The sequence below is a fragment of the Rhinoderma darwinii genome, chromosome 4 (genome assembly GCF_050947455.1).
Source record: "Rhinoderma darwinii isolate aRhiDar2 chromosome 4, aRhiDar2.hap1, whole genome shotgun sequence".
NCBI classification, from domain to species: domain Eukaryota; kingdom Metazoa; phylum Chordata; class Amphibia; order Anura; family Rhinodermatidae; genus Rhinoderma; species Rhinoderma darwinii.
Genome location: NC_134690.1, coordinates 182,805,717 through 182,868,295, shown reverse-complemented (window position 1 = coordinate 182,868,295; position 62,579 = coordinate 182,805,717). Strand labels below are relative to the sequence as shown.

The window sequence follows — 62,579 nt, the reverse complement described above, 5'->3', positions numbered from 1 at the left end:
CCTGACCTATTAATTTCAATGGGGCCATGCACACTTCAGTTTTTTTGACGGTTCTGTTGCTCCGTTTCGATCCAAAGTAGAGCATGTCCTACTTTGGTCCAAGATTCCGTGACCATGTGGCCCATGCAAATCAATGAGACCGTCAAAAAAACTGAAGGCACACGGAAGGCAGCAACAGCCGGGCGGGCAGAAATACATTACAGAAATATTACACTAATCGGCAGCCACTTGTCTCTATCAATCACTGATAGAGACAAGAGGCTGCTGATTAAAAATAAAATAAAAAGCAGTTCATACGTACCCGGTCGTTGTCTTGGTGACGAGTCCCTCTTCTTCCTCCAGTCCGACCTTCCTTTCTGATGCGGCAGCCTGTGATTGGCTGTAGAGGGCGCTGCAGCCTGTGACGTCATCCTGACATGCGTGACCGCCACTACAGCCTGTGATTGGCTGCAGCGGTGACATGGATGAAACGTCATCGCTGGAGGCCAGACAGGAGGAAAGTAAGTATGAACTTATTTTTTTATTTTTTTAATTTAATTAAAATTGTATTTTCAGAGCGCCGAGCATGGTACTGTCCAGGGTGCTGAAAGAGTTACCGCCGATCAGTGCAGCCCATTAATTCTTTCAGCACCCTGGACAGTACCATGCTCGGCGCTCGGAAACGGAAACACAGAGCGCACACCGGAGTGCACACGGCCGCTAAAACGGGCACACGGATCCGTCAAAAACAGCTGTGAAAATGGTGTCGGAAGTGTGCATGAGGCCTAATATTTACAAAAAACTGTTACCAGCAGAAAAATTCCTTTAAATACAAATGCCAATGACTAAATAAATGATTAAATAAATAAACAAATTTTATTGTGCTTCTATAAAGCAAAAAGACTGACTACACTGAATGATTAAAATAAGTAACATCACCTCCGTTTGAGGTATGAAAGAGCTGTGCACATTAGACCATGTATATATGTATTGTATTCAATAGTGGTCGCGGCTGCAGACCAACGAGTCAAACAGATGACACATATGAAGAGCAACGGAGGTACATATTAGATTAAAATGTTGAAGTATCAAAGCCCCCCGACATGTTTCGCTGTGCTAAACAGTGTCCTCAGGGGTTCAGGAGCTTAAAGCTTAAAGATTTTGCCGTAGATAGTTCACACGAGGCAGATACACTGCGTAACATTACGCTGCGTATTCTCTTTGGTGTCCGCTGGAACTTCTGGGCAAAAAACCGCACCGAACTGTAGTGCAGTTTTTAATCTGGAATGTACAGAAAATGTACAGAAAACTACAGCATTTAGCCAGCCTGCTAGCAGGCCGGCCTCCTTTGATGATGTTTCATCCCAGGAGACTGCTGCAGCCTGTGATTGGCTGCAGCGGCGGTCAGAAGGGATGCAACGTCATTCCAGGAGGCCGGCCCCTGATGTCACGCAGGCCAGCCTCCTGGGATGACGTTTTATCCCATGTGATTGGCTGTAGCGGTCACATGGGATGAAGCGTCATCTCAGGAGGCCGGGCTACAGGAAGAAACATAGACTTATGGGTAAATATAAGAGTTTTCTACTGAGCTGTGTTTATTGCGCGGAATTGCTGGGATTCCATCGCAAAAAATGCAACAACTGCTATTTGTTGCGGGTATTACCTCCCGATTGAATTCAGTGAGAAAACCCCGCAACTAATAAGCAGCGTTTACGCAGATACAATTGACATGCTGCAGAATACAATTTTGCACCGCTTGTCAATTTCCGAGAGGTTTTTCCGCTCAGTATTTACGTAGCATGTGAATGAGATTTGTTCTATCTCATCCACTTTGCTGCTACTGTATTATGCTGTGGATTTTCCGCAACATATTACGTTGCAGAAAATGCGCAGCATTTACGAAACGTGTGAACTGACCCTAAGAGGTCCTATTTTTTGCAGTATAAGTTGTAGTATTCACTGTTACTGTTTGGGGTACAAAGAATTTTTTGATTGCTTGTTGTTATTCCTTTTCTTGGGAGGTTTGGAGATGCAGACAGCTGTATGAGCTCATTTTCATAGAATGCTTGATGTTTAGATGTATTTGCTGCCTCCGAAATAAACAGAACTTTCTATGGGATTTTCAGGGATTCATATTGACCCAAATTCAAACTTACCTTTACTTCTACTCTCTTTTGTATGGAGGCATGGAGAATTGCTGGAACAGATTTGGATACAACTTTATGTCCTTATTTTCTTTTGCTGCCATTGGTCTTATAACACCTGGTCTTGTCTAAAAAAAAAAAAAACACAACTGAACAGTTCGGCTTTTCCCAGTTTTGCAAACATATTTATGGCTTCGTTCACATCTGCACTGGGGATCCGTTCCGACGTTCCGTCAGAGCTTTCCATCGGAACGGAGCCCTGACAAACACAAACGGAAACCATAGGCAAGAATCAGCCGATGAATGAGCAAATGTTCATTCATCGGCTGATTGCATCTTTTATGCAGCCTAAAAAATGGTCGCTAGTTGGCAACACATTTCCCTGTGTAAATAGGGAGATGTGTTGACTACATGATGCAAGGGTGACGAGCGATGGTAGTATTGATCTTTGTCCCCATACTAAACAATCATTGCTCCATTTAAAGGGAGCAACCAGCGCTAATCAACAAGCGGTATTGTCGATAAGCGTTAGTTTTAAAACTGGTGAACATGGGCGTTATCTGCAAGGCCTCATGAAAATTGGCAAGGCATGTGTGCAGAAAGCTGTACGGTGGCACATGTCCCTTACAACCCCGTACTATGGAGCTGCAGGGGCACTGTGTGCAGCAGTATGATGCTACATCTCATGTGGGACAAATTCTATATATAATTTAAAAAAATTGTTTGTGCAATTATTTAGAAAAAAAAGTACAAAGCTGCCACAAATAATTTAACCTCTTCCAGATGTCAACTAATAATCGCCAAATTCAAGGATCTCTGATTTTTAAACTAAATTTAAAAGGTTGTCCCATCTGGTCAAATGATTTGGAGAATAAAAACTGCCCCAGCTATCAGTTAACCGCTATAGGTCTAGCTTCTTTAAACCTGGGATACACTGTTTTTCTTAGGGGGGCTTCATGTGACAACTAATTTAAATTAATGAGTATACAATGAAATCAATCAATGGTCACGTCAAGTTCATCAGACCATAAGCCAATTTTTCCAGACATCCATATGCTTTAATAGGGCATATGGAAATGAGTCGTACAGATGGACAATACGTAAACATATTTTTTCTAATTATCAATGCATTTTTGCTAAGTAGCAAAATCTTTAAAATCTCTATTACCTACAGTGAAGGAAATAAGTATTTGACCCCTTGCTGATTTTGTAAGTTTGCCCACTGTCAAAGACATGAACAGTCTAGAATTTTTAGGCTAGGTTAATTTTACCAGTGAGAGATAGATTATATTTTAAAAAAAAAACAGCAAATCACATTGTCAAAATTATATATATTTATTTGCATTGTGCACAGAGAAATAAGTATTTGATCCCTTTGGCAAACAAGACTTAAAGAGGCTCTGTCACCAGATTTTGCAACCCCTATCTGCTATTGCAGCAGATAGGCGCTGCAATGTAGATTACAGTAACGTTTTTATTTTAAAAAAACGAGCATTTTTGGCCAAGTTATGACCATTTTTGTAGTTATGCAAATGAGGCTTGCAAAAGTCCAAGTGGGTGTGTTTAAAAGTAAAAGTCCAAGTGGGCGTGTATTAGGTGCGTACATCGGGGCGTTTTTAATACTTTTACTAGCTGGGCGCTTTGAAGAGAAGTAACATCCTCTTCTCTTCAGAATGCCCAGCTTCTGACAGTGCAGATCTGTGACGTCACTCACAGGTCCTGCATCGTGACGGCCACATCGGCACCAGAGGCTACAGTTGATTCTGCAGCAGCATCAACTGTGAGTGACGTCACAGATCTGCACTGTCACAAGCTGGGCGTTCTGAAGAGAAGAGGATGTTACTTCTCATCAGAGCGCCCAGCTAGTAAAAGTATTAAAAACGCCCCGATGTACGCACATAATACACGCCCACTTGGACTTTTACTTTTAAACACACCCACTTGGACTTGTGCAAGCCTCATTTGCATAACTACAAAAATGGTCATAACTTGGCCAAAAATGCTCGTTTTTTTAAAATAAAAACGTTACTGTAATCTACATTGCAGCGCCTATCTGCTGCAATAGCAGATAGGGGTTGCAAAATCTGGTGACAGAGCCTCTTTAATACTTGGTGGCAAAACCCTTGTTGGCAAGCACAGCAGTCAGACATTTTTAGTAGTTGATGATGAGGTTTGCACACATGTTAGATGGAATTTTGGCCCACTCCCCTTTGCAGATCATCTGTAAATCATTACGATTTCGAGGCTGTCGCTTGGCAACTCGGATCTTCAGCTCCTTCCATAAGTTTTCGATGGGATTAAGGTCTGGAGATTGGCTAGGCCACTCCATGACCTTAATGTGCTTCTTTTTGAGCCACTCCTTTGTTGCCTTGGCTGTATGTTTTGGGTCATTGTCGTGCTGGAAGACCCAGCCACGAGCCATTTTTAATGTCCTGGTGGAGGGAAGGAGGTTGTCACTCAGGATTTGACGGTACATGGCTCCATCCATTCTCCCATTGATGCGGTGAAGTAGTCCTGTGCCCTTAGCAGAGAAACACCCCCAAAACATAATGTTTCCACCTCCATGCTTGACAGTGGGGACGGTGTTCTTTGGGTCATAGGCAGCATTTCTCTTCCTCCAAACACGGCGAGTTGAGTTAATGCAAAAGAGCTCAATTTTAGTCTCATCTGACCACAGCACCTTCTCCCAATCACTCTCAGAATCATCCAGATGTTCATTTGCAAACTCCAGACTGGCCTGTACATGTGCCTTCTTGAGCAGGGGGACCTTGCGGGCACTGCAGGATTTTAATCCATTACGGCGTAATGTGTTACCAATGGTTTTCTTGGTGACTGTGGTCCCAGCTGCCTTGAGATCATTAACAAGTTCCCCCCGTGTAGTTTTCGGCTGAGCTCTCACCTTCCTCAGGATCAAGGATACCCCACGAGGTGAGATTTTGCATGGAGCCCCAGATCGATGTCGATTGACAGTCATTTTGTATGTCTTCCATTTTCTTACTATTGCACCAACAGTTGTCTCCTTCTCACCCAGCGTCTTACTTATGGTTTTGTAGCCCATTCCAGCCTTGTGCAGGTCTATGATCTTGTCCCTGACATCCTTAGAAAGCTCTTTGGTCTTGCCCATGTTGTAGAGGTTAGAGTCAGACTGATTAATTGAGTCTGTGGACAGGAGTCTTTTATACAGGTGACCATGTAAGACAGCTGTCTTTAATGCAGGCACCAAGTTGATTTGGAGAGTGTAACTGGTCTGGAGGAGGCTGAACTCTTAATGGTTGGTAGGGGATCAAATACTTATTTCTGCAAATAAATATATATAATTTTGACTATGTGATTTTCTTTTTTTTTTATATATATATAATCTATCTCTCACTGGTAAAATTAACTTAGCCTAAAAATTCTAGACTGTTCATGACTTTGACAGTGGGCAAACTTACAAAATCAGCAAGTGATCAATTACTTATTTCCTTCACTGTATATGAAAACATAAATGCTGTCACTGAAAACATCAAATAGATCAAGATCAGTACAAAATAGGTAAAGGAAAATATTTATAAAGTTACTGGGCTTTTTATATCAATTTTAATTGTGAAATATTGTTTAAATGGGAGATTTTCTTTTAGCATCTTACTTCTATGTTGTCAAAAGCGCTTAAATTTACAGACTGAATCCAAAGGCAATATTCTGGTGATCTTTAGAGATTTCCTGTTCTTGTTCAGTGTTGTCATATGGACATTGTCCACATCAATGTACACACAGACACATACTGTACATTCCACTGTTAAAACGAATTGGAATCGAAATATGAATGTCAATATTGAGAATGCATATATTCGCTATTACAAAATGCTGTTGCACATAGCAACCCATTTCGAGTACAGCAATTATTTTTCTAGAGCGGTTTTATCTGACTGGTTGCTGTAGGTAACATATCAACATTATATGTGAGAACATTTCTTATGTTAATGAGGCTTTATGCTTCTATGACACCACTGAACTTAGGAGAAATCAGAACAGGAAATCAGAAAGAGTCATGAAATTACTACAGCAAAGCAGTCTCAGGCTTCTGCCAGTATCATTAAACATTTATTCCTTAGCTGTATCATTTAACACATTACACCTCAGCATAGAAATTAAAAATTGTTGTCATATTTTTAATGTTTATTGATGAGCCTTTTATATATTTCTTCTGATGCGTCTGCTTTTTAAGCCCAAGATTGAACAGAAAATCTTGTTTTTACTGTTGTAACCATTGTACATAACAAAAAAAGTAATATGCAAACATAATAAATTCAACCTACATATACAGAATTTAATTTCATGTCATTGACCACATTATTAGCGAAGGTCATTTATTCCCATTATATAATGTATAACAATGGAATTTTTGAGTGGTTTGGTCTGTATTATAAGTTGCATTAAAATTATATCAATAATCTAATTTTATTCGTTTTATTTGCTTTGAAGTGGAAGAAAAGGAAGAGATTTTAGAATTGTACTCACTTGAGAATCCTTTGCTTTTATTTTTATTAGCGGCTGGAGCATGGCCTGTGGTTTAAAAACAAATCCTTGTAAAAATCAAGTATAGTAAAGTAAATGCTTTTATTATTTTATTTTTATACTACTAATGGTACAAACACAAAACAACATCAATGTTTAGCAAAGGTTGCAATATATTGGTATGTTTTATTTATTATTATTTTTTCAAACCGGTTGTTTCATAAAGACAACCAATTTTTAAATTGAATCAGGCTTCTCCTTGCTGCTGCAAGAGTTGCCATGGCAATTGGGGGCCTAACAATGGCCCCCAGGATTGCCGTAAATAAGAGGCTATTGGGTCCTACCTAAGGTAGGGCCTAATAGGCTGCCTGTCAGTATTACACTGAGAGCCATTATACAATGCAGAAGTATCACAATGTATTGTAGAAGCGATCAGGAGATTGGATGTTCAAGTCCCATCTGCCATCAGAGGAAAGTCGGCAAGTTTGGCCAACTGTCATCTGATGTATATAGGCACTTTTAGTGACAGTGTCACTGTTTTTCTTTGTAACTTTAACCCTTTCACGCCGCAGCCCTTTTCAGATTTTCATTTTCGTTTTTCCCTCCCCACTTTCCAAAAGCCATAACGCCTTTATTTTTCCGTCGATATAGTACTATGAGGGCTTGATTTTTGCGAGACGAGTTGTAGTTTTTCGTAGCACCATTTACTTTGCCATATAATGTACTAGGAAACGGGAAAAAAATTATTTGTGGGGTAGAAAATGAAAAAAAAACACCAATTCCTCCATGGTTTTTTGCGTTCCATTTTTACGGAATTCACTGTGCAATTAAAACATTTTATGTTCATTTTATTCTATGGGTCAATACAATTACGCCGATACCAATTATATGTAATTTTTTCTATATTTTACTACTTTTACAAGTAAAAACCTAAGCTTAAAAAACCAAATTTATTTTGTTTCGCCAAATTCCGAGAGCCGTAACTTTTTTATTTTTCCGTCGATTAAGTGGTATAAGGGCTTATTTTTTGCTGGATAAGCTGTCGTTTTTAATAATACCATTTTGGTGTACATGCGACGGTTTGATCACTTTTTATGTCATTTTTTTGTGGGTGATTAGGTGAACAAAAAATAGAGATTCTGGCGTTTACAATTTTTTTTTACTGCGTTCACCGTGCGGGTTAAATAATGATATATTGTAATAGTTCAGACTTTTACGGACGTGGCAATACCAATTATGTTTATTTATTACATTTTTTACTATGCTCTACGGGGGAAATGGGAAAAGGGTTTTTTTTTGAACTTTTCATTTTTTTATTTTTTTTTACACACAAAAAAACCTTTATTTATTCATTTTTACTTTTTTTTATTAGTCCCCCCAGGGGACTTCAACCAGCGATCTAATGTATTGCAGTATATCGTGATTCTGACAGACTCCTATGAAACCCTGCCGGAGGAAAAGCTTCATAGGAGTACAAAGATGGCGGACCTGGGGGACTTCGTCAGGACCCCAGGCAGCCGTGCCAACTAACGGCACCCCCCAATCTCGCCGCGGGGGGCCGTTGGGACGTTACAGGGGGTCGCCCCCCTGTTTTTAGTAATTTAAATGCAGCTATCTCTGTTAAGGATCTGCCAGGCACAGCTTCTGTATCCACACCCATAGGTAATCAGTCTGCACCTGCTTCTATGTCTGTGAGACTGACTCCATCTTCCACCACTCAGGATGGCAGGCTTAGGAGTGGGAGAGCCTATCACAGCCTGGCCAGACGGAGCTAGCTCCCGCCCTCTGTCTATTTGTACCTGCCTTTCCTGTTTCTCCTTGCTTGTGATTCTTCTCTGTTGGTTTCCTGGCCCTGCTGCAGATTCTTGAACTACTTGTCCCTGCTTCGTATTGACCCTGGCTTACTGACTACTCTTCTGCTCTGCGTTTGGTACCTCGTACACTCCTGGTTTGACTCGGCTTGTTCACTACTCTCCTGCTCTGCGTTTGGCACCTCGTACTCTCCTGGTCTGACTCGGCTTGTTTACTACTCTTGTTGCTCACGGTGTTGCCGTGGGCAACTGCCCCGTTTCCCTTTGTTCTGTGTTTCCTTTTCTGGTTGTCTGTCGTGCACTTATTGAGTGTAGGGACCGTCGCCCAGTTGTACCCCGTCGCCTAGGGCGGGTCGTTGCAAGTAGGCAGGGACTGAGTGGCGGGTAGTTTAGGGCTCACTTGTCTGTTTCCCTATCCCTGTCATTACAATCTCTATTGAAAGCGGCATTTAACGGGTTAAACAAGCGGGATCGCGCTAAAATGGGATCCCGCTCGTAAACCGGAAGTGTGGGCTGTAACACACAGCCGACACACTCGTTCTATGGAGCAGACTCAGCCCGTGAGCCCGCTCCATATTCCCCGACCCGGCGTGCGCCGTATATATACAGTGGATGTTGAGAAGGGGTTAAAGGGAGCTACTTCCCTTTGTTAACACTGCTATCAGCATTAATGTTTTCTCTGATTTGTGCTGTAAGTGTGGGAGTGCGACCTTTTCTAGAATATATATGGTATATATAAAATTTTCTATTCTATCATTAGTTCTAGGAATGTATATATTGCAGCACTCTATGATTTTGAATACCTTTTGAGTCTAAGGGTATGTTATGGTATGATATGTTTTCAAACGGGCGTGTAATAAAAGCATTTACGCCCCAAAAACGGCTGAAAATAAGCCGTGTGAACATACCCTCATAGATTGCTCTATGCATTTTCGCATGTCTAAAGCACTTGACTTTCTTAATTAGTGTAAATGTAAAAGTGACAGAGCCCACAATGAGTCAGTTATCACACTGTCACACCGTATGATGGTAGATATTTATGGAGAGAATTTTTTTTTCATAAACCTGTTGGCAAGATTGTTAAATTCAGTTAATTAAATGACCGGCTATGTACATTTTATTATCCTGTGTGTCTCTTTAGATGCACTGTCATAGTGAGTCATTGCTATGTGAATGTTACTGAAGCTTAATTATATAAAAACTTCTCATTATTAATTTCAGACATAATTTATTTCAATATATTCCATCACCAGGAAGATATATGTGTATATATATATATATATATATATATATATATATAGATATGTATATAGCTATCTATCTATCTATCTATCTATCTATCTATCTATCTATCTATCTATCTGTCTGTCTGTCTGTCTGTCTATCTATCTATCTATCTATCTATATATATATATATATATATAAATATATATACACACACGCTCAGTTAATTACTATTCCTTATATGTGTGATAACTAGCTATAACTTCAAATGTATTGCTCATACAAAAAGGAAAACTGCAATATTGATATGCAAATAAATAGCATTGGGTATTTTGTAAATGTAAATAAGAGATAGAGCCAATATAATACTCACAAGTGTACCTACAGTATGTGTAGAATATTTTAAATATATGTAATTACATGTCTCCACTGCATATTCAGAGTGGGCTTGACAAGATGTATAAATAAAGGTGTTTTTTAAAAAAAAAAAAAATGTTAATGTTTTGAAAATATTTTTTCAATTTTTTATATTATACATACACTATTAATTCTGCCGCTGCCTGTGGCTTCCAGTCTTTCTTGTTAACAAACACAGAAAAATAACCAGGTGACCTCGGGGTTTCTGAGGTAATTTCAAATTCCATCCTTACTTTTGCACTGAAGACTATTTTAAAACTGCATGTACAGATTTAGCCATTTTTATCTTAACTTTTAACACATTAAATACTGTGTCAAGAATCTTCAGGGTATGTGCACACGGTAGCAGGCTTTTGTGTCTGAAATGACAGACTGTTTTCAGGAGAAAACAGCTGCCTCGTTTCAAATGTAATTGCTCCTCCACGCATTTTGCGAGGCTTCTCTGATAGCTGTAAATTTTGAGCTGTGCTTCATTGAGTTCAATGAAAAATGGCTCAAATTACGTCTGAAAGAAGTGTCCTGCACTTCTTTTGACGAGGCTGTATTTTTACGCGTCGTCGTTTGACGGCTGTCAAACGACGACGCGTAAATGACAGGTTGTCTGCACAGTACGTCGGCAAACCCATTCAAATGAATGGGCAGATGTTTGCCGACTCATTGTAGCCGTATTTTCAGACGTAAAACAAGGCATAATACGCCTCGTTTACGTCTGAAAATAGGTAGTGTGAACCCAGCCTCAACTTTACGTTTTAATGGCTTTTGTTGTGTGATATAACGCTGCAATAAGTTATCAGAGGCAAGACAAAGATGGCTACATCTGTACTTGTCTTAAGGCTGGCAGGGATTTTGGGCAGTACTGTAAGTTATTATAAAACTGTTCTAACAATTTTTATTAATGCAGTTTCCTACTATCATATTGAAACTAGCCAAAAAGGTGGCACTTCACAATACATACAACCAAGTTTAAACCATACTGTTATAGTGTATATAAGCAAATGAAACAACTGTACAATACCACCATCTGCTTTCCTATAGTTTAATATATTATGGCCGTATCCCTGAGTGAAAACCATCTTTAAAACAAAACTCTCAGTTCTGAAAACACCTGAGGCTGCACAACGAATTGTTTGAACATGTTTGAATCTAAAATAAAGCATGATTTATATTCTCCTCCATAACTCCAGTGTATAGAGTTACATAACAATTGTAAGGCCTATGCAATTGAGCCATAAAGGGGTTGTCTCAAGATTAAGCACAGAATAGGTGATAAATGTCCCACCGATCACTAAAACGTGGGTCCCAGACTCCCAGTTCATCCTCATTGCCCTATTGCAGTGAGGAAGAGATTGAATGGAGCTGAGGATGAACATGCGCCCTACCGCTATAGTCAATGCACTGTACTCGGCAGTCTCCGTCAATTCCATAGACTTTGAATGGAGTAGAAGAGCACATGCTTGTCCGCCATTCCCAATTTTCTTTTCCTTTTGCTCAGGGGGCATGTGAGTTACAAAGAACATATTTGTACTGTATATGGCATGCAGAAAATCTCATTGAGATTTAACCTATTTTTATAAACTGTAATAAAAGAGGACTGCAAAAAAAAAAGGATAATGAAGATCAGTTACAGTGAAGGAAATAAGTATTTGATCCCTTGCTGATTTTGTAAGTTTGCCCACTGTCAAAACCATGAACATTCTAGAATTTTTAGGCTAGGTTAATTTTACCAGTGAGAGATAGATTATATAAAAAAAACAAAAAACACATTGTCAAAATTATATATATTTATTTGCATTGTGCACAGAGAAATAAGTATTTGATCCCTTTAGCAAACAAGACTTAATACTTGGTGGCAAAACCCTTGTTGGCAAGCACAGCAGTCAGACATTTTTTGTAGTTGATGATGAGGTTTGCACACATGTTAGATGGAATTTTGGCCCACTCCTCTTTGCAGATCATCTGTAAATCATTAAGATTTTGAGGCTGTCACTTGGCAACTTGGATCTTCAGCTCCCTCCATAAGTTTTCAATGGGATTAAGGTCTGGAGACTGGATAGACCACTATATGACCTTAATGTGCTTCTTTTTGAGCCACTCCTTTGTTGCCTTGGCTGTATGTTTCGGGTAATTGTCGTGCTGGAAGACCCAGCCACGAGCCATTTTAAATGTCCTGGTGGAGGGAAGGAGGTTGTCACTCAGGATTTGACGGTACATGGCTCCATCCATTCTCCCATTGATGCGGTGAAGTAGTCCTCTGCCCTTAGCAGAGAAACACCCCCAAAACATAATGCTTCCACCTCCATGCTTGACAGTGGGGACGGTGTTCTTTGGGTCATAGGCAGCATTTCTCTTCCTCCAAAAACGGTGAGTTGAGTTAATGCCAAAGAGCTCAATTTTAGTCTTATCTGACCACAGCACCTTCTCCTAATCACTCTCAGAATCATCCAGATGTTCATTTGCAAACTTCAGACGGGCCTGTACATGTGCCTTCTTGAGCAGGGGGATCTTGCGGGCACTGCAGGATTTGAATCCATTACGGCGTAATGTGTTACCAATGGTTTTCTTGGTGACTGTGGTCCCAGCTGCCTTGAGATCATTAACAAGTTCCCCCAGTAGTAGTTTTTGGCTGAGCTCTCACCTTCCTCAGGATCAAGGATACCCCACGAGGTGAGATTTTGCGTGGAGCCCCAGATCGATGTCGATTGACAGTCATTTTGTATGTCTTCCATTTTCTTACTATTGCACCAACAGTTGTCTCCTTCTCACCCAGCGTCTTACTTATGGTTTTGTAGCCCATTCCAGCCTTGTGCAGGTCTATGATCTTGTCCCTGACATGCTTAGAAAGCTCTTTGGTCTTGCCCATGTTGTAGAGGTTAGAGTCAGACTGATTAATTGAGTCTGTGGACAGGAGTCTTTTATACAGGTGACCATGTAAGACAGCTGTCTTTAATGCAGGCACCAAGTTGATTTGGAGCGTGTAACTGGCCTGGAGGAGGCTGAACTCTTAATGGTTGGTAGGGGATCAAATACTTATTTCTCTGTGCACAATGCAAGTAAATATATATAATTTTGACAATGTGATTTTCTTTTTTTTTTTTATATAATCTATCTCTCACTGGTAAAATTAACCTAGCCTAAAAATTCTAGACTGTTCATGACTTTGACAGTGGGCAAACGTACAAAATCAGCAAGGGATCAAATACTTATTTCCTCCACTGTATATCTGTGTAATGCAACATTTATAGTTTAAAATTTTCTTATCTGCATTTCATGAACTCACATATTTGGTTTCTCGGCCCGCTGATTTCAATGGAGGCCTCGGTATCTGTAAAGCACCGGCAGAGATAAATGTGAGATAAATCACAAAACATCAGAAAAGATTTTGCCTTCACGACAAAGTGCTGAATACACAAATGATATATAGTTTGACTTCTCATTGTTATCTCAAAAGCTGCAGTGGCAAAGGTTATTTTATAAAATACATGAATGTATAAAGGATTTATTGCATGTCTGTACTATAATTTACAAGTTCAGAATGGAAAGAAACACAAACGCTTTGACACTAGTGATTTAAAGTATTTGGATTTTTTTTTTTTTAACATCAGAGTATACAGTATAAGACACACCTGTCATTCTGTTTTTTTTTTTTTGTAATTAGATCATTTATTTCAAGGAATGCCCCATGCAAAACTGATATGCCTTATGCTGGGCTTAAGGGGCAGTGCATAACACAGGAACTCGAAGAACACCAAAGAACATTGAATTCATTGTGTCATGCACTACTTCCTCAGACACTAGACTAGGCATCATTGTATCCATAGGGACACAGTGACGTCTGGCACTACTGAAGCGGAATCCCCGACCCTGTGGCCGGTCTTTACGCTAAAGGAGAAGTCCCTGATTTCACTATATCCATCTGGACAAAATTACTTCAGGCACTTCTGAAGCGGAATCCCCGACCCTGTGGCTGGTGTTTCCCCTCCAGGAGAAGTCCCTGACTTCACTGTGTCCATCTGGACAAAATTACATCAGGCACTTCTGAAGCGAAATCCCCGACCCTGTGGCCGGTGTTTACACTCCAGGAGAAGTCCCTGACTTCAATTTATACATATATGGACACAGGGACATCATGCACTTCTGAAGCGGAATCCCCGACCCTGTGGCCGGAGTTTTCGCTCCAGGAGAAGTCCCTGACTTCACTGTGTCCATATATGGACACAGTGACGTCAGGCACTTCTAAAGCGGAATCCCCGACCCTATGGCCGGTGTTTCCGCTCCAGGAGAAGTCCCTGACTTCACTGTGTCCATTTATGGACACAGTGACGTTAAGCACTTCTGAAGCGGAATTGCCGAAGCTGTGGCCGGGGATTGGGGATTCCGCTTCTACAGGGAGCAAAAAAAGACCCTCCTCCTCCTCCTCACATGCACTTCGCACTGTGAGGAGGAGGAGGAGAAGGAGAGAGAGCGAGTGACGGAGGACACGGCCGTCACTTGGGACACATTTCAGTGATGGTCGTGTATTACCCGGCCCCATAGACTTCTATGGGAGCCAGGCGGCCGGGGGAACGGCCGAAAATAGGGAATGTCCCATTTTTTGATGGCCGGGTTTCCCGGGCCGTCAAAAAATCGGTCGTGTGAATAGCCCCATTTGGGGTCTATTGTTCCTACTGCGGCCGTGTGACGGACGTTTTTTTGAACGGCTGTCACACAGCTGGGAAACCCTATCGTGTGAATAGGGCCTAACAGATTGTGTGATCTGCTTTTCTTGAACACTAGGAAGCTTGCCCCCTCTCCACACACAGATCTGCTGTGTACAACCTCACCCCCCCCCTCCCTGCTGCTATCTTGAACACTGAGAGAAGGGAAGGGGGAGAGCAGTTAAGTAAGCCTCTGTAGCAGTGGACTGATGGATTTGAGTTTGAATTTGCAAACCAGCTGTCCACAGGAGTTACACAGGCTCTACAGCAGCCAAATGGTAGGGCATTTTTAGTTAAGACTATTTAGAAAATTGCTTAATTTTGCATTTAGGAAGCAAGTGAACAAATAAAAAACTTTATGTTCAAAGGTAAGTACATAGCCTTTAATGTAACCTTCAGTGTCCCTGGCTTTCATTGAACTGATGTAAAAAGGTGTTGAGTTCAGTCAGCTTGAGGGTATGGTCACACGTACACATCCGATACGCCTGAAATTATGGAGCTGTTTTCAGGAGAAAACAGCTCCTGAATTTCAGATGTAATGGCAAGTGCAGGCGTTTTTCGCAGCGTCCATTACGGACGTAATTGGAGCTGTTTTTCTATGGAGCCAATGGAAAACTGCTCCGATTACGTCCCAAGAAGTGACAGGCACTTCTTTGACGCGGGCGTCTTTTTTACACGCCGTCTTTTGACAGCGGCGCGTAAAACCCATTCAAATGAATGGGCAGATGTTTGCCGGCGCTTTGGAGCCGTATTTTCGGACGTAATTCGAGGTTAAGACGCCCGAATTACGTCCGTAAATAGGGTGTGTGAACCCAGCCTTAGTAGTAAGATGGCATGGATTTCTGCTAAACAATCAACTAGTGCATTTTATGTATGTCATTTATATGGGACTTCATCTTTGATAACATGCAAATTACTTACAAAGGTAGATTTCTTCTCAGATTTCAGATTTGAAGATCTTGATGCAGGGTTACAGTTCTTATGATGCAAGAAACAAAATAATAAGATAAAATAGCTTTATTCTTCTCGTATAGCCCACAATACTTTTTTTTTTTTACTGCTCCAATTGATACATGAGCCTAATGTATTTCTTTGAAAACACTTTGCTTTTTACTTGCTCGGGGAAGATTTATTAAACCTGGTGCAAAGGAAAAGTGGAACAACCAACCAGAACACAGCTTTCCTTTCTCTAAGGCACTTTTGAAAATGGAAGCAGTTACCTAATTGAATGTTATGGACATCTACTCCACATTTCCTTTGTACTCGTTTTGATAGATTCCCTACATTGTATTATAATTCTACCATGAATGTGCTCTACAATGCAATGCTACACACATGTTACTCTGCACACTTTTACGGCATTCTTTTTATTTTGTAAACAATAGACTGGTAACAATGTACTCTAATTAAAGTTTGTTCTATTTAAAATCCACATTTTAAAGAGGCTCTGTCACCACATTATAAGTGGCCTATCTCCTACATAAGGAGATCGGCGCTATAATGTAGGTGACAGCAGTGCTTTTTATTTAATAAAACGATCTGTTTTCACCACTTTATTATCGATTTTAGATTTATGCTAATGAGTTGCTTAATGCCCAAGTGGACGTATTTTTACTTTAAACCAAGTGGGCGTATTTTTACTTTAGACCAAGTGGGCGTTGTACAGAGGAGTGTATGACGCTGACCAATCAGCATCATGCACTCCTCTCCATTCATTTAGTCAGCGCATAGGGATCCTTTTAGATCACTATGTGCTGTCTTATACTAACACATTATGTGTACATTCCACGGGATGTCTATTCACAATCTCTGCACTTCGTTACTGTTTCTATGCTAGTTACAGCAGAGGAAGCATGATCTCGTTGTAACCTGTCATTTACAGCGAGATCTCGCGAGATCATGCTTCCTCTGCTGTAATTACCACAGAGACAGTAACGAAGTGCAGGGATTGTGAATAGACATCCCGTGGAATGTCTATTCACTGTCTAAACACTTCAGTATTGTTAATGTGTTAATGTGTTAGTATAAGACAACTGTATGGCAGTGCACAGACACTCTACAGCTCTGCCGTGTGCATGAGCCATGAGACTTTAAGCGTGGGAGAGGGAACCTGTGTATCACTTGAAAGGTTAGGAATGAAAAAAAAAATGCAGCTTCATTGTTTCGTTATTTTTTTTAATGTTTTTTTACCAGAGAAAGCGGATTGTGTAGCACCTCATCAATGGCAGCACAAATTTCTTCTGTCTGTTGCCTAAGCAATGCAGGGGAACACATCTAAGAAAGTACAAGGTATAAAGCAATATTTTATATACTGTAGTACAGCCTTTAGTAGCAGAATAAAGAAGAAGGTATCATTAATGTACCTCAGTATGTGTATCCACTCTGTCTTCAGCTTCAGTATTTCTCGTATTAATTTCAGGTTCATCAATTGCCTTAAAAATAATTTTTCCATTAAGCTGTCAGAAGCTTTGTAATACATTTACAATATTATACTTTAACGGGTTCCCCCCACTCATTCCCTTCTTTATATCAGGACTGGTGGAACCCCATCGATCCTAAGAATGGAGGGGCCGCAGCACTACCTCTTCAAAGTTTTCTCTGTACAAAGACGCTCCCAGCCACCAGCTGTTCCTGCCCAGTGGGTGTCCAAGAGCAACTGCTGTAGACGGAAACAGAGAAGGGGCTCCAGCGCTAAACTAGCTCTGCGGCCCCTTTATTCTGAGAATTTTGTAGGACCCAGCAGACATACTTCCACTGATTTGATAATAATATTCCATCACTTTATCAGATGGGAAGAACCCTGTTAAAGTCATAGATGCAATATTCAAGGTTCACATAAAAAATTATTTAAATAAATTATAGATATTTTAATATTGCAAATGAAGAATATACTAGAGACAAACACAAAAAAACAAATAAATTAATTAAGCACTAGGGTGACAAAATTCCTAGCTAGCTATGCAAGAGTAGATTTACAACATGTGCTATGTGTTATAAATGCTGCTTTGCATATTATAACTAAAATATATAATTTATAAATAAAGTCTATTTATCTTCCTAATAACTAAAGCTCTGTTCACATCTGCGTTGGAGTCCCGTTCTGATGTTCCGTCTGAGCTTTCCGTCAGAACGAGACCCTGAACAGACACAAACAGACACGAACGGAAACCAGAGGTTTCCGTTTCCATCACCATTGCTTTCAATGATGACGGATCCAGTGCCCGTGGTTTCTGTTTATTTCTGTGGTGCACTGGACCCGTCGTTTTTCCGGAAGCAATAGCGTAGTCGACTACGGATCCGGTGCACAACAGAGACAAACGGAAACCACGGGCATTGGATCCATCACCATTGAAATCAATGGTGATGGAAACGGAAACCGTGTCTGTTTGTGTCTGTTCAGGGTCCTGTTCTGATGGAAAGCTCAGACGGAACATCAGAACGGGACTCCAACGCAGATGTGAACAGAGCCTAAGGCAGTTTTAATGTATAAAACCAGTACCTTGACAGAAAATGGGGCATTTATTTATTTATTTTTTCATGGGGAAATAAATGCGCTTTGAGTCCTCCTGTACATGTCCTCGGTACTGTGGGCCCATACCTTGCCTACATATGTTGTCAATTTTATATGGAGGCATACAAAAGTTTTTTTTTCTCACAGTTTCTGTGAAAATCGGCATGAAAAAAACAAGGCATACACAACCCAATGCAGTATTACACAAGTTTTAATCCCCTAGAAAACCTAGGGGCACATGAAGATACTACAGGTCCACATTACAGATCTTTATAGACTCTGTTTGATACCGTAAAGGGTCTACTGCTTTTACAGATGTAGTCGTCTTTACCTTGACTTTTAACGCATTAAATAAACAGTGGCTAGATCTCTTATCTCAACTTTTTCAATTACTTTTCAATGGCTTTTGTTGTGTGATATCATGCTGTAGCAAGTTTTTAGAATTAAGTTAAAGATGGCTACGTCTGTACCTTAATTGCATTTAGGTGAAGATGTGATATCTGAAAGATGTGATATCTTTTGAGTTGCCACATTACCTATTTTGTAATATATCATAATGAAATGCATGACTATAAGGTAAAGAAAAAGCGCTGTAAAAACAGATGTACTGTCTCTGCAGATCACTCTATTTACAACTATGGTGAAGGTCATCCTTTTATGTATGCCTGTCTATGCAAGCTGGTGTTGTTGACTGAATTTCAAAGCTGCATCGGTGAGAAACACAGAATTTGTTAGGAAGCCTTTGTAATAACCGTCTGTGTAATGGGAAATGAGACTGAAGAGTTGACTAAGGATCCGTCTACAAGGATGAATGAAAAATCTTGCATTCTCTGACTTTAGATGTTTATCTTTATGTTAAAACTTCAATACACCATTCTACATACTGAAAATTGCTTTATGTAGTTAATAAATGGACTTATGAAAGCATTGTCCTTGTCTCTTTACATTCTGCTACCATAAAGAATAACTGAATAATTCCATCTAACATGTTTTTAAACAGAGATACCTGTGACTCCCCTCCCAGTTTTATTAAAGGGGTTTCAGTGAATAAAGATTATTCATTGCTTAAAGAAAAGTTAAACACTTTCAAATATAACTTCTGTATCAATAACAAAAAATCTATTAGAAAATTGCATAACTTTTCTATTTTACAATATGTAAACTTTACGTATTTCCTGAAACCATAATACCCCTCATATATTAACATTTTAGGATATCAGACAGATAAAATATATACTCTAACAGGGCTAAATTGAGATCTGAGGAGTCATCTGGGCAAATATGGGTTGTATTCCATGTGTCTTATTTGAAGTAGCAGATGGAGAGTAAAACTGCCCCAAAAGTAGCTAAATTATTCCACTATAAAGTGCTTATAAAATACTGCCATATAATGTATTGTATGCATAACAGTGCAATAAGACATTGCTATACAGTGCTCTAATAATAACAACACAAAAGAGAAATAAATAATATAGATGGTGTCATGGCATAAGATCAGGTCATAGTTGCTTCAGGGTGGTGCAAGCCTTAGGGCAATTGGCCCATTCGCTTGTGCTATAATCTGGCCCTGTACTCAAATAAATGAATTGCAGCACGAGGGAATATATAGATGTGCACAGATTGCAAGAGGAGGAAAATTATTTACACAACATTAACCCCTTCCTGCCGCAGCAATTTTTCGGATTTTCATTTTCAGTTTTTACTCCCTACCTTCCAAAAGCCATAATTTGTTTTCGTTTTCCATCGAAATATAGCCGTATGAGGGTTTGATTTTTGCGGGACGAGTTTAAGTTTTTCATGGCATTATTTATTGTACCATATAATGTACTAGGAAAAAGGTAAGAAATTCTTTGTGGGGTGGAGAATGAAAAAAAGCAGCAATTCCTCCTTTGTTTTTTGCGCTTCATTTTTACAGCGTACACCGTGTAATTAAAATGACATGTTAACTTTATTCTGCGTGTCAATACATTTATGGCGATACGAAATAAAAATGTTCTGAACTTAAATGCATCTGCTTGTAAGACAGATAGTAATACTACACAAAATAGTGACTAGTTCACATTTCCCATGTCTACTATATGTCAGCATCATTTTTTGAACGTCCTTTTATTGTTCTAGGACGTTACAAGGCTTAGAATATAAACAGCAATTTCTCATATTTTCAAGAAAATTTGAAAATACTTTTTTTAGTTCCAGTTCAGTTCTGAAGTGGCTTTGGGGAGCTTGTATATTAGAAACCCCCATAAATCACCCCATGACCAACTCCATTTTAATGCCTATCGATTTAGAATAGGATGTCATAAAAGCTACTGTAGGTGGCATGTGTAGGTATTCCATATATTTGTCCATATAGCGTATTTACCGCAGTTTTCTGGTATAAATACATTAAAAAAATATATATAAATGGGCGAAATGCTATATTTATGAAGCCTCTGCACCACTTTGTATGTGTTGGAAAAAGTGAGGCAGGACTTAAAAGGGTTGTTTCAGAATTAAAAACTATCAAATTGTCTGATCCTGGGGAGCAAGCTGCTATGAACCAATCCGATAGGAGGAACGGGGTTCCCAAACTCCTCGCTGCTTGACCGCAGTAAAGAGGACTTTGGATGGAGCAGAGGTCGAGCATGTGTGCTGTCGCTCCATTCCGAGTCTATGGGACTAAGGCTGGATTCACACGAGCACATTACGTCCGTAATGGACGGAACGTATTTCAGCCACTAATCCCGGACCGAACACACTGCAGGGAGCCGGGCTCCTAGCATCATAGTTATGTACGATGCTAGGAGTCCCTGCCTCGCTGCAGGACAACTGTCCTGTACTGTAATCATGTTTTCAGTACGGGACAGTAGTTCCATGGAGAAGCAGGGACTCCTAGTGTCGTACATAACTATGATGCTAGGAGCCCGGCTCCCTGCAGTGTGTTTGGTCTGGGATTAGTGGCCGAAATACGTTCCGTCCATTACGGACGTAATGTGCTCGTGTGAATCCAGCCTAACAGAAACAGCCGAGTACAGAGCTCAAGTATGACTCAATTCTCAACAATTTCTGACAGATTTCCACTTAGAGAAAAGATTTTTAGCCTATGCAAAATTCATGTATTTTACACATACTGTCAATTGGATGGCACCAGTATAAATAAATATTTGCCATCATTTATTTATTTATGATTTTTACAGTATAGTATATCCATTAATATAGTATTTTGTACGGTTCAATAAAATTGCTGATACCACTAACATAAAATGACACAGCTAATTGGCATCACAATTTGTATTCTTGTATATGTTTTATTTGGGTGGGTGCCAGGCGTAGGTTGGTACATGAAATCTTAGACCATTTTAGTTTATAGTCCATGTTAATCAAGGCGTGTTGAATATGGATTCAGTGTACTTCATCAAGATTATTGTAAAAGTTAAACATATCCTAAATATAAATTGTCAATGTTCTCATAGCCACAGCTGCATTTGCAAGCATTCTGACACATTTAGATGGGTTATAAACAGTGACTAGTAAAGTTTCATGGTATCTCATCTTCGAAGTTAAGGCCCCATGCACACGAACGTAAAAAAGCCCGTAATTATGGCCCGTAATTACGGCCCCATAGACTTTTATTGGCCACGGGTACCTTCCCGTTTGCTTACGGGAAGGTGCCCGGGCCGTGGAAAAATATACAACATGTCCTATTTCAGGCCGTAATTACGGCACGGGCTGGCCCATAGAAGTCTATGGGGCTCCCGTAATTACGGGTGGCTACGTGTGTGCACCCGTAATTACAGGAGAGTTGTTAGGCGACGTCAGGGGATAGTCACTGTCCAGGGTGCTGAAAGAGTTAAACGATCAGTGCGGGATTGAGAGAAGGGGCTGCACTGATCGGCAGTAACTCTTTCAGCACCCTGGACAGTGACTACTGCTGGACAGTGAGTACCATGCACGGCACTCACAATATAGATGTCTAATGTTAAATTCAAAAACCCGTAACAAAAAAAAGTTGATACTTACCCAGAACTCCTTGCTTCTTCCTCCAGTCCGGCCTCCTGGGATAACGTTTTAGCCCATGGGACCGCTGCAGCGGTCACAAGGACTGCCGCATCATCCAGGAAGGTCGGACTGGATGTCAAGAGGGACACGTCACCAAGACAACGGCCGGGGTACGTATGAACTTCTTTTACTTTCAATCGCTGTGTTCCGCTGCAGAAACTCTGCCTGAAAGGGCTGTCCCTTCTCTCTATGCAGCACTGATAGAGAGAAGGGGCTGCCGATTAGTGCAGTGCAATATAGCAGAGAAAACGGGTCCATAAATACAGGTGGAATACGGGTGACAAAGGACCCGTATTTACGCCAGTATTTACGGACGGGAAAAAATATGTTCGTGTGCATGGGGCCTAAAGCCGTAGATTCACAGAACTGGTGTTATCAACAACCTAAATAAACACTTATATACACCTTTACAATATCTGATACTACTTTGAAATACATATAAATATTTTAGTGTTTGTTTGCTTTCCTTGTTTATACATAATACTGAAAATTCCTTCATTCGATTTAAGAATACTACCCCCCCCCCCTTTTGATTAATTTTCAGGTGTTTTTCATATATATATATATATATATATATATATATATATAAAATCGTGTCTTCAATATAAGGTTTGCTGAGGTCTGTATATAATAGGCTTAACCTTTGGAGGACAATTACTGCGAACTGACAATACAGTATCTTTGCTCATTTATTTCCTGACATGACTTGCATCAATCTCTACATTTTGATGGTTATACTGTTTGCTTTTGTCTATTCCAGATGATGCCATTTCATTTGTGAATCCTCCTTCTCTACTGTTATACGTGACATGTGTTAGAAATAATGTATTACCATGTTATTGTATCACCATCTTATAGATATACAATATCTTTTGTCTCTTATATATCAGATCACAGAAGGAAGTTTGCATTTTATTATGTTTTATACAACCTAGAGTTGAATGGTCAAATTCTGATTATATAATACAGGCAATGCATAATTGGTTAGTTAGCACTGCAACCTTTTCTGTCTAGGGCTCTGGATATGAATGTGATTAGGGAAAAATTGACATATTCTCCATATGCTTGCATGGGCTATCCCCGAGTACTCTGTTTTCCTACTGTAGAACATAGGGAAAATAGATTTTGAGCCCACTGGAGACTTGGGGCTCACTACATAACATGTTGATGCTAAGCAAAGAAAAATAAGTCAAATTAATAAATTCCATTACTATATTAATTAATCAGATTATAATGTGCAATCTAAGAGAGACAGTCCAAAATTATAATATAGCTGTTATAATGTCATTATGAAGAGATATATTTCTTCTCTGCCGAGAGAGCTACCAAATTTAACTCCCTTGTAAACATGCATGTCCCGTTCTTACAATAAGGAGAGAGGTATATAATCAGCTATCAGACACTTCCGGCATTACTTATTTGGGGAGGGGGAAGAGTAGGATTGGACGGGTTGAAATCAAACATATTGGATCCTTGTTTTCACCCAATAGGTTATATCTGGGGATAATTGGGCAGTCCCAAGTATATTACATATTTCTTGTCTATAACCAGCTATGGCAGACATTACTTTATAAAAAAATAAAATAAAATGCCGTCTAATCAAAACTAAGTTAATGTAATAACTATCTTATCTGTTGACAGAAAATGTCTTAACCCCCTAACAGTCACATTGTAAAATTGTAAAAAAAAAACTCCCAAAGAGATCACTTTTTTTATTGTAGATCTTGAATTTATGACTCAAGTAAATACAGTTTGCGGATATAATTATGTGCATTTTAACGCCTTAGTGACGTAACAAATTTTAGCCTTAAATGATCACTAACCTTTTAACAAACTTTGTATAAGAAACTGTAATATGCTGAATGTTTATTATTTTTTACATTCTTACATCTTTGTACCTATATATATACTTTGTAACGTGATAATAATTATGGCTTTGAAGCAATTTTTACTCTTTTTAAACATAACATAACACACTTCAATATATTTTCAAATTTTCAAATATAAAGGCCATTATACAGTATGTATAAGCGAAACAAATAATAATCTCAAAAGGAAAGTATCACTCACCTTTTGATCCAGAAGTAAAGTATTTGTAGGAATTGCAGCAAAAGCTTTGTAACTTGACTTGATGTTGTATAACTAAAATGCACAAAAACCACAGGTTATATTTGTATTGAGTAGTAAATCTATATTTTGTATATATAGGATTAGGATGGGATTTTTTTCATTTGATTGTTATTTACTCCATTGCTCAATAACTGTGCTTAATAATTAATAGATCACCATTACATCTTAAAATTCCAGTTGTATGTGAGTATTAGTGATTTAGTTGAAAACACATTGCTCTGCAGGATATCCAAATTTAATATTCTTTGACTACAATGTGTTTTATTGTTACATACTGAATCACCGAGGGAATATTTAATATAGTTATATTTCAGAATTGCATTCTCATTCTTTATAATATAACTTCAACTTATATTTATGGCTATGAATAATGAGGTAAAGCTCAAGAATAACAAATCGAGAGACATAGTGTGGTTTATTTAAAGCTCTTTAAAATAATAAATATGTAAGTGGGCCTTTTATATTCATAAGTTGTTTTTTTTTTTACTTTAAATATAAAGATTTTTTTACGTATTTAAAAAAATGTATTTAACTTTTTTTTTTGCTAATCCCCCTAGTGGACTTGAATCGCTGGCCCTATATATTGCATTACTATTGTATTGCAGTATATTGTTATTTTGACAGGCTCTTTTCAAGACCAATAGGGCTTAATAGGTGTACGAAGATGGCAGACCTGTTAGCGTTCCACTTATAGTCCCATCTATATCAGTTTACTTTTCTTGCTTAAGAATATACTTAGTTCATTTTCATTACCATATTTTTGACTACTTAATATTAATGAAAAACTATTTTATTTTGTAACTGTTTTGGGTTTTCATGCATTAATTTCAAAACGGTGCTTCTTTAAAATTTTAAAATGATCATTCTTTATCATGACAATAACTTGATAAAAAAAATTGCTGACTATAAAATGCCAACTGGCCATAAAAGGGACAATTTGCCCCCTATTTGCATAGGTTTTTGACAAGAAACCTACACATGACGTCCAGTCATTCAGTACATGCACTTGTTAATTTTGTTTACTGTGATATGATATTAATAAAATATTAGTATTGTTTTATCATGCATGTCAAAAATTATAAATAATGTATACCTTTTTATTTTCAAAGCCAGAAACCTGAGACAATGGCCATTCACAGGATCTTGACAAGATTGATCTTGGCTGTTCCGTAATGTTAGTAGATAAAGAGCAAAGTGGGATATTTTTTCTTGCTAAGTTTTCTGAACTGAATGAGTTACATGAGTAGCTTGGATGCAATGATTGGTATGTGTCCTGATCTGTGTCCATATTTTCATTGCATAGTAGGGCTGAATGAGTTTGACCATATTTTTTTTCCGTTTCCAAGGAGGAGCTAGACATTACGCTGCTCTGATATGAACTCTTTCTTGAATCATGACAGGTTGATATAAAAGGAATCTTGGGTGAAGAAAATCTTTTCAAATGGGTCATATCACTTTTTCTTTCATCATATACGTGACGAAGTGACTGATCAAGATGCAAAGGAGGTGGAAGCAATGTGACTCTTTTTGATTTACCAAGAATAGAATATTTTTTCATAGGTGTATATGGCAGTCTGCTTATTGGAGGTTTATCATTCAATGATAAAATATACTCCCTGCTAGAGTATGGTGGTGTAACTGATCTACGATGCAGTGGAGAAGATGGTGATACAGATCCTTTCTGAGAAAGTAGTGCACTAGCAGATGACTTACAGTGTATTGAGTCTGGAGAAAGAGTCCTATTTGGCCTTTGATGGAATGAAAATTCGCCATGTAATATATCGGACTCTGAATCTGATGGCATAATTTCATCTTTTCTTTGACAGTGTAGCATTTTGGACTCTCTTGGATAGTTAAGTGAAAAGCAGGATATAGCTTTTCTAGGTGCGTCTGATGTTATGGTCTTATGAAAATCTGAAGGTGTAAGAGAACTTGTCCTAGGCTTAGACTGATAGTGGTGATCAGGAGAAAGTGTCCTTTTAGAACATGACCTTTTTGATCTTAGTAAGGAAGTCAAAAATAAAAGCCGTGATGAAACAGGTGAAGCAGCATCTGGTTTTGGTATTGGAGATGTGCTTTCATTTATACTACATATTGTGGAAGAAGATCCAAAGAATGGAGAGCTTAAAGGGCTGGGGCTACAGCAAAGTGGATATTTTATAACCTGTATAGGAAGAGGTGACAATACATTTGACCTTCCACTCTCGTTGATAGTTTTGTGTTCTGACATTTCTAAATTAGTTGGAGAATACAGGGACCTTCTGGCATTTGAGTTCAGTGGAGATTGTGTTGTTAAAATTTGAAATGAATTAGACTTTTGTGATGACAAAGATGTATGAACCGTGTCTTGAACTGCAGTCTTTGGTGTATGTATATTTTCAGGTAGAGAATTTGTGATTTGTCTTCTATATCCCAGTGCCCTCTTATCTGGGTATGAGAAATCTGATAATTGAGGAGAATATGAGTCCAGGCCAACTGAAGGTACAGAATAGATTTGCTTAGAAAAAAAAATAAAAATGAAATAATTAAAACAAGGTTAACATAACAAGGGTAATTCATCATTGTTACTGTCACATTGTTATTTCTTGATGAAAAGAAATGATTCAATGCTACTGCTAATTGTGGGAACTCTTAATTGCTTCCTTTTCATTGTCTGTTAGTAATCTGTGGAAATTCACACAAACATATTAACGAAATGAGCCCATACAGCACAGCAAATGTGAATTGGAAAAAAACACATTTAAAGGCTATGTGCACCTTTGAACAATTTTTTTTTTTTTTTTCAAACAAAACAATGTTTCAGGTGATTTTAAGACACTTTTAAATTCGTTTTTATTTAAAAAAAAAAAAACATTTTGAGATACAGCTTTTAGGTATCCTGTATACATAGAAGCCATATCTTGCATTTAAAGCCGATTCCGTCAGATCAGCTGGACTGACGTCTCAGCTGAAAGCTGGTCCTGCGTGTCTCACACAGGATCTAATAATGCTTTCATTCAAGCCATCAGTCCAGCTGACCTGACGGAATCAGCTTTAACGGCAAGTTACAGCTTCTATGTATACAGGATAAATAGAAGCAGTATCTTAATAAATACAGTGAAATATAAATGTAAAAATTATTATTATATTTATTATTAAATAATGGTCCATAATATATATAAAATACAAAGGTGAAATATGAATCCTTTGTTTTCAGATTTCTTTGAATGTCGACATGATAGGGCATGCTGCATATTGAGTTATGCAGCCAAGAAAATGCATAGACGTGTCCGTTACCATATAAACTACAAACAAAACTATAATCATGTGCATCGTGGTCTAGGGGAGTGTTTACACGTCGCAGTCACATTTTTTTTGTTATTGCGATATTTGAAAAATTACGGTAAAAACTGCATTGTAACTGCGACGTGTGAACACATCCTAAGGGCCTTGCACATGTAGCGGAATCGCTGTAGATTTTCCACTCGGGTTTGTGGGCGGAAAAACCGCCGCGTACTACAGTAGTAGCAAAGTGGATGAGATTTTAAAAATCTCATCCACACACTGCAGAAAATTTCTAATAAGAAATTTACCTGCGGTGCAGATATTTTTATCACTAGCATGTCAATGTATGCTGCAGAAAAATTACATATTTGTTGCAGATTTTTCCCATTGATTTCATTGGTCAAATACCAAATGTTGCAATTTTTTGCATTCTCACATCCACTGGTTATCCCATAGTGAAGAGTTCCTGCTCCGCTACATGGTCTCTGTGCAGGCAGCCTAATGGGATGATGTTTCGTCCCATGTAACTGCTGCAGTCAATCACAGGCTGCAGCATCACATAGGACGAGACATCATCACAAGAGATCATCTGCACAGTGATCAGTTAGGGGAGCAGGGACTCTTTGCTGCAGGAGCAACTGGGAGGTGAGTACAGTATAGTCTTTTTTTTTTAACCCCTCCGCTCTCCAGCAAAAAATCTGCACCAATTGGTGCAGACTTTTGTTAGGAAATTGCCTGTGGAATCTGGGTTGGATCTGCGCGGAATTTTTTGCAGCAAATCCGATCTGTGTGAAGGGTCAGAAGACTGGAACTAAACAAAGACTTTTGCAACTAGACTGTTTTGGCTCATCACTAGACAGCTACAGTCCATAGGTATACAATAAGTTGTAGAATGATATAGTTAAGAGTTGCATGCAGGTTGTCGGACAGTTTATTTTGGTGCTATATCTTATTCTAATCGCCTAGGCTAATGAGAACCGAAATATAAGTTCTTTTGAATGGGAAATTAGGCAGTAGGCTGCATGTTTTCCTCCTATATATTTGTACGTTTGGGTTCTAGTGTACAGTAGCACATCCGGGAGTATACTCTACTGATGTAGAAACGGTGTTTAATATACCTGTGGCTCCTGGTCAACCACGTTGCTGCAGTCCTCTTGTGATGCAGGGACATATATTTCATGAGCCTTTATTTCTGCTCTAGTTGCTTTTGGTTGCCCAGTGGCTGATTGTTGCAGTGTTTTTCTGAAATCATATTTTGTTTCCTCAAAGGGCAGAGTTTGAGATTTCTTGGCAATTATTTCATCTTCTTCATCATCCATCACGACAACAAATTCTGCTATGAAAAGGTCATTAGATTTTATGTCCTCTGGATTCTTTGAAGCCCATTCTTTCTCTAGAGAGCTACCCCGAGATGATGGTTTTTGAACTGTGTTCAAAATGCTTTGAGGTGATTGATGCATGTTTTTCTCTAAAGATTTTTCAGGGAGATCTTCAGGCTAAGGAGAGATGTAGAATAAATCAGACAACACTTACAGCTCAATATAGAATAAAACAAGAGTGATACAAATGTGAATTTTCACATTTTCTCATAATGATGATATTTAATTACATTAGTAAAGGGAATTTCCCAGAATCATTAATTATCACCTATCCACTAGATAGGTGATCATTTTCTGATCGCTGGGGACCTACTGCTGAGACCCCCACTGATCGTGAGAAATGGGAGGGGTTCCAAATCCCCTGTTCCTCCTCACTGCAGGGGGTGCAGTGAGGAGGATCTGGGTATTCGAAACCCCTGATCAGTGGGGGCTACAATGGTGGGGCCCCCAGCAATCAGAAAATTAACCCCTATCCTTTGGATAGGTGATCATTTATGATTCTGGGAAAACTCCTTAAATTTGTGGTATTTAGTATAAGAACAATAATAATTTGCTAAATAGTTTGGAATAGATTTTTTTATTTGGTAATTTATACGGTACAATTTCATTTCATGCAATTTTAAGCGGTAAGAAATCACTCTCTATAGGATGGTATATGCCATTTCTGTAACGCCCGACCATGTAATCAGTAAGTGGCCGGGAGGCAGCGTGAGCATAATAAGCTAGAACGGGGTTTAGGGGGCCTCGTTCTAGAGATAGGTGTGCGTCCCAGAGGTGGGACCCGCATCTGTCTGACATTTATGGCCTATCCTGTGGATAGGTCATAAATGTCCTTCATGGGAAAACCCCTTTAAGCATATATTAGAGATTGCTAACCATTGCTAAACCAATAGCGTGTAAATGGGTTAGGAAAAAAATTCTCCTTATGAAATAAATAATCTCATTATCAAGAAATATTTTCTACTGTTTTCATCTTAGAAAAACATATGAGCATGAAGAAACAGAGCTTAGATCAACAAACAGAATGGGGTGTATCCAATTGATTCTGAGATTGTTTTCTCGTGACATATTGTACTTTAGGTTAGTGCAAAAATTTGGTCGATAAATTCATTGCTTATTTGTGAAAAACACCAAAATTTAGAGAAAATATGAAGAAATTATGATTTTTCCAATTTTAAATGTATCTGCTTGTAAAACAGATAGTAATACCACACAAAATAGTACTAATTAACATTTCCCATATGTCTACTTTATGTTTGCATCGTATTTTGAACATCCTTTTATTTTTCTAGGACGTTACAAGGCTTAGAACTTTAGCAGCAATTTCTCATATTTTTAAGAAAATTTCAAAAAGCTATTTTTTCAGGGACGAGTTCAGTTCTGAAGTGGTTTTGAGTGCCCTATATATTAGAAACCCCCATAAAACACCCCATTTTGAAAACTGCACCCCTCAAAGTATCCAAAACAGCATTCAAAAGTGTTTCAACCCTTTAGGCGTTTTACAGGAATTGAAGGAATGTAGAGCTGAAATTTTCAAATTTCATTTTTTTTTTTTACAAAATTCATATGTAATACATTTTTTTCTGTACCACAGAAGGTTTTACCTGAGAAACGCAACTCAATATTTATTGCCCAGATTCTGCAGTTTTTAGAAATATCCCACATGTGGCCCTAGTGCGCTAATGGACTGAAACACAGGCCTCAGAAGCAAAGGAGAACCTCTTGGATTTTGGGGCCTCCTTTTTTCAGAATATATTTTATGCACCATGTCAGGTTTGAAGAGGTCTTGTGGTGCCAAAACAGTGGAAACCCTCAAAAGTGACCCCCATTTTTTCAACTACACCCCTCAGGGAATTTATCTAGGGGTATAGTTAGCATTTTGACCCCACAGGTATTTTGCTATATTTTCTGGAGTTAGTCTGTGAAAATGAAAATCTACTTTTTTTCTGGAAAAACGTAAAAATTTCTAATTTTTGCAAGAAATAAAGGAGAGAAAGCACCCCAACATTTGTAAAGCAATTTCTCCCGATTACGGAAATACCCCATATGTGGTAATAAACTGCTGTTTGGACCCACAGCAGGGCTCAGAAGGGAAGGACCCCCATTTGGATTTTGGAGCTCTGATTTTACTGGAATGGTTTTCGGTGCCGTGTCACGTTTGCAACGCCCTGGAGGCACCTAAACAGTGGAATCCCCCCAAAAGTGACCCCATTTTGGAAACTATACCCCTCAAGGAATTTTTCTAGTGGTATAGTTAGCATTTTGACCCCACAGGTTTTTTGCTGAATTTATTGGAATTAGTCTGTGAAGATGAAAAGAGACTTTTTTTTGGAAAAAAAACAGAATTTTCTAATTTTTATAAGGAATAAAGGACAAAAAACACCTCAACATTTGTAAAGCAATTTCTCCTGATTACGGTAATACCCCATATGTGTAATAAACTGCTGTTTGGACCCATGGCAGGGCTCAGAAGGGACGGAGCACCATTTGGATTTTGCAGCTCAGATTTTGCTGAATTGATTTCTGGAGGCCATGTCGCATTTGCAGAGTCCCTGAAGTACCAGTACAGTAGAAATTCCCAAGATGTGATCCCAATTTGGAGACTATACCCCTGAAAGAATTAAATTAGAGGTGTAGTGAGCATTTTGAGCCCTCAGGTGTTTTATAGATTTTATTAGAATTGGTCCGTGAAAATGAAAAAAAATTTTTTTTACAATAACCTGTAGATTTAGCTCAGAATTTTTCATTTCCATAAGGAATACAGGAGAAAAGACACCCCAAAATGTGTTACACAATTTCTCCTGAGTACGGAAATACCCCATATGTGGTTGTAAACGGCTATTTGAACATACGGCAAGGGTCTAAACGGAAAAAGTGCAATTTCGTTTTTGGATTGGAGATTTTACAAAATTTGTTTTTGACGCCATGTTGCATTGCGCTGAGGTACCAGTACAGTGAAAACTCCAGAGAAGTGACCCCATTTAGGAAACTACACCCCTCAAGGAATTCATCTAGAAGTGTAGTGAGCATTTTGACCCCCAAAGGTTTTGCAGAAATTAGTGCACAGTGGATGTTGCAGATTGAAAATTGACATTTTCCACAGATATGCTATTTCAGTGCCCAATGCGTTGGGCCCAGCTTGTACCACTGGAGACATACGCCCCATAAATTGTTAAGCGGTTCTCCAGAGTACGGTAATACCCCATATGTGGTCATAAAATGCTGTTTGGGCACACTGCCAGGCCCAGAAGGAGCGCCATTTGGCTTTTGGAGCGCAGATTTTGCTTGGTAGTAGTTTTGTTTAGTGTTTTACTGGTGTTTCAGTTTATAACGTGGGGGCATATGTAAGCTGGGCGGAGTACATCAGGGTATATGTAAGCTGGGCGGAGTGTATCAGGGTATATGTAAGCTGTGCGGAGTACATCAGGGTATATGTAAGCTGGGCTGAGTACATCAGGGTATATGTAAGCTGGGCGGAGTACATCAGGGTATATGTAAGCTGTGAGGAATACATCAGGGTAAATGTAAGCTGGGCGGAGTACATCAGGGTATATGTAAGCTGGGCGGAGTACATCAGGGTATATGTAAGCTGGGCGGAGTTCATCAGGGTATATGTTAGCTGGGCGGAGTGCATCAGGGTATATGTAAACTGTGCGGAGTACATCAGGGTATATGTAAGCTATGTGGAGTACATCAGGGTATATGTAAGCTGGGCGGAGTGCAACATGTCATAATAGGATGATGTAATAATGGGGAAAATGAATAATAAAATAATCCATGGATAGTGACGTACGCTTTGAACCAATCCTTTATGCACAGGCCGGATTATTGGGTGCAGGAGTCGCACTTCTAAAGGGTGTCCATGGTACTGTACAAAACATCCGCACTCCAGCGTTGCCTAATCTTTGACTTCTTCACTAGCCCCATATGTAGCACAGCCCCCAAAATTTCATAGTTTCCGCTGCATTTACAGGGTCTACCAGTCTGGGCCGCAAATGATGACGTGGGGTTTTAGGTGAAGAACTGCTCCATATATAAATTAGTCTGGGCCGTCGTTTTGCATTATTGCGTTCCAAGAGTCATAACTTTTTATTTTTCCTTTGACGAGCTATGTGAGTGCTTGATTTTCATGGGACGAGCATGTATCATTTTGGGGAACATGTGATAATTTGATCCGTTTTTATTCCATTTTTTCTGAGGTGAGGAGAACAAAAAACAGAAATTCTTTCACTATTTTTTTTATAATTTTTTACTGGCGTTCTCTGTGCAGTATAAACAACATGTTTACTTTATTCTGCGGTTCGATACGATTATGGCAACACCTAATTTATATAGTTTTTATACGTTTTACTACTTTTACAAAATAAAAACACTTTTTTCTAAATAAAATGTTTTAGTGTCACCATGTACTGAGAGCCATAACTTTTTTATTTTTTTGTCGACGGAGCTTTGTGAGGGCTTGTTTTTTGCGTGACACACTGTAGTTTTTATTGGTACCATGTTTGGCTACGCGTGACTTTTTGATCACTTTTTATTCCATTTTTTTGGAAACAACGTGACCAAAAAAGGAAATTCTGCCATTGTTTTTTATGGTATTTTTTTTACGGTGTTTACCGTGCGGGATAAATAATATGATATTTGTTTAGGTCAGGCCAATACGAACGCGGCGATACTTATTATGTCTAGTTTTTGTCTTTTTTTTCATTTTTTTTCTAATTATAAAGGACTTGATTAGGGAAACAGGGCGATTATTGTTTTTATTACGTAAAACTTTTATTTATTTATTTATCTAAAACTTTTTTTTTACTTTTTTTCACTTTTTATTTTACACATACTAGGAGACTGGAAGATCTGATCTTCTGATCCCCTGTACAATACACTGCACTACTTCTGTATGTACTTGTGTAGTGCAGTGTATTGTAAGGGTATGTGCACACACACTAAATACGTCCGTAATTGACGGACGTATTTTGGCCGCAAGTACCGGACCGAACACAGTGCAGGGAGCCGGGCTCCTAGCATCATAGTGATGTACGACGCTAGGAGTCCCTGCCTCGCTGCAGGACAACTGTCCCGTACTGTAATCGTTTTCAGTACGGGACAGTTGTCCTGCAGCGAGGCAGGGACTCCTAGCATCGTACATAAGTATGATGCTAGGAGCCCGGCTCCCTGCACTGTGTTCGGTCCGGTACTTGCGGCCGAAATACGTCTGTCAATTACGGACGTAATTAGTGTGTGTGCACATACCCTAACTGTAACTTTACAACTGACAGTTGAGCCTATTACATCCTGCCTTGGGCAGGACCTAATAGGCTCCCGTACCTGGCAACCAGGAAGCCGTTGCTAGGCTTCCTGGTTGCCATTGCAACCATCAGAACTCCGCTATTTTTCGCGGGTGGGGCAATGGGGTGCAGAGGGAGCCCCCTCCCTCTGTATCAATCACTTAAATGCCGCTGTATATTACAGCCGACATCCGATGAATATGGAGCGAGCACAGCTCCTGTGCCCGCTTCATCCTCAGGGCGTTACTATACGCCCATTTTCGGGAAGGGGTTAATAAAGATAGTGTTTTGTTTTTTTACACTGCTTTCTCTGATCTCCTCATGGATCTCACAGTAATGAGGAGATCAGAGAAAGTGACAGGAGCTTTCTCCTGCAGACGACGTCACAGACGGCTGTGATTGGTCAGTCTTCAGAGACTGACCAATCACAGCAATCGCCGGCATTGGGGACTGCTAATTGGTCTCCAGGCCGGTAGCAGAGACGGTTAGCTGTCAATGACAGCTGCCGCTGCTGTTATATCACTATGTGATTTCACATAGTGACAGTTTATTCCTTCTCCGCAATAGTACGGCGAAGGTACGCTGCAATAAGCGGCCAGCGACGTACTATTGCGGCGAAGGTACGCAAGGGGTTAAAAATAGGCACACACACACACGTAGCATAGACACTGCAGATTTTCCACTATGGATTTAATTGCAGAAAATCCGCAGCATAGTACGGTAGCAGCAGAGTGGATCAGATTTGAACAAATCTTATCCACACACGACGGATAAATCAGCTGAAAAAATTTCAATAAATTGACTTGCAGTGCATTTTTTTAAAATCCACAGCATGTGAATTTATGCTTTAGAATCGCTGCTCTTCTGTTGCGTGTTTTCTATTGAATTCAATGGGAGGTAAACATTTGTACCAAATAGGCTAATGTTGCAAATAAAGCTGTGATTCTGCTGCTAAAATCGCAAATTCAAAAAAAGAAGAGGAAGCTATTTTTGCTTGAAAAAAAGGTTCATATTTACCCCCGGCTGTTGTCAAAGCAACGCGATCCTCTGTTCGTTCTGAGCGTAGCCCAGCCTCCTGGGATGCCGTTTAAACCCATGTGACCGCTGCAGCCAATCAAACACTGCTGCACTCACATGGACCTCATCGTTATCCCATTAGGCTTGTCAGTACTCAAAGCAGAGGGACGCTTTGCAATGGCAACGCTCAGGCGGTGAGTATAAACTTTTTTTCCTGCAGTATTTCCGCAGTGGAGATTCCACCCAAAAATCGGCATCATCATTTGATGCGGTTTTTCAGGCGGAATTCCCTGCAGTTTCCAGGATGGATACGCTGTGTACTTTTACACAGCATATCCATCTGTTTGTCTCTACCGTTACCTAAATAATTTGTATCTTTTGCTAATCTTTGCTTCATTTTTATACATGTACAAATTGTTTTTCTATAACTGTGCTGAGTGTGCAGCCTTTTCTTGCTGTGAAGTGTTCTCTGACCAATCAGCTGTCTTCTTTTGTTGCACCGCTCCTCTATCACATAATGATTCTCACACACGGGCAGACCAATCTCTCAATGGTCAGAACTATTGCCTTGCAACACTGGGGTTCTGGGTTCAAATCCATCCAAGGACAAGATCTGCCAATTTTGTTTTCCTCATGTTTGCATGGGAATTCTTCAGGTTCTCCGATTTCCTACCAGACTCCAAAACATACTGATGGGCTAATTGACTTCCTATAAAACGAGCCCTGGTATATTTGAGCTAGGGAAATTAGATTAGGTACTGGAACTAATGTGAATGGTGACAATCTCTGTACAACACTGCAGAATATGTTGGCTCTATATAAGGAACAGAAAACAAATTAAAGCTGCAAAATTATATCCTTATTTACCTCTATTTGTCTCTAATCATTTGCAGCAAGGAAATTAGAACTAAATGCTACTGGAAGGTAAGGAAAATGTCATTTTTCCCTAATAACATATTAGAAAATGTTATGCACTACTGATTTATTTAAAAATGATCACGGCAAGTTTGCTTTAAGAGATAGGCAACACTCATTGAATAAAAATGTAATTTGAGTGTTTCAGTAAAATTCAGCAAAAATTTAGTTTAAAAACACCATACTTCCATTAAGGCCTTGTGCACACTTCCATCACCGTTTTCACGGCCGTTTTTGACGGATCCGTGTGCCCGTTTTAGCGGCCGTGTGATTTCCGTGTGCACTCCCGTGTTAACTCCGTGTTTCCATTCCCGAGCGCCGAGCATGGTACTGTCCAGGGTGCTAAAATAGCATGGTTGTTCAGCGCTAGTCACTGTACAGGGTCCTGAAAGAGTTAATGGGCTGCACTGATCGGCGGTAACTCTTTCATCAGCCTGGACAGTGACTAGAGCTGAAGAACCATGCTCTTTCAGCACCCTGGACAGTACCATGCTCGGCGCTCGGAAAATAAAATTGTAATGAAATAAAAAAAAATAATAAGTTCATACTTACTTTCCTCCTGTCCGACCTCCAGGGATGACGTTTTATCCCATGTCACCTCTGCAGCCAATCACAGCTGTAGTGGCGGTCACGCAAGTCTGGATGACATCAGAAAGCCGGCCTCCAGGGATGATGCTTCATCCCATGTGACCGCCTCTGCAGCCAATCACAGGCTGCAGCGGCCTCTGCAGCCAATCACAGGCTGCCGCGTCATACAGGAAGGCTGGACTGGAGGAATAAGAGGGACTCGTCACCAAGACAACGACTGGGGTACGTATGAACTGCTTTTTATTTTATTTTTAAACTGCAGCGTCTTCTCTCTATCAGTGATTAATAGAGACAAGTGGCTGCCGATTAGTGTAACATATCTGTAATGTACTTCTGCCCGCCCGGCCGTTGCTAGGCAACGGCTCCATCACACACGGACGGCACACGGATGCCTTCCATGTGCCTTCAGTTTTTTTGACAGCCCCATTGACTTGCATGTGCCTCACGGTCACGGAATCTCGGACCAAAGTAGGACATGCTCTACTTTTGATCGGAACGGAGCAACAGGACCGTCAAAAAAAGTGTGCATGGCCCCATTGAAATGAATGGGTCAGGGTGCTAGCCGTCAGAAAAACGGCTAGCACCCTGATGGAAAAGACTGAAGTGGGCATGAGGCCTTATATTGGACTGTTCTGTTTTGAGAAGCATAAATGTATAGTGTGTTTAATCAACATAAAATTAGGGATTTATTCTACTTACTTCACACTGCAGGCAGGCAAGACATCGCTGCACGCATACTGTTCAAAGTCAATAAATTTACATGTGCAATATACCAGTACTGCTGGGTGGTCCACTGATATTGATTGTCAAATTCCAGGCAGCACTACAAGTGAGCACCATTAACTACACTTGTCAGGTGTGGGACCTCAGAATTTTACGAGCTTCCAGCGTGATTATGTAGTCTTACTGGCTAATCAAAATTTCTGACAGTGTAAATTTATTCAACACACACTGTAAACTTCAAAAACAGCCTTCCTTCAGGCACATGCATTATACATATCTGCAAGTTCTAGTGCAGAGGTAGCGGAAGTTCTTCCAGTCTTTGGAAGGCTAGTCCAATTCTTCCACTACAGTTCTAATAGGCTGATGGCAGGTCTGGGGTTCAGGTCCAAAGAAATCACATACATAGACTACTACTGCTCCATATACACTCGAAACCAATGTGTTTTTTTTTTACTATAATTACTAGATCTAATATTAGTAGAGAATGTGTTAGTGTTTCTAAAGGCAGGAAGTCTACATTTACCTAATATTTATAAATTTTACATATATATCTATAGTACATATGTTTGTAATTTATAGAGTGCAGTACCTTTTGCATCAATGTTCCTTTATGAACCACAATTTTAGGCAGATAATTTGATTCCTTTGCGAGCAACACTTGTGAAGGGAGCGTCCAAATGGAAGGTACAAATGTAAATGGGCTTGTTCCACTATCAATGGGAGAAGCCTAGTGATGAGTAAAGAGAATAATCTTGGTCTTATATTATTATAATGACATATTTATGAATACAAGATATAACCTAAGAAAATGTTCACACTGGCTAATTGGTTGCAAATGCCAAAAATACATTTTAATAAGTATATGTAACGTTTGTAAACCACCAGATTATTGTGCTCTGTTGACACTGAGATGCAATATACCTTCAATTAGAAACTTCTATCTAACAGGTGATGACACTTTGTCAATAATAACTTTGTCTTTCATTTATTTTAGAATACTCTTTTAAGGAGAAAAGGCTAGCCATAATGAGGTTTTCCATAGTTTTATGCTTTTTTTTATAATTCGTTTTCACAGAATTTGTCACATGTAACTAGCACTTACAATTTTAAATGTTACATCAATATACAGCGCAATTATATGCATGTTGCTACCTCAGCCTCAGAAATTTCCCACTTAGCACTTTCATCATTGTTTATGTTAGAGATGAGGGGAGTCGTTCGGTAGAACCGAGGTTCGACCTGAAACTTTCAAAATTGTTGTTTTTATCCATTACTAAGGTGGGGCTTAGTGTAAGCCGCTTAGGTTTAGCTGATAAAAACCTTAACCTAACCCCCCTTTATTACCCCGGTACCCACCGCCACCATGGCAGTGGCGTAACCACTGCTGTAGCAGCCATAGCGGCTGCTAAGGAGCCCATGGCATGAGCGGCCTCCCCATGCTGGTGGCTCCACTAACAGTTGCTAAGGCTGCTACAGCAATAGCAATGCCACATTCAATAGTATCTGCATCCTTAGGACGCAGATACTAATGAACTCTATAGCAGAGCAAGGAGGTATCTCCCTGCTCTGCCATAGGCTACGTCACGTTCGGTTGCAGCCAATCAGACGCAGGATCCCTGCGCAGCCCAGCGTGATGATGTCACTGGATCATGCTGGCCAACACAAGGATCCCGGTCGGCGTTGTTGAACAGCTTAGTTCGTCCTGGGAACAAGGAGGGGCAGTAAAGCACTGTCTATATTGGGGCTGTATAGCACTGTCTACAGGGGGGGGGTTGTATAGTACTGTCTAAAGGGGGGGCTTTATAGCAGTGTCTACAAGGGGGGCTGTATAGCACTGTCTACAGGGGGATGTATGGCACAATCTACAGGGGGGCACTATCTACCAAGGGGGGCTGTGTGTAACACCCAGGGGAAGGGGGCCCAGTCAAAAGTTTGCTATGGCCCCCAGTGTTTCCCCGTTACACCAATGCACCATGGGTACTGTGAAGAGCCAGGTACAATCCAGTACCTCACCATCTATCGATGGTCCAGCACCGAGACGGCCGCAAGCTGTTATCATTAGGCTGGGAATGCCGAAAAACGGTGTGCCTTCCCATCCTGGTAATGATAGCCTGCTGCTGTCTTATTTTATGTGGCTGGTTATGAAAAAGGGGATATCCCACTGTCAAAATTTGTTTTTTATTTTTAAAAAAGCTGTATTTGACGCACGGAGCACCAAAGATGTCCCTAAATTGTGGCGCATCTCGGGGATCCATGCGCCAGATTGCACGGCCCTTTCTGTAATGATGGCGTCCCTACACTCCGGGGTTATACGCGGTCATTGGCCGACTTTTGAAAGTCGGTCAAAGATGGTGGGTAACCCCGCTAAAATTCAATGTAACCCTGCTTAAATGTTAAGAATCAGTATTAGGAAACCTCAGGGTTTCCTAATACTATTGTTTCAGTCCAAATAAGCTTAAGCCCAAACAAAATGGAACTTGAGAGTTTCGCTCATCACTAGTTTTGGGGATGTATTTTCACAGTGTTCACTGTGCTTTACAAATAATATTTTAACTTTATTTTGTGGGACGTTACAAGTAAGGAAGGCCAAATGAATCAAACTTTTTTTATGTTTTACTACTTTTAACACTGTTTAATTTTTCACGAAATGATTTCGCCACATTCCAAGATATTTTTTTCAACATTAGATTTTATTGAAACATTTTCAAAGAATAGTAAATTCAAAATGTACAGATGTAGCCATCTTTAACTTGACTCTGATAACTTGCTGCAGCGTGATATCAGACAACAAAAGCCATTGAAAAGTCATTGAAAAAGGGAAACATTTCTACACATAGGAGCTAATATTTTTTTGTTCTAGGAAATTATCTAAGCCTTTTTTTAAAGCCCTCTACTGTCCCTGCTGTGACCAGCTCCTGCGGTAGACTATTCCATAGATTCACAGTTCTCACAGTAAAGAACGCTTGTTGCAGATTGGACCTTCTTTTCTTCAGACGGAGGGAGTGCCCCCTTGTTTTTTGAGGGGGTTTTACATGGAACAGGATTTCACCATATTTTTTGTATGTGCCATTCATATATTTATATAAGTTAATCATGTGCCCCCCTTAGTCGTCTCTTTTCAAGGCTAAATAGGTTTAATTATTTTAATCTTTCCTCACAACTTAGATTCTCCATGCCCCTTAATAGCTTCGTTGCTCTTCTTTGTATTTTTTCCAACTCCAGGGAATCCATTCTATGAACTGGAGCCCAGAACTGAACTGCATATTCTAGATGAGGCCGCACTAATGCTTTGTAAAGTGGTAATATTATATCCCTGTCCCACGAGTCCATGCCTCTTTTAATACACAACAATATCTTGCTGGCCTTAGAAGCAGCTGATTGACATTGCATGCTGTTATTTAGTTTATGATCTACACGTACACCCAGATCCTTCTCAACAAGTGACTCCCCCAGTGTAGCTCCCCCTAGGACATATCATGCATGCAGATTGTTGGTACCCAGAGTAGTAGTAAAAACAAACTAACACATACATTCAAATCAGCATTTGTCATTAATACATTAAAGGAATACAATTATCCTTAGAAATGTTGGAACAATAAGATTATGTAATATGTTCGAAGAATTGATGGAAATTGTTTGAGATCCATAGAGTGTAATGTCAAAGCTGGCTGAGGATTAATAGGGGTTCCACATAGTTTAGAGAGGAACTAGAATACTTGTTTCCAAAGTTCTGAAACTAATTCACGCTCCCATCATAAGTGGTATTAAGTGCTGGTAGTGCAGTTACATCTCCAACAGAGTTAAGATAGACGGGCAAAGACTTTACCTAATTTTAGAGGTGTAAAGCACCAGTTTTACATAATCGTACAAGCATTTTACAGGTGATTGGTACATTAAGACGCTTTTGAAACAGCAGAGAACGCTTTTTACCAATGTTCATATGATTCTAATGGATTACAAAAAAAAAAGTTTTCAGCGGTTGATAACTCTAGATATTCCCCTGCTATTGGCCTGCAAAGAGGTCACGATTCATTTAGTTTGGTTGGAATGAAAGTGTTGGGGGGGCTATTGTGGAGCAGATGTCTAATCTCTAGGAATTTCAGGAGATTATGTCTAGGGATTTGGAATTGGTCAGTTAGATGTGAGAATGACTTGAAAGATTGGTCAGTTGGTCAACCCCTTCACGACTGCCATACGGCTATATACGTTCTAACTGCCAATGCCCCATGCAGTTAGCACATGTATAGACGTCGGCAGTCTGGAATGGGTTTAATGAGTGCAGTGCTGCTTCAGTGTGAGCAGCACTGCACTCTGATGTGTGACGGGGCTTTGAGAGTCCCGGAATACACCCCCCCCTGTAGATCGTGCCACCCCCAACTGCCGCAAAACCCTCTGTAAATAGCGCCACCTAAACTTCCTCCAGCATCGGAAACCCTGGCCAGCGCTCTGGCCGGGAATTCCGCTCCTAGAGTCAGTTCAGGTGGCGCTATTTACAGTGGGAGGTGCGATGCTATCTACAGCGGAGGGTTGTTATCTAGATTGCTCTGTGTCGGGAATTCTGCTACTGGAGAAGCCCCTGGTGTCACTATCCATATATGGAAAGTGAGGTCAGGGGCTACTCCTGGAGCGGAATCCCCGCTCTGGCAGGGGATTCCGCTCTTAGAGTAAACCCCTAATGTCACCGTCCATATATACATAGAGACATCAGGGGCTACCTGTAGGAGCGGAATCTTCGGCCAGAGGGATTCCGCTCTTACAGGGAGCTATTTACAGGAAGGGGGTGCCATTTACTGGGGGGATGGCACTATCTGCAGCGGAAATATTGCTAAATACAAGGAGGCTGTTGCTATCTACAGGGGGTAACGCTATTTACAGGGGGTGTGGTGCTATCTACAGGGGGGTGCTATATACAGGGGGTGTGGCACAATCTACATGGGTACTGTGGCATCATATTCACACTCTACATGGGACACTGTGGCGCTATCTACATGGGCACTGTGTGTGGCACTAAGTGGGCATTATCTACAGGGAGATCTGTGGCACTATGTGGGCACTGTGGCACTATTTACAGTGGCCACTATCTGTGTGGGCACTGGCACTACTTATGTGGGCAATGTGGCACTATCTACAATGGTATTGTGTCACTCTACATGGGCACTGTGGTGTTTTCAGGGGGTTGGGACAAAAAGCCCTAACAAATAAAATTCACCCATTTTTTTGGGCAAATGCCGGTTAAAAACGGTCAGACGGCCGGGAAATGGATTCAAATTTTGGACACATTGATGCAAAACAGCCATGAAAAACTGACAGTTGATTCATCGTTGACTGACATTTTTTTCACGGTCGTGTGTATATAGCGCTCTTCACTCTCCCCTCACAGCGATCCAGGGTGACAGAAAGAGAAGAGGACTAATTGTTACAGAGCTCTACAGTGTATATATGAAGATAGATAGATAGATAGATAGATAGATAGATAGATAGATAGATAGATAGATAGATAGATAGATAGATAGATAGATAGATAGATAGATAGATAGATAGATAGATAGATAGATAGATAGATGATAGTTATGAGATAGATAGATAGATAGATAGATAGATAGATAGATAGATAGATAGATAGATAGATAGATAGATAGATAGATAGATAGATAGATAGATAGATAGATAGATAGATAGATAATAATTACAAAATGTTTTTTCTTTAATTTTTAGTGATTTGTCTGCTCATAATAAAAATTAAAAACACTGAATTAATTAAACTAATCTAGAAAATGAAAGCCTCATAAGTCTTGTAATCAACAAAGTAAAAATATATGTGATATTTAAAGTGGTTCCACAGATATTATCGTTTAAAGAAGTGCATATCAAAAATGGAAAATTTGACCTAGACACAGGGGCATCAATGACCCTTGGTCATGAAAGGGTTAATGATAGTTATATTTAATTATTTCCAAGTTATTAATTGCTACTTCCGCAATATCTGTAGAGGAATCATAAACATTTTATTTAATGGTACGTATCTTTTTAGAGACGATATTCCAAACTTGGGAAATAGATTGAAGAGTGGATAATGTTATGTAGAAGCCATTTTTAAAAAAGTTTGGGCCTCCAGATGTACAGTAGATCTGTGGGATCTTTACTTAGATAAAAAAATCTATAATTTTGAGGTATCTTTTAATCATAGCGAACAAAGTTGTTCTATTATTGTAGTCCTATAATATTGTAACATAGAGGAAAGAGTTCAGACCACCATGAGCTTGGGGAACAAAAAGTATATCTGTTTTAAGTCACGTTTTTTTTTTAACCTAAATAAAGAATTTTTAAAAATTTAATTAAATCTTTTTGAGAAAATAATTAGAAAGAAATATGGAAACATTACGAAAGAGGTATACATGTTTGGGAAGCACAATCATTTTAACTGTTGAAATATCATGAATTTAAAAAATTATTTATGTCAGAAATTAAGACCTAAATTGAGAATTTAGTACTGTGATAAGTTGACTTTGTAGTAAAAGCTTCACTTATTATCTCAGTGACTGCTTTCTAGAGATGCAAAAGGGTTAGCTAGTCAGTTCCATAATAACATCATTAGCGAAGAGGTCAATGCAATGTTCGTAAATGCCTATTTTGATTCTTGAGATTAGATTTGATGCTCTGATGTATTCAGTAAATGTCTCCATTATGAATGCAACAACTAAAAAAAAAGGTAACATAGGGCAACCTTAACCGGTGACATTATTAATAAAGAAAGATTTTGACAGATAGTCTGATGAGTGCACCAAAAGAATTTGGGTTTAAAAATAGAGCCATGTCAGCCGATAAATATGCGTCATGGAATCAAAATGTTCAAAGGACTCATTTTATAAATTTCCTGTCGTACTGGGTCGAAGGTCATTTCTGCTTCTAAAGAGAGCAACAGAGAAGGAGTTTGAGTAGTACCTGCAGCTTCTATTAAATTAACAATACATCTGATAACGTCTAAAGTTTGTCACTTTTGAATAAATCCTACCTAATTATTTTTTATTAAGCTTATTAACCAAATATTAATAAAATATTAACCAAATTTAGAATATAATTTTCGGTCTGTGTTAAGGAGAGATAAAGGTTTAAAATTTGCAGGAAGATCAGGGAATTTTCCTCGTTTGGGCAAAGCATGATGCATTTCCGATGGTATGGTATTATTTTGTATAATTTGGTTGAAGGATTTTTAGCAGAAAGGGAGCAACTATATGAGCAAATTTCTTGTAATACTTGCTTGGCCGACCATCTGAGCCTGGAGATTTATTCGATTTTAGATATGCCTTGGTATTGATTATTCCGTTAATAGATATCTCTTTGTTTAGCACTTCCAGTACTAAGCCATTGTTTGCTTTTTAATTTTCGTTATTAACTCCTTCCATGAGCCAAAAGATTTAATTTTTTCATCAATAGAGTGTGAGGGCTTATTTTTTGTGGGAACAGGTGTAGTTTCTATTAGCACCATTTAAAGTATCATATAATGTACTGGGAAACTGAAAAAAAGTTATTTGCAGGCTGAAATTGGAAAAACTGTGATTCCTCCAATGTTTTATGGCTTTCGTTTTTACGGCTTTTACTGTACAGTAAAAACGACAACTTAACTTTTTTCTGCTCAATACGATTATGGTGATACCAAATTTATATAGTTTTTTTTAGATTTTTCTACTTTTACAAAGAAAAAAGTATCTGTTGACATAAAAAATATTTTTGTTTCACCACATTCTGAGACATAACTTTTTTATTTTTTCGTTGATTAAGCGGTGTGAGGGTTTATCTTTTCCGGGACGAGCTGTAGTTTTTATTGGTACCATTTTTTGATACATACAACTTTTTATCACTTTCTATTAATTTTTGACGGTTTCAATTTTTCATTTTTTTATGGTGCTCAATGTGCGAGTTAAATAATGGTATATTGTAATACCTCAGACTTTTACAGATGCAGCGATACCAATTTTGTTTATTCTTTTATTTACTACATTACTTTAGAGAGAAAAATGGGAAAAGGGGTGTATTTTAACTTTTAATATTTTTTTTTCAAAACTAATAAGTTTATTTAATTTGTTTTAAACATTTTATTAGTCCCCATAGGGGACTTGAACCTGCGATCGTTAGATCGATGGTACAATACATTGCTATACTAATATATTGCAGTATATTGTCATTTTTACAGGCCTCTATTAAGCCCTGCCAGAGGCACGGCTTAACAGAGGCAGAGGGAAGGCAGACCTCGGGGCGTTCAATAAGCCCCTGGGCTGCCATGGCAACCATCAACACCCCGCGATCGCGTCACGGGGGGGGGGAGATGCGCTGTCCGAGGGGGGCACCACCTCTTTTTAATTCCTCAGATGCTGTGGTCGCGATTGACTGTAACATTTGAGGGATTAAAAAGTTAGGAACAGCATGATCGCCATTCCTGGCTGTTAGTCCTTGGTGTCAGCTGTAATACACAGCTGACACCCGCAGCGTATGGAGCGGGCTCAGCGCGTGAGCTCGCTCCATACATCACCCCCCCGCACCAGGGCCTGCCATTACGTCTTGGTGTGTGAAGGGGTTTTTGAGTGTTGAATAAGTGTTTATTTAAAAATTTACTAATGATTTCTGAATTGGGGTGAAGAATATTGGCATGTGATTTTAGAAAATGTAGCGAGCTGTAATAGTTCGCAAATCCATCAAAGATTTTTTGTGGATTTATTATTTTATTTCTTCATATATATGAAATCCTTGATTTAGAGTTTTTGGCTTTAATTTTATTAACCAAGAGTTTTGAGGCTTTATTTCCCTGTCAATAGTTGTTAAGTTTAGATTTGTGAAGGTATAGTTCATAATCATTTTGCATACAAATTTTGCATTTTGTAAAGTTGGAAGCGCTCTTAAATTTTTGTCTTCTATTTGCCTCATTTTGGACAACAGTTCATGTATTTTAGCTGATCTGATATTTTTTTTTCTCAGTTACAGCTTATTTGATTAATATGACCTCTTTTAATAGCCTTATTTGCACACCAGATGGAGGTATCAGAGGTTTCACCATTATCATTGAGAAGTAATCTAATATTTTTATAATTTGATCGACATAATTATTTTTTTTTAATAGGCAATTATTACATTTCCATGAGGCTGTAGACAATTGACTGTGTGCTTCCTTTATGGATAAGAAAATTGGGGCATGGCCTGACCATGTAATTACATTTAAGGAAGTTGAAGCCAATTTTTCTAGCAGCCATTTATCTACCAATATTAAATCTATGTGTGAGTACACTTTGTGGGGGCTTGACAAAAATGAATAATCTTGTTCATTAGAATGGTATATTCTTACTGCATCATATATACCTTTTTAATAAAAATGTATTCTTGGAGATTCGGACCTTTTGGAGGAATTGGTCTGAGAACATATTGAAGTTGCAACAAATGATTAACTGGTTGATGACACATGACCTGTATGCTCGTCATGAGTGGCAGGACGTTCCTGCATCATGACAAACATGCTCGTCAAGTGTGCCCGTGTAATCAGGAGCGGGGCAAGGGCTGTAATACACAGCCGCAGCCCGCTCTAAAAGGAGGAGATCAGCGAAACCGTTGATCTCTGCCGTTAACCCCTTGAATGCCTCAATCAAAGCTTATCGTGGTATTCAAATGGAAAGAAAAAGGAGGGAACCACCTTTGATCACATCACAGAGAATTCCTGTGATGCGATCGAGAAACGTACCTTTTATAGGCAGACAGTCAAGGATCCATATTTCCTGTTGTTAGGGCACACTTGGTTATGCCCTAACAATTGCCTGTGTACAATCAGTATACAGGATAATGTACTGGCATATAGATATATGCCCGTACATTATAGTTAAAATGTAAAAATTCCCCTATGGGTTAGAAAAAAAAAAGTTAAATTAATAAAGAAAAAATAATGTTAAATAAAAAAAAATCTGTAAAACAAAATACATAAAAGTGAAAAATTTTACCAATAAATAAATTGAATATAAGTCCCAAAATATAAAGTATTATACACATATTTGGTATCTTCATGAACTTAACAAAATTAACAACAAATTTATGGCATCATTTATGATCATTAGTTTATGCTGTAAAAAAAAAAAAAAAAAGCAGTAAAACTGCAGTGGAATCGCTGTTTTTCTGCATTTTTGACAAAATAAAAATGTATATAAATTAAAAGATAATATAAATGTGCCAAAAAATGGCACCTACATAAAGTATAACTCGTCCTGCAAAATCAAAGTTTCATACAGCTACGTCGAACTAGGAATAAAAAAAGTTAGGATGCAAAGAGGAAAAAAATCAAGAAATTGTTCTGGTCCTTAAAGGGTTAAAAAAAACAACTTGTTTTATAGACATTGTTTGGTCTCATACTGCTCTTATAAATTTAATTTGGCGTGTGCTGGGTGCATATAAAGAGACAATTGTATATGGGATGTTGTTAATTAAACAAATCACTATAATATATCTGCCATCAATACCTGTAACTATTTTGAGACATTGAAATGCTAATGAGTTTTTGAATGCTATAAGAACTCCTTTTTTTTATAGATGGCCTAAGCATAAAATATGTGATTGAAATGTGTATATTTAATCCTAATGGAATTAGGTTTATTTAGGTGGGTATCTTGTGGAAACAATAACCTCATTCCAGAAAAGGGATCTTTGAAAAGGGACTATTCAGGCCCTTGACATTAATAGAACTACTTTTTATAACCATGATGAGTTGTGTATGGTGGCTCCAAATATGTTATGGTGGTCATACATACCTCACAAATACACCTGTAAAACTTATAGCTTGACATTCGTAGTATAGCCAGTAGAATATAGAAATCCATACTGAAATAAATCACAGTAAATAAAAAACACTGTATCTTGAATGATAGTGAAATCTATGTATCAGTCCTGGTTCAAAGTGAACCTTTTTTAAGGTATCTTGAGTCCTTCATATTAAACACCTTTAGGGGGGCAAACACGGATTAAGGAAAAAGGTAAGAACATGTGAACCGTGACCCTGTATCCATCACAGATAAAAGAATGGCTCTTGTTAAAATTGTGACATAAAAATGCTTATAGGGGAAGCATTCAAAAAAACCTTAGTAGTGCAACTTCTCGTTGCCCATTATTATGATGGGTAAGACCTGGAGTATCTATGTTGATCTTCCTTTAAAGTCAAAACAAGACAGAAAGGAATCTTGTGGCCCTGCCAGAGGGAAATTCAGATTTTAGCCTTGGGCGATTTTTCAGAAACCATATTTGCCCATTCCTGGGTTAGAGATTTGACACTGTAGACCACCAACTCCTACTTAACATGCTCCACTCGATTGGCCTCAAGATCTGTTTTTCAATGGAGTCAATGAAAAACGCCTCCAAAAACGTCCCAAGAAGTGACATGCACTTCTTTTTCGCAGGCGACTTTTTACGCGCCGTATTTTGACAGCGACGAGTAAACTTAAGCCTCGTGGGAACAGAACACCGTAAATCCCATTGCAAGCAATGGGCAGATGTTTTGTATGCGTAATGGAGCCATTTTTTCAGGAGTAATTCGAGGCATAAAACGCCCGAATTACGTCTGAAAACACTGCGTGTGTACATACCCTGACAGTAGATAATTTCTTTCTTGGAGGGAAATTAGAGGCAACTTGTGGCGATTTCAGAAAATACCTGGAGAAAATATCTGCTGCATCTTGGGAGAAAATAGACTTTTTGTTAGGCAGTTCTTAACAACAGTGTCACAGGGTTACCCCTATTTGTATGTTATTTTGTGCTCTCTTAGGATTTCGCTTTCAATAGTGATACTTTAAAGTGGTAAAAATGAAGGCCAGCCAGCACTTGCTGGAATAGATTTAGGCTCTGGGACTATTTGAGCTCTGTCAATGAAGGTCCCTGTATTGTGCATTTTGTATGAAAGCCACAAGAGATCTGTGAGAAATTCTATCAATTGCGAATCGTAGATGCTTTCAGAAATATTTCTAAAACCTTATGTTGTTCCTCCTGAATTGATTCTCTAAGTCTACAAGTTTTAGCTTTATTTTTACAATGCCTTTCCCAGACTTTTTTTGCATGTCAACCAGAACAGTTTTCTCTTTCAAATGCAGTGCATTCCCATATTGCTACAATATCTAAGATAAATTAGGCTATAGCGCTATTGATGTCTTTATGGATGGTGTCTGTTAGATCCTGAAACATGGATCTTATAGCATCCATTGAAATAGGAGTGTCAGTCATAAAGAAGTAGGGCACTACACTATCTCTTGCAAGAGAAGATTGTGAGGAAAGACTTATTTTCTCTGGTGGACTGTGTTGTGAGGCTGGAGATTGTCCACTTGCTGGTGGAGGTTTTGGTAAGCTCCTCTGTGCCCCTGCTCCATTGTTGTTTGTTTCTTTGAGCTCGCTAATGTGGCAGGACCCAGTGCTATCCTGGGACTCGGCCACCAGGGCAAAGAAGGCCATGAGTTTTGACGATCTTCCTGTTTTTATCTTTGTCATCGTAAGAATCAGGGAGGATATGGCAAGCAGGGAGAGGGATTTGAAGAGTTGGGCTCTACTGTATATGTGCCTTGTATGAATTGCTGTAGGTTTCGGTTCAGCAAGCTTTAGGTTTGCATGTCCTCTTTTTCTGGCATCCAGACACCCCCCCAACATTTTTATTTTTTTGTCAACGTAGGCATGCTTTTTGCAGGATGACTTGTAGCTTTCATTAGTACAATTTTGGGGTACATACAACTCTTTATTCCTGTTTTTGGGAGATGGTATGAGCAAAAAACAGCTATTCTGGCATTGTTTTTCAGATTCTCTTTTACTACCTTCACCATGTGGGATAAATAACATGCTCAATTTATAGTACTGCTCATTATGGAGGCAGCGATACCAATTATGTATATTTTTTCAATATTAAAAAAATTGTTTTAAAAATGTATCTTGTTCATTTTTACTTAGGATTTTTTTATTATTTTTCTGTAAACTGTACTTGACTTTTTTTTTACTATTTCTTTAGTCCCACTATGGGACTTGCCCCTGTGATCCTTTGATCGCTTCGATACTAAACTGCAATACTTCTGTATTGCAGTGTATTATGTCGGTCAGTGTCACCCTGAAAGGCAGCCTATTAGGTCCTGCCTGCGGTAGGGTCTAATGACTCTGGGACATGGAAAACATGGGAGCCATTGTTTGACCCACTGCTGCCATGTTAACCCATCAGAACCTCGCAACTGCAGTGCAGGGGCGCCAATACGCTTACAGAGGAAACCACCTCCCTCTGTAAAACCACTAAGGTGCTGCGGTCAGTATTAACAGCGGCATCAGAGTGGTTAAACGGCTGAGATCGAAGTCAACTCGGATCCTAGCCATTGCTGCAGGGTGTCCACTGTATGTTACAGCTAACACCTACGGTGGATGATGCTGGCACAGCTCTTGAAGTTGCACCATCCCTGCGTCGAAAGAGTATGGCTTGGTGCGAAAACTACCTGCTTTCCAGGGGAAAGGGTTAGTTAGATGTAAGTCTGCAGAAGAAATATATTGTACTTGTTCATATTTTTAAAAAGGTTGTAGCTTTTAACTTTAAAACCATTCCTGGGATGGCCAAATTGGAGACACATACTTCCTGTATTGTCTGTATAGACAGTGCAGCAGGGTGTGTGCACTTTATGGCAGCTGAAAGGAATGGGAGTCAAGTAACAGGGAAATGCCACATATTATTACAGTGTCCAGAAAGTGATGGATTACAGCCCAGTCCCTCCAAGACCCAGACAGGGGAGATGCATACAGAGATTTATCTGTGTATATGGTGTTATCTTGACAAAAATGTTTAGAATAAAAACATGATTTAAATTATATGTCAAATTCTGATGATACATTACCTTTAAAATTAATTTTGATAGATTTTCTCCCTCAATTTTAATAGAACTGCACGCAGAAGAAATCATTCAACTCAAATTTAGACTTTATGTATACAGTGAATTTGAAGTGGAATGCAAAATTACAAATTAGTTGCTTGTTTGCATTTAATTCATGTGGGTGTGCTTACTTCAATTTCATTCTGCACAGAAGGATATTAACCCTTCACAGTACCTTTTGATAAAGCCTCATTGCAAAGTGTCTTAATATGTAACACTGCACATTAGTGTACTGCTTAATCTCATTCTGTTCCACTAGTCTACATTGATTTCAGGGTAAGGTGAACATGAGCATAGTGTTGATCTCTCTTCTGTTTTAATCTCCCTATGTCAGCCTTAGGCTGAGTTCACATGGGGCGGATACAAGCACGAGCTCTGTGCGCCGCAGGGAATTCCAGGAAAAAATCGCACAAAACTGTGGTTCAGTTTTTCGCCTGGAATGTCCGGTGTGGAAAACTGCAGGACTTAGCCGGTTAGCAGACGTTTCATCCCAGGAGACCGTCGCAGCCTGTGATTGGCTGCAGCGGCGGTCACATGGGATGAAGTGGCGGTCACATGGGATGAAGCGTCATCCCAGGAGGCCGGCACTCTGACGTTGTCCAGGCCGGCCTCCGGGGATGATGTTTCATCACATGTGACCGCCGCTACAGCCTGTGATTGGCTGCAGCTGTCACATGGGATGAAACGTCATCCCAGGAGGCCGCACTGGAGGGAGTAACACAGACTTATGAGTTGTTTTTTTCCTGAGTTGCGTTTTTTGCGGTGGATGGCTGCGAACCTGCCGCAAAAAAATGCAACAGCTATTTGTTGCGGGATTTACCTCCCCATTGAATTCAAAGGGAAAAACCTGCAACAAATAAGCAGCGTTTCCGCAAATACAATTGACTTGCTTTGGAATAAAATTCCGCACCGCAGGTAAATTTCGGAGAGTTTCTTTTTCGCTCGGTATTCACGCAACATGTGGATGAGATTTGTTTTATCTCATCCACTTTGTGCTACTGTATTTGCTGCGGATTTTCCGCAACAAACTCCTTTGCGGAGAAAATACAGTATTTAAACTCACCATTATTCATTACACCTTTGATTCTTTGATCAATGCACTATATATTCTCAACTATTAAGGTCAGGGTTTATTACTGGAGAGAAAGGTGTATTCAGGGACAAAATAGGAAAGCTAAGTATGCAGTGTAGAAAAAAAGTATTAAAGTGGTAATAACATTGGAGTACGGCGACTGCATTGTCCCTAACAGTTTATGTTCTTTTTAGGCAACTTGTCAATTCCAACTACATTTATGGTAAAAAAAATAAAAATAATCCTAGTTGTAAGATGAGGGTTATGTTAAGGCCACTTTCACGTAACCCTCAATAGCCAAAACCAGGAGTGGTTCCAAAACATGGAGGTGCATATACTTCCATTAAACTTTTTTTCCTCTACGTAGATTCACTCCTGGCTTTGGCTTACAAATACTAATGCAAAATACTGACCAAATTACTGTCGCAAAAGTGGCTTTAAAGAGGCTCTGTCACCACATTATAAGTGCTTTATCTTGTACATAATGTGGTTGGCGCTGTAATGTAGGTAACAGCAGTGTTTTTTATTTAGAAAAACTATCTATTTGCACCAAGTTATGACTTAGTTTAGCTTTATGCTAATGACTTTCTTAATAGACAACTGGGCATGTTTTTACTTTTGACCAAGTGGGCGTTGTACAGAGAAGTGTATGACGCTGACCAATCAGTGACCAATTAGCGTCACACACTTCTCTCCATTCATTTACTCTGCACATAGTGATCCCGCGTTGTTCACTATGTCCAGTCACATACTCACACATTAACGTTACTGAAGTGTATTGACAGTAAATAGACATCGCTTCCAACCACGACGGGTTGTCTATTCACAATCCCGACACTTTGGTAACGTTTGTGTGTGACTTACTCACACAGCACATCGAGATCACGCCGTGCTGTCATTTACAGCGAGATCTTGCAAGATTACGCTTGCTGTGCTGTAAGTCACACACAAACGTTACCGAAGTGTCGGGATTGTGAATAGACATCCCATCCTGGTTGGACATGATGTCTATTTACTGTCAAGACACTTCAGTAACGTTAATGTGGGTGTATGTGACTGCACATAGTGAACAATGCAGGATCACTATGTGCAGAGTAAATGAATGGAGAGAAGTGTAAGACGCTGATTGGTCACTGATTGGGTCAGCGTCATGCACTTCTCTCCACAACACCCACTTGGTCAAAAGTAAAAACACGCCCAGTTGTCTATTAAGAAAGTCAATAGCATAAAGCTAAAATAGATTGATTTTCTAAATAAAAAAACACTGCTGTAATCTACATTATAGCGCCGATCACATTATGTACAAGATAGGGAACTTATAATGTGGAGACAGAGCCTCTTTAATTGGAAAATTACTATTTACTTTGCCAGCCCAAACAATCACTCTTATTCTCTGCAAATGTTGAACCTGGAAAATCTATCCCTGACTCTATGGCCTATCCCGAGACTACAACATATTTTTCACTTCTCCTAAGGAAGCGGAGGAATGGATATCCAGGCGCAGAGATACTCCACGACCCTATTCTACTTTCCCTGGTAGCCCATCTGTACCTGGTTTAATGTTTCCATGTTGTTATATGGATTGCTAATTGCCAGTACAGCTCCTTCCAGGACTGTCGGCCTGCTGGTATGGCATATATATAGCTATATCTAATGCACATCATCCTGTTTCTTGTGTTACTGTATATACAGAACTGTCTGACTTATGACTACATTTCCTGCACGACTTGCATATGACTTTGTATTAATTTATCCTTTTTACCAGTTCATCATGGTATCTGATACCTCTTCATCGGTATCCTTCCTGCCCATTCTTGCAGTGCATCTCCAGGAGTGTCAGATATGTACCATTTTTTATTTGTTTTCCCTAACGGACCTCGACACTTCACTGCTTTTCCAGACTGGTGTTTCTAAAATGTTTCTTCTTTTCTTTATCATGTGGGTTGTATTGCTCGTCACACAAATCTATGTGCTCTTGAGCTCTAGGTATAGTCTGCATGGCTTATGCTATTACTTTGCAAACTACCCCCAAACTCTTCCATACTGCCACTTTTAGTAGCGCTATAGTGCCTAGGTTTCAGTTACACAGTTTGATGTATGTGTCTGTTTTTATGATTCAGATGGCGAGACTCAATGTGCAGGTTACCACTCCAATTAATGTGACTTTACCATTGCCCTTATGGCTTGAATGCGTAAAAAGGTACCTTATATTTGATTTAGCAACAAAGGCAGCTTATTGCAGGATGTCCTTAGTTAATGCTGGGTATGTATAGTGTTTAACCTTTTTTTCCTTTCATAATGGTATCACATGGAATATCAGAGGTCTCAATACTTCTAGCAAGAGAGTTATGTTTTCTCATATCGTCGGAAATTTTTACCCCCTATTCGTGTGGTGTGTAGTTATTAATACATCGGTTGCTGAGATGGGAACCTCATCATTGCACACACGACCAAGAAGGGAGATGTCTTTTTGTCTATGCGTTGATAAATGGCCATCCCTACATATTTCTATGCCTGTATGTCCCCCCATTCTGCTTCCATTAGTGTATTACAGGTAGCCACTACTTTTTATGGTAGATTTTAAAATAAATTTTGATCCCTTTTTAAATGTGATCGTATAATCGCATAGTGAAGTCCCCTAGTGGGACTAGTAAAAAAGTTTAAAAAAAAAGTTTAATAAAAAGTGAAAAAAAAAAAGTGAAAAATAAATAAATGAAAAACCCCCTTTTCCCCCCTATAAAACGGTTTATTATTAACAAAAAAAATAAAGAAAAAAGTTACACATATTTTGTATCGCCGCGTCCGTAACGACCCCAACTATAAACTTATTACATCATTTAACCCGCAAGGTGAACGTCGTAAAAAATAAAATGAAAAAACATGCAAAAATTGCTGTTTTCTTTGAATCCAGCCTTAAAAAAATGTGATAAAAAGTGATCAAGAAGTCGCATCTACTCCAAAATGGTACCGATAAAAACTACAAATCGTCCGGCAAAAAAAAAGCCCGCCTACAATTGTATCGGCAAAAAAATAAAAACGTTACGGCTCTTCAAATATGGAGACAAAAACAAAGAATTTTGAAAAAAAAGTGTTTTCACTGTGTAAAAGTAGTAAAACATACAAAAATGATACAAATTTGGTATCGTAGCAATCGCAAAAACCCACTGAATAAGGTTATTGTGTTATTTATACCACACGGTAAGCAGCGTAAAATTAGGACGCAAAAAAGTGTGCGAAATTGCTGTTTGTTTTCTATTCCCCCCCAAAAAAATTAATAAAAGTTAATCAATAAATTCTATGTACCCCAAAATGGTGCTATTAAAAATTACAACTTGTCCCGCAAAAAACAAGACCTTATACAAGTATGTTGACGCAAAAATAAAAAGTGTATAGCTCTTTGAATGAGACGATGGAAAAACGTAAAAAATGGCTTGGACAATAAGGTCTAAAATAGGCTGGTCATGAAGGGGTTAAACATATATCTTATTTAAACTTCTTGCCTTGGATTGAATCCTTCAATTCCACAACATTTGGACAGCGCTGGAGAATTGTATCCCCTTTTTTTCTCCATTTATTAAGGTAAGAGATCTAGCCATTGTTTATTTAATGCGTTAAAAGCCAAGGTAAAGACGGCTACATCTGTATGTGCACATATGAAAAATGGAAGAAAACCGCTGACGTGTTTCGGACACCCTGTGTGTCATTTTTCATGGGCTGTGACTAAGCCATTTTTCTTCCATTTGTCATATGTGCGCATATGGTTTTTATCATGTTTTTTCATTGAAAGTTAGTTTTTAACTTCTATCTACTATGCGGTTGCTGGGGTTTCTCTCTATTCCAAGGATACAAGTTTGCATCTGAAACCGGCTCAGCGTACTGCTCCATGCATCGCCTCATGCAAGCCTCTCAGTCCAAACGCTGAGGGTGAGCTGAACTACAAGCTTTTTCTTTTTCAAAAATTGGACATCTTGACAAAGATTGTAGAGATTAGATTGAATTATCTATATCAACATTTGGATACCCATTTTGGTTAACTCTTAAAGGCCCACAGGATACAATACCAGACCACATAGAATTTTTTCTCACTGATTATACTTTTGACAATCACTCTATCCTTCTGGACAACGTTTAAGCATATTTGAGGGGATATCTTAGGTCAATGATTTCCTTTATTCAGAGGAATATCTAGGTTCTCCTGAACCCAGAGTAAAGATTCAGATAGGTTCCCCCCAAATTCTTTCCCGACATCTCCGTCCCCCTCGACATGTTTTCTTTCTCTACCAATCAATGAGGTGTAATTGTTTTTCTATTTTTTTTAATGTAACAAGAGCATAAAACCATTTGTACATTTTAGAAGCAATATAGTTATAGAACAATAAATTAAAAGAAAATAAATTAAAGAGGTCACACAAAGCCCCCTTGTAGATAGCGCCACACACAGACCCCTCTTGTAGATAACACCATACAGCCCCCTCTTGTATAGTGCCACAGAGCCCCCTCTTGTAGATAGTGCCACAGACAGCCCCCCTTGTAGATAGTGCCACACACAGCCCCCCTTGTAGATGTTGCCACACAGCACCCTCCTTGTGGATGTGACCTACTGCCCCCCCTGTAAATGGAGTCACATAGCCCCCCTAGTAGATAGTGCCACACAGCCCCCTGTAGATGGTACCACACATGCCCCCTTGTAGATTGTGCCACACAGCCCCACCTTGTAGATGGTGCCACATCCCCCCATGTAGATGGTGCCACACAGAACCCATGTAGATGACGTTTCAGTCTAAGTGACGGCTGCAGCCAATCACAGGCTGCAGCGGTCACATGGACTGCCCCGTCATCCAGGGAGGTCGGGCTGGATGCCGAAAGAGGGACGCGTCACCAAGACAACGGCCGGTAAGTATGAAATTCTTTTACTTTCACTAGGGAAAGTGCTGTCCCTTCTCTCTATCCTGCACTGATAGAGAAGGGAAGCACTTTTACCGCAGTACGCAGCAGCTAGTCCGCATCAATTTACTGCACATTTTGGGCAGATCCGCCGCATAATCTGCAACGCAGATTCTGTGCGGCATTGATGCGGACAGCTGCGGAGGAAAACCGCCACGTGGGGCCATGCCCTAACTGTCTTTTTTGATTGACAGGGAGCCTATTAGGCTCTACCTCCAGCAGGGCCTAATGGCTCCTGTACAGTGCAAACCAGGAGGCCATTGGTAGGCTTGCTGGTTTCCATAGCAACCATCGGCACTTCCCTCTCTCAACCACTTAGATGCCGCTATTGGCCGCGTCATCTATGGGATTAAACAGTCGGGATAGGAGCAAGCTAGTAATTAGAACTAACAGGCTTGGAGAAACAGTAACTGTGACTAGGCTGCAGCGGCGCTCTATCTGTAACATAGGAGACAATTATGACAACCTAGGAGAGTTCTGAAGATGAACTTTGAATGGGGAGGATCCACAAAGGTACTGCACATGAGGATCTAAGAGCAATGAGAAGTTTTTATTTTTGACTAGCACACTAGAAACTACTAGGATTTGGGTTCCTAGAGCACTGGGCTGACTTTTCATTGGGGTACAAACTGTATTCTGCAGATGATTTGCACCTAAATGGAAGGGGGTCCGCTGTGCTGGGGGAGAGAATTCTAGCTGGGGTGGTGGAGTATTTAAACTAGGGCTGAGGAGGGAGGTCAATGTAGAAAAAAAAGGGGTAGCCAGGTTAGAGAGGGGTCAGACTATATTGGTGGGGGGAGAAACAGTATGTGGGGAGAGGACTAGACAACAAGATAAGGAGATCCTTTCGTTACAAAACATCAGTGTAAATAAAAAGGCCCAATTAATGTCAAATCACATTTCTGATAATAAAAGTGAAAAAATGACAGGCAAGTTAAAGTGTATGTTCACAAATGCCAGAAGTCTAGCAAGCAAAATGGGGGAGCTGGAGGCCTTGATACTAGAAGAAAATATAGATATAGTTGGTGTTGCTGAAACATGGCTGGACTCTTCACATGACTGGGCTGTAAATCTACAGGGTTTTACACTTTTTCGTAAAGACAGGACAAATAGGAAAGGTGGTGGTGTATGTCTGTATGTGAGAAATGATATGAAGGCAAGTCTGAAAGAGACAATAGTGGGTGAATACTGTGAGGAGGTTGAAACCTTGTGGGTGGAACTAGAAAGGGAGGTAAACACTGAAAAAATTACTTTTGGTGTAATCTATAGACCCCCCCAATATAACTGAGGAGATGGAAGTTCAGCTATATAAACAGATGGAGCGGGCTGCACAGGCGGGTACTGTAGTGATAATGGGAGATTTTAATTTCCGGGATATTAATTGGTGTCATGGTTCAGCTTCAACTGCAAAGGAGAGACATTTCCTCAACCTGTTGCAGGAAAATTTTATGGGCCAGTTTGTGCAAGACCCGACTAGAGGTGAAGCTCTGTTGGATCTGGTAATTTCTAATAATGCAGATCTTGTTGGGAATGTCAATGTTCGTGAAAACCTCGGTAACAGTGATCATAATATAGTTACATTTTACCTATACTGTATAAAACAAACGTAGGCTGGGAAGGCAAAAACATTTAATTTTAAGAAAGCCAATTTCCCCAGGATGAGGGCTGCAATTCAGGATATGGACTGGGAAGAACTGATGTCAAATAATGGAACAAATGATAAATGGGAGATTTTCAAATCTACTTTGGGTTATTATAGTGCAAAATTTATTCCTATAGGTAACAAGTATAAACGACTAAAATTAAACCCCACATGGCTTACATCTTCTGTGAAAGGTGCAATACACGACAAAAAAAGGGCATTTAAAAAATACAAATCTGAGGGTACAGCTGAACAAGTTCTGAACATGTAGGACCCCTAGATAATGGTAATGGGGAGTTGATCACAGGGAATCAAGAGAAGGCAGAGTTACTAAATGGGTTCTTTAGCTCTGTATATACAACAGAAGAAAGAGCAGCTGATGTAGCCGGTGCCGGTGCTGTTAATATATCAGTTGATATACTGAATTGGATGAATGTAGATATGGTCCAAGCTAAATTAAATAAAATAAATGTGCACAAGGCCCCGGGACCAGATGGGTTACACCCTAGAATTCTTAAAGAGCTTAGTTCAGTTATTTCTGTCCCTTTTCATAATATTCAGAGAATCTCTAGTGACTGGTATAGTGCCAAGGGACTGGCTCAGCACAAATGTGGTGCCTATTTTCAAAAAGGGCTCTAGGTCTTCCCTGGGTAATTATAGGCCAGTAAGCTTAACATCCATCGTGGGGAAAATGTTTGAGGGGCTATTGAGGGACTATATACAGGATTATGTGACAATGAATAGCATTATAAGTGACAGCCAGCACGGTTTTACTAAGGACAGAAGTTGTCAAACTAACCTAATCTGTTTTTATGAAGAGGTGAGCAGAAGCCTAGACAGAGGGGCCGCTGTGGATTTAGTGTTTTTGGACTTTGCAAAGGCATTTGACACTGTCCCCCATAGACGTCTAATGGGTAAATTAAGGACTATAGGTTTAGAAAATATAGTTTGTAATTGGATTGAGAATTGGCTCAAGGACCGTATCCAGAGAGTTGTGGTCAATGATTCCTACTCTGAATGGTCCCCGGTAATAAGTGGTGTACCCCAGGGTTCAGTGCTGGGACCACTATTATTCAACTTATTTATTAATGATATAGAAGATGGGATTAATAGCACTATTTCTATTTTTGCAGATGACACCAAGCTATGTAATATAGTTCAGTCTATGGAAGATGTTCATGAATTGCAGGCAGATTTCAACAAACTAAGTGTTTGGGCGTCCACTTGGCAGATGAAGTTTAATGTAGATAAATGTAAAGTTATGCATCTGGGTACCAACAACCTGCATGCATCATATGTCCTAGGGGGAGCTACACTGGCGGATTCACTTGTTGAGAAGGATCTGGGTGTTCTTGTAAATCATAAACTCAATAACAGCATGCAGTGTCAATCAGCTGCTTGAAAGGCCAGCCGGATATTGTCGTGTATTAAAAGAGGCATGGACTCACGGGACAGGGATGTAATATTGCCACTTTACAAAGAATTAGTGAGGCCTCATCTAGAATATGCAGTTCAGTTCTGGGCTCCAGTTCATAGAAAGGATGCCCTGGAGTTGGAAAAAATACAAAGAAGAGCAACGAAACTAATTAGGGGCTTGGAGAATTTAAGTTATGAGGAAAGATTGAAAAAATTAAACCTATTTAGCCTTGAAAAAAGACGACTAAGGGGGGACATGATTAACTTATATAAATATATTAATGGCACATACAAAAAATATGGTGAAATCCTGTTCCTTGTAAAACCCCCTCAAAAAACAAGGGGGCACTCCCTCCGTCTGGAGATAAAAAGGTTCAAGCTGCAGAGGCGACAAGGCTTCTTTACCGTGAGAACTGTGAATCTATGGAGTAGCCTACCGCAGGAGCTGGTCACAGCAGGGACAGTAGATGGCTTTAAAAAAGGGTTACATAATTTCCTAGAACAAAAAAATATTAGCTCCTATGTGTAGAAATTTTTCCTTCCCTTTTCCCGTCCCTTGGTTGAACTTGATGGACATGTGTCTTTTTTCAGCCGTACTAACTATGTAACTATGTAACTATGTAACTATTAGAGTCACTTCAATTTCTACAAAATGACGTATAGATAAAAATATGATGAAAGCAAAATAGGTTTAAAAGATTATGAAATGCTATTTTGACAACAATAATTTGAAGAACATCATTAGTATATATTGCTTAGACAAATTTATTAAAGAGAGTTGTCCCAACTTGACAACCTCTTTTTACAATGGAGCACACAGGTCTGTCTTCCATAATCTTTAATAGTCAGCTGATATTGCCAGGGGATGCAGCTGTAGAGAAACTGTAATATAACACAACAACCAATTCATAAATTGGCAGCAATGTAATAAATGGTTGCACCGAGTTCGCGAGGGATGAAGCCGACCTTTGCTGCGGCTTTCTGCTCTGTCTCTAGGGTGAGAAAAAATAATACTCGAAGCTGCAGCAAGTCTCTGTTTGTCTCTCTGCCTCCCTCCAGCAGCTGCCTCCCCCACCACTCCCCTCTTGATAAACTTCTATGGGCAGCTGTAACATGATCCCTCAGTGATCTGATAATCCATCTCATCTGTCAAGCTGGATTTTAGCAATTAATTGAGAGTAAATGATTGGTGGAGGAGGCAGGGCAGAGGAGGAGGAGAAATTATTTGAAAATATATCTTGAAAACTATCTTTTATTCGCTTGTACTATTGATTTATTAAAAGTTTGCTGAAAGGCTAGTGACCATTTAAAGCCAAAACATAAAACACAAAATATTTATTTACTTTTTTTCCTGTACTTTTTGTTGTTTTATTTTAGCCTAATGGTATGGTAAAATGTACTAGGTAATTTGAATTTGAAATTCAAAATAAAAATAATTTATCTGACATTAACATATTCTCTTATATGGAAAATACAATGTTTCAAATTAGCAACATTATCTAGATGTAATTATGTGTACTGAAACCAAGTACATAACTGAAATTGGAGCACATGTCATAGCTGACAGCAAAAAGAAAATAAAGCTGCAAGCAAATAGCAATAATTATACAAGGATGTAATTAAAATGTGTTAAAGTTTTCAATGTTCATTAAATTACTCTGGGTGACAAGGCCACTGAAAATACTCCCCCTCACTTACTGTCTATGCTTTGCCTTGACATCATGATACACTTGATAAATTTGTAGACTTTAAGACCGCAAAGAGTCCCTTAAAGGGGTTTTCTCATGAGAGACACAGGATATGCCATAAATGTCCGATAGGTGCGGGTCCCACCTCTGGTACCCGCACCTATCTCTAGAACGGGGCTACCTAAACCCCGTTCTACTGCTCTGTGTTGTGGCTGACGCATGTGATTCCCGACCATGAATTACGGAAACAGCATAGCTCGCTGAGCTATGCTGTTTCCATAAGTCCCATAGAACTGAATG

General features: G+C 39.3%; 1 protein-coding gene across 1 annotated transcript; it reads right to left on the bottom strand.

The window, feature by feature from the left end:
- Nucleotides 1-2,143: 2,143 nt before the first annotated feature.
- Nucleotides 2,144-48,460, bottom strand: MLIP (muscular LMNA interacting protein). Its single transcript, XM_075863679.1, has 11 exons — nucleotides 48,392-48,460; nucleotides 38,203-38,340; nucleotides 28,828-29,205; nucleotides 25,539-26,942; nucleotides 24,386-24,457; nucleotides 17,130-17,198; nucleotides 16,957-17,040; nucleotides 15,688-15,744; nucleotides 13,350-13,394; nucleotides 6,624-6,668; nucleotides 2,144-2,251 (listed from the first exon to the last, which is right to left on the bottom strand). Exons 1-11 carry the CDS (start codon nucleotides 48,458-48,460, stop codon nucleotides 2,144-2,146), a joined length of 2,469 nt encoding a protein of 822 aa, XP_075719794.1.
- Nucleotides 48,461-62,579: the final 14,119 nt, after the last annotated feature.

Excerpts from the sequence above, each read along its gene's own strand:
- MLIP (XM_075863679.1), bottom strand. The coding sequence starts at position 48,460 with ATGGATTTCTATATTCTACTGGCTATACTACGAATGTCAAGCTATAAG. Across the intron at positions 38,341-48,391 it reads TTTACAGGTGTATTTGTGAG|GCTTCTCCCATTGATAGTGG; the intron begins GTATGTATGACC and ends ACTCATCACTAG. Across the intron at positions 17,041-17,129 it reads GAGTGGATACACATACTGAG|ATGTGTTCCCCTGCATTGCT; the intron begins GTACATTAATGA and ends GTACTTTCTTAG.